Here is a 72,089-nt window from a genome sequence, read left to right as displayed (position 1 = left end):
AACCATTTTCTTAGTTCGAGGCTTTGGAACAGGATGTTGTTTTTCGAATAATAATGCTATTAATTGATCTTTCGTCAATTTTTCTAAATTAGATTTGTTCATAATATTATATGTTATATTATTTTTTCGTGTGCGTCTGTTTTGCGATTCCAGGTTTGGCATAGATGAATGAAGACTGGAGGCAACATTCATGTCAGATATCCGTTGTACATCTGACGGGTACATTCTCTTATTTATTTGTTGAGCCATACGGCCTTAAATTCCATTTATTTTCATGAAATCTAAGGTCAAATATTGACATAAATTAATTAATTGAATACAATGAATCCATATTTTTTGCTTTCATTTTTTTAATCATTTTTGCATATGCTTTGTCAATAGCTATCTTATCCTTATCTGAAAGTTCAGAGTCGTAATCAATATTTGAATCAATATTGTTTGCCAGTTTTTTAACAGTCTTCAAAGAAGATTCCATTTGTAAATTAACAAGTCTATTATCATCTTTGTTTCCATTTTTATTAGAAATGATAACATTATCAGGTAATTTTCCATAAAAACATTCATAAATGAATCTATTTAATTTCATATTTTTTGTAGGTATTGGTGATTGGCTCAAAGTAATTCTTCGTGAACCATCTTTATTTTTGGACCCCATTAACATTTTATTAGTTTTAAAATTCATTATTTCTCCATTTTTTGTAGAACCATAATTATTGTACAAAAAATGAAGATAAAATTTCTTACCATCTTTTGCAACAGATTTTTTTCTCCCACTCATCCTCTATAATTCTTATAATACGCGCGTTAGCTTTAAGCCTTTGTTGTAAAAAATTTACAGTAAATGTATGAGACTCAAAAATTGTGTCAAATATTGTTAAAACAAATGTTGATTAAACAACATTTCTAAACAAACAACCTACAAAACACTAATCAAAAATTGTGACATATTAACATTTACTCCAAATAAATAATTTGACAAATGTCTTCCCAACCTGAATTAGGAAGTGGTTTTAGAAAAGCAAAAACAACAACATGTGGAGATTCAATAAAAACAGTCCGTATATTACCATGAGATAGATGAAAATAGCCTTTTTTTACATCTTCAATACAAGGATAGTTAACAGTTTTGAATGCCATGTTTGATAGCGCATCAAGTAAAATAATTTTTGGTTCCGTTCCATTTACACTAATAAAGTTAGCTATAACAAATTTCATAGATGTAGTAGAAGCTGGAGCAATTATTGCATTGTGTTTTTCACACATGTAGTTAATAAAATCATAAATTTCACTAGTTTTATTCTCAGTGTAAAACCAATAAATGTCACGACAACCTGGTTTGGATGTTATTAACATTTCTTCTAATCGACCTTGCCAAGATAATGGTTCATATTTGTTTGCAGATGGCTTACTCAAAATATTACTCATATATTATATAATTAGATAATTTAATCATAATATAGTGGAAATTGTCTATCATCCATATCGTGACACATTCTGTAATACATCTTATTGATTAACCTGTTTTCTGTGCGTGTAAACACACAATCATTATCTTCCATTGGTGGAAATTCCATTAATCTATTGACTGTTTGTAATTCTTCTTCAGAGTATGAGCTGTTAAAAAAAGCTTTTCTTGATTGATGCATCTTTTTAATATTTTCGGAAGCTGTCACCAACTCAAGATTTACAATTGAATTGTTCTGGCGATTGGAATCAATGTGATTTATTTGCAATCCAGGAGAAATATGTGTCTGATTTACGGCCTCATAGACGAATCGATGAGCGGGGCATGTATTGTTACGTCCCGGAGAAATTTTATAATAACCATTTTCAGATAAGTATCCTTTTCTGGGTTCTAATCTTTTTCGATTGATTATATAACCATCAACTGAGGCTCCGTAATTTTCAAATGTTGGATGAATAAAATATGTTTTATCATTGTGATCAAATTGGTTGTTCATATAAATTAGATTACATAATTTTTCGAAACCGGTTATAACCGGTTTTTTTCTTCATCATTTAAATCAGCGATTGATGAGTTGGTTGGATTTAATCGATGATTGTTTGTGAGTTGGGGATCAGTTTGGTGTCATTTATGAAAGTGAGGATTTAGGTTTTTGAAAAACCTAAATTTAGGTTTTTCAAAAACCGAGGATTTAGGTTTTTAGGTTTTTGACGTCTCCGTTGCAGGAGTTAGGTGTTGAATTCAAAGACTGAAATCCCAAGGTCATGCATAAATCCAAGATGGTGGCCAAAAAGGTATGAATTCAGTGATATTTTCAAAAGTGTTCCAAAAGCCTCAAATATCTAACTACTATTTGGACGTCAGCGCGCATTGCAACATGGGTTTTATATGTTAGGTAAATAGTGATTATATTGACTAGCCTAACAGTGTACGATATCACAGTGTGTGTAAAGAAGATTTTAGAAGACTGGTAAATTTGTACTGAAAGAATTAGATTGTTCGTTTTTGATTTCTATATGATATTGTTTATATATTGTTTGCAGTATAGATGAGGTCGAAGCTCAAATCAACCATAATGCGCTAGAGATTTCGATCTCAAATTATTTCAATGGATATTTTAAGAAATTTGTAGAAAAATTTAGATTTATTCGCTTTCGATTTCTATTTGGTGATAGTTGTTTCATACTTCACCCTCGCAACCATCACACGATAAAAGTTTCGAAATAATTTTATTTAATTATAAATTCATATTTCATGAAAAAAAAGGCTTTTCATTTTTTTTTTTCATATGTATTTTCTAAAGGATTATCTTTCAAATTAAAATAATTTCTATTTGGAGAAAGAAAAAATGTAAAAAAGTATTATGCTTCGAAATTAAATACTTTAAATAAAGCACAGGTTGCCGTCTAGTTTTATTAAGAAATTCAAATGTGCAAAAATTATATTTCGATCATATATATTAACGGAATAATAATATAATTTTTTTCATGATATAATATAGTTATTTTCGTAATATGATTGTGTTTAGACTGAAGACTATTAAGCTTTTATAATTCGGGAAAAAATTGGGAAGTAAAGGAAAAGATAGTCTAATTATATTAAAAAATAGTTTAGTTTATGACATTTTATTCTTAAGACCACAAGAAGACTTACTTTTCAACAGCGAAAATAAAACTCTTTTAAAAGATGATTTTCTCGGAAACTTCATGGTTAGGTAATAATTATTTCAGTGAGGCTGCATCTTGTTAGGTTGTCAATACAAATTGTCGGCGTTATTACAGCTATCTGAGACTCACTTGTTTGGGTTTTTCCCAACTGTCTAAATTGCGTTTTATTGGGCTTCTAAACTCATCCACCTGAGCAGAAAAAGGGTGGTCTGGTTGGTTAATTAACGTCATGAATAACTATCAAATCTTAGACCGATAATACGAACACAAGAACAACTCCTTAAGCAGGAAATCTTTGACTCCATTTGCGCTTGATTGGACGGGTTCACCGTTTAAAAGGGACATTTAACTATTTCCAATCCCCACGTTCCCCTTGAATGATGTGCCCGCCCGTCAAACCCCATGGAAACACTGATCGACCTAATTACGAGTCATCAATAAGCAGTTACTCACTCCGGATAATTGTGTTTCCGTCGAATTTACGAGTCAGGGAACATGACGGATCTTAAAGATTCCGCAAGCCTGGAAACCTTGGCGATACATGAGTTTAAGAAATGCGTACGTAACGTACACACGTGCTTCCCGAAACGGTTACTTAGATTTCCGTTTGCGGAAAATTGAGTTTCCGTGAAGAATCCGTTACAAAAACGGAAACGGAAAGGCTTACATAGTGTCTGTATACCGGCAATCTTGAGAGACATATCTAGAATTCAACCTACATGTAACTAAGCATACCTTCACAGCTGCCAGAATGTTTTACTGTAAAATTCAGTTGCAGAAAACACATTTCCTGTTCAAACAGACACTTGTTGTCATAAGTCGTACATGTACCATTTGAGGAACAGATCGGTTCTTCAAACGAGGGACAGCCAATAAACACTGACACACCGAGCATTGGAAGGCCGAAAAGCCTTACAAACACAGCCTTAATGGCACGAGACGTCTAAACATGGATCCACGCCTTTAAATATGTGCAAAGGTAGGGGTGTTAGTCTTGGAGTAAGTAAAACGTCCGGTTGGAAGCAAGAGGAGAGCGTGAAGATTTGAAATTGGGTTCAGGGATGATGATTTAAAAAAAAAAAACCGCATGTATCTAGCTTGGTATTATGGCAGATATCAAAATCCGAAACGCTCAAAGGCTTAATACATTCTTTTCAACCCGTCAACATGAAGACGTGTACAAGGGTATTAGTATTAGCGTCATATATACTATGTTTGTACCTGCAATGGTAGATAAAAGGCTTTTCTTTTTGTTGTTAGTCACTTAATCATGAAAACTGTTTTGCGTGATTGTACGAGCACCCAACCAAAAATTGCTGTTGCACATTAATTGAAAACTACTAGGAAACCAATGCAAGTGTCTTTTAACTGTAAAATCTGCAGTATTATCTTCCAAAATTGGTTTAAATACCCTAAACTATCTTTGAAAAAGTCCTTTAAATGGTACCTTCCTGAGCAATCTGCCTCAGCCTCACCCCTAAATCTTCTCAGCAGTTTAAGGCCTGGGTTTGAAAGGTGTTTGGAAAATATGAATAATCCCCAATATATTCAATTTGACTGTCTAGAAATGGATGGAATTCTCCCTGAGTATAAAATACGATGTTTGCTTTTGCCTTAACCCATACGTTTGAACACGTGACATATGACGAGACCAAAAAGGGAAAATTACGTAAATTGGCGATATGGCAGCGAATTTGCTTTATATAGATAAATAAATTAGCGTTTCCGATGTAGAATTAAAATATTAAACATTCTATGTCGGAATGATTGTCCTCAAGTTTTTAAATTGGAGTAGTTAACAATCAGAGGTTGAATTTTGGACTGATACATGATCTTTGTTCTGACAAATTATTTGAGAACAATGGACGATCAGTTCCAAACGTAAAGGGTTGAAGATATCTAATCTTTATTGAAATTTGTTTTTGTTTGAAGTTTTCTCTTAAAACCACTGCCCATACCAGTAAAATAATAGCTTTTTTCACGAAAACGACCTATAGCACTACTTATTGTTTTTAGAAATGTTATGGATGCTAATTTAAGACCTCTCTGTCTCCAAATTTCGGTTCAATATCACCAGCTTCGTTAAAATTATTTCGAATGAACCACCCTTCCTCTTAACAGTCCTCAACCCAGGCCTAAAACTGCTTGAGTTTGTTACTCTTTTGTCAAAAATCACTAGACAAAATTACGAAATGTACTAGAAAAATTATAAAATGAAAACGAATGGAGATTTTCCAATAACCTTCAATGCCTTAGGTTAGCAGCACAACTGCAAATAACACAAAGCACAGGTGCAATAGGAGATGGCGCTCGTCAGACATCTTGCCTCAGCTGAGGGAAAACGTGCAAAACCGAAATAATAAGTTGTGTGACAATATCTTAGGAAGTCTTGATGGTTGCGCATACTAACATTTTTGCTCTCGTGAGATATGAGAAAAATTTTGTCGGACGCTAATAGTCTGAAGTCGTACTCTGGGATCTTAATTAACCACTTTCCTTAACCAAGAACCTTACGAGAGGTTCAACTGAATCAATTCTTCTATAGCTTGGCAGTACTGTATATCTCGTTCGTGGCGGCTTTCATATTTTAACCATGCCCTGTTGAATAACAATAGCGCTAATCTTAATCTGGATTGTTTAATCCACGAGATGCTGTTCATTAGACAAATGAAGGGAAAAAATGGAACATGCAGTCAGACTCAATTTGCGAAATAGTTTTTAGGGTAATATTCTGCACGGTCAATTTTTGACAACTTGAACGCTTTTGTATCATTTGACACTTCCTGTATAAATTGCTTCACAACTATCATTTTTACATCCTTTCAAATGTGGTTATGATTGTTTTGAACCGTCGAATTGTTTCGCTTATTTTCATTATTAATTATAGCGGAGCCCCATAGCTAAGAGAATTTGGCAACCCATGAAAGCGAAAAATTTTGGTTTGGTTATGACGTCACTTGTCCACCCGTACGACCGTCCGTAAGTCCGACCGTACGCAATCCCACAATGCTAATGCGCCCGTGTTTGTTTGGCGGGAAGTTGCATGGCGAGATGCGTTTACAACAGAAATGATAAAGAACTCAAAATACAAAGTCAATTTATATGTTTTCGTTGGATATGTTGACAAACGTGGAAAGAAGAGAAAGAGAGGGTAAAAGAAATCAGAAAAGCGGGGACGATTAAGCAAAGGTCAACGTGAAAGCGAGCGATAGATAGCAAGTTAGAGCAGGCCGGCCGGAAAAGTAAGTTCAAATAAGCCTCACATTTGTCTATATCACCCGTTTGTGATCAGTTATGGCAACTTTTAGAACTCTAAAATAGCTTTACATAGACACTTTATTCGCTTTCGATATAACTAATATTCGAGGAGACGTTAATTTTTGAAAAATATATTTCGTGGCCGTGTTTTTCATTTGCACCGCACGGCTCTCATGTGATTGTAAAAACACACAAGTTTCAAAGTTCTGAAATAATTCTACCAAACACCAAAGAGTATTTTTCTGTATTCTCCTTTTGTTAAAGTTTATTCAGAGACTAGAGTTATTAATAATTAGGAGCAGAATGGACACAGTTTTGAATTTCCAAACATTTTTCCCCGGGAGCTATTTTAATAACTTGCTCTCGCAAAAAAATTACCATGTTCACGTAATTCCGACAGCCGTTTAAACAGATCATTTGTAAATTAAAATAATTTCTTCCAGGCAAAATTCGATAATTTATTGTGCTACGTGTTTCAAGCTTTACACAGATACTTTAGTCGTTTATTAAATTCTCCATACCTTTGATATTCGTATGGAAATTAATTTTTGAACATTTTGTTTCATGACCGTTTTTTTTTTTCATTCGCTCCGCACGGCTCTCATGCGTTTGTAAACACACACAAGTTTAAAAGCTCTTAAATAATTGTACCAAAAGCGAAAGACTATTTTCCCGTATTCTCCATTTGTTAACGTTTATTTAGATACCACAACTATTACCATAGGAGCAGAATAGACACAGTTTTGAATTTCCAAACATTTTTCCCCGGGAGCTACCTTGCGTAATTTATGGTAATTTAGCACCACGTTCCAGTCCCCGCATAATATAATAGGTTGATTTGACAGTTCCCAATTGATTAGATTTTCTTTCAGGTTTGTAAAAAATTCGGGCGAGTCCGTGTTCGGACCATAAAGAGTAACCAAAGTGCAACGTTGCTGAAAAATGGAAATATCTAATACGATATATCTGCCTTGTTGATCGCTAATTACATTGTGCAGCCATATTCAAATGTATTGTTAAATAGAATAACAACTCCGCAACTTTTGCTATCTAAACTGCTAAAAAACGCCTCATAGCCCCATTGGGATTTCCACCTTGCTTGTTCTCTTTTACTATTTTGGATATGCGCTTCCTGTAGACAATATATGTCAAGTTTCTTTTGCCAAAGCCAATTAAAGACGTCTTTTCTTTTTTTTTCATCTGCTAAACCTTTACAATTCAATGTCCCGATCTTCAATCTGTTAATTTTATCCTCACTGAATTTAAATGTTATGATCTGTTAATCGTGCATACTTATTACAACGCAAAAGGGTAGAATTGATTTGCTGGCACAGAGCAAACGCTACAATAAATATATATATTTGCATATGTAAGACGAAAACAGATTGAGACTTATCAATCCAGAACAAGAACAAACAGACACTAAACAAACACAACAAGTAGCGTCCTGTTAGCGATTGCAGCTTCTGGCTTATAGTAATGATGTCCTGTGCTGCGACTCGCGCGTACTAGAAGTACTTTAACAAAATGTTAATAGCGACATAATTATTAGATATGCTATTCTTGAAATTAGCTTTTACTCAGTAAGACAGGCAATAACTTAGCTTTTTCATAGTTCAACCCGATTCTTGAACCTGACCAGCCACGACTAGTTGAATGAATGGGGCCTTTTGTAGATACTTTAATTTCGCCTCCTTTTGTTGCTGAAAGGGAAGCTCCCATTTCTTCTTGAGAAGTCGGCCTCTAAGCTTCGAGAGCTCTGGTGGTAGATCGACCATCACTCCATAACCTGATCCTTTTGAGAGCTTCTTGGTTTGATTAAGAATGTAATCCCGCTGTTGCAGGTCGACAAACCTGACGATGATCGACTCTTTAGTTGCGTCTCGGCTTCCTCTAATTCTATGGCACGCAGCGAAATTAACATTTTTCACTTCACCTGGATCCATCTTGAGTGTAGTATTGAAGAATTCTTGAATTTTGTGTCTTGTAGCTTCAGAAGTTTCTTTTAACTCCCCGGTTATACCGTGAAATACTGACTGAGTTGTAAATTTTACACATGCAATGAAGAGAGAATATAAGTTTAATTCACGAGTAAACTAACAACGATTTAACTTAATGTCAGACATAAATTTATTGTTCACCTGCGCTGTGAAGCTTCCTACCGCTTGAAAATCCACGAAAATAGATCGATAAAAATAGCAAATGGTGGATCTAAAGAAGGAACTTACGGAGTAATTTCTTCCACTTAATTTGACCTGCTCCTTCTTCCCATCAAAAGGACACTGTTGTGCTCGGTTATCATACCTTGTAAGAAGAAGTAGCGAGGTGAAAGCACTTGTTCGCCATGACTGATTTCAGTTTCTCAGCTAAACAAATGTCAATCCGATCCAAGTTTTTAGCTTTGACGCAAATTATATTTTGCTGTTTCTTGTAAGACACGAAAACTTAACGTTTAGGAATTTTCTTTTTAGCTGCAGCACTTGATTTCCATGTATTTGTGGTACAAACAACTCGGCTTAAACAGTCAAACTCCAAAAAACTTGAAAGAATTCGTTATTTGTGGACACAAAATGAAGAAACCAACGAAATGTAGAAGTGGCGTGCTCAGCCAATCTGGAGCGAGTATTTTCGCCGCTCGACCTATCAGGAGTATGTAATTTTGCCCTCTGTCATTTTACCTTGTTGTTGTTATCGCTGATGGACAGTTTTTGCTGCATATGCACTAAAAATATATATAACTGCAAAAAGGATGAGGAAGTGGTAACGTTATTACGTTCATACGCTAAGCAGATTTCTATAAATGCTATGAAAAAAATTGGAGCTCCGCTTTTAGGCTTGGCTAAATAAATGCTCTTCTTAGAACTAATGAAATTTGAAATTAAAAACAACAACTATGGACCCTGGTCCATAGCCATATAAGTCCAAACTCTCTATATAAGTTCAAACGCAGCTCAGTCAAGGCAGTAATTATTATTATTATTATTATTATTATTATTATTGTTGTTGTTGTTGTTGTTGTTGTTGTTATTGTTATTGTTATTGTTATTGTTATTGTTATTGTTTTTCTGGTTAAAAGTTTGAACCTTACCTAGACAGGAAGAGGGGGAAGGGCGTGGAGGGGGAGGGGGGGGGGGGGGAGGAATTCTGCCTGAGGCCACTAGGAACCCCTAATCAACGTTTTGTGATATAGTCTTAGGAAATTATGTGGGAACAAGTTGATGATTATTGGCTTTGATGATGCCACGGTAACCGACTTTTGACAGACTGTTTCCTCAGAAAATGGAAAAACTTTTACGTTTTTAGCACATATTAGTGTTCCTTTATAGGTTCTGATTACGTTTCTGCTTACTTTAGGTGCTTTCCTGAAGTTTTGGAGAAATCCAGAAGTCAAAGATGGCGGAACAAAGATGGCCACCATTTTGCAATCATGATGTCATTAAAACATCATTTGACGTCATAAATTTCATGTTGTGAACGTTCAACGATACGTCTTTGGACGCACTTTCTCCCTACCAATTCTCATTGTCATAGTTTTAATACTTGCCAAGTATAAAAGCATAACTAAGCTACGAGAATGAGCCTGCTCACCACCCCCCCCCCCCCCCCTCCCCTCGAAGGCCCCAGAAGAAAATATAAAAGGCCCTAGCTAGATAGGGTTAAGGTAATGGAATATTGGCGCTCAAATAGGATTTCTATGACTTTTACCTGGGTAATTTGTAAATGTGAGAAGTCCTGGGTGTTGGTGAGGGAGGCTATTGTAATTGAGGGACCCCCCCTCTTGTGTTTCGAGGATCATGTTACCACTCATTTCACGTGCACATTATTCGTCTCGCATCTTGCACCAATGAAGACGTGTTGCTTCCTCCTCCTCTCCAGGTCCTGTTCACTTTTTTGTTAATTTGCTTGCAGGTATATGTTTCAATTGTTAATTTGGAAAAGAAACTTTACATATTCCGTGAAGATGATAATTTTAGCACTACCACATGACATGAAATGCGCAATTGAAACGAGAAGGAAACAAGAAACCAGAGCTCAATTTATAAAACTTGAGGGTTGAACGCACTCGTATAAACTGTGTTTGTTATTTTTGAAACTACTGAAACGACTCCGGAAAGGGTGCACCATAGCTGAATTTCTCCAACGTAAGGTGTCCAACTCACTCATACCATAATTGATTACTAAGTATACCTCTTTAGAGAATGTAGGGTTAGACAAAGTCTTAACAAGATAGAGTCTCCATCAAAATAAAGTGCACGTTATAAGCCCCCTGAAAATAGATTGGAACCTTGGTTGTAAAATAGAACACAGATATATAAACCTTAAGAAATAGTACTGTTTACGTTTACGACGTAGTCAACTTTGATTGTTCCCTATACTAACCTGTAAAGACGAATTTTCTTTTCGTAACGTTACTGGATCAATATCCTCAGCACAATGATATGTTCTATGTTTTAGCCAAGGATATAACATCTACATAATTCTAATTGACGTACAAGTTCAGTTTATTAAACTAAAATGGGCAGATTTCTTGGAAGATGACAAAGATTTTAATCAAGTTGTGTAATTCAATCATGCCTTCTGCTACTGTCAATCTCTTAGGAATTTCCAACATTTGGAAAATAGGAAAAGTTTATAAGGAAAATATTTAGTTCCATTTGATCTTATTCTAGTGATTACCTGTAGTCTATTGAAATTTCCAGAAATGTAACATTTATCTTCTAAGCAGGTATCGATCCTTAGTCCAAACCGATATACCTTTCCTGCTGATTAAAATATAATTATTTACGTTGTTTCAGATGCACATGCACTTATATATAAATGTATCAGTGGGTTATTGCGAATACAAATTGGTCGCTTTGACAAGCGGAAGAGGATTTAGGACGAATTTCCTCTGTATCAGTATTGGCTCAATATCTTCAGCGTAATGTTATATGCTACAACGAGTGTACTTTAGCCAAGTAGGTACATACAACAGCCATAAAATACTATTTAATTACATCCATTAACCTTTACATTATAGTATAAGATAGATTTTAATTTATAAGAACACCGCTAAGTTTTTAATCTATCACGTTATGTAATTGAAACATATCTTCCGGACGCTTGTGTCGCTGGTGATTTAGCCAGGTATAATAACCTGGAGAAAAACGCAATTCATATCTTTGTAGTTATTTAAAAGAACGAGCTTTTCACTTCATCGATTTAATTCGCCATGTTCAAGTTCTAGCTAGAACCTTTTTGAAACTCCACCGTAATTCAAAACCACAATTCAAACTGTTTTTTTTTTTTGTTTTTTTTTTTGTTATTACCTAGTCAGTCAAACGTAATTTCAGTTGAACTCATTAAAATTATGAATCATAATAAAATAAAAATGGATAGATAAGTTGCTAGAGTCAATCTATTAGGAATTTTCATGATTTGAAAAAGAGAACAAGTTTATAAGGAAAAATATTTAGTTTTATTTGATCATACTGTTTTGGTTACATTTAGTCGATTGAAATTTCCAGAAATGTAACATTTATTTTCTAATTACGTACCGATCCTAGTCCAAACCGATATACCTTTGCACTGATTATAATATATTGACGTTGTTTCAGATGCACTTATATATAAATGTATTCCCCTGAGTCGGTTATTGCGAATTTTCTCACTTTAAGTTACTGGCCCAATATCCTCAACGTAAAGTAATATATGCTTCAATGAGTGTATTTTAGCCAAGCACGCTACATTTATACAACAGCCATATACAATGCTATTTTTAAACTGACGTACAAGAAAATGTAAAATTATATTATAAGGGAGATTTTGAACTATAAGCACACCACAGAGTTTTTAATTTATCAAGTTGTGTAATCCGGAAGCTTGTGTCGCTTGGACGAAAGGACACATACGTGGCGTCTTTACCCAACTATAAAAGCCTGAAAAAAAAAAACGCAATTCATATCCTTGTACTTATTTAAAATAGCGAGCTTTTTACTTCATCGAACCCGGTCTTTGGTTAAACTCTATTGTATATCAAAAACCAAAACTTAAACTGTTTTTCTTTTAGCTTTGTTATTTGTTATTTGTTTTTTTTTTTTTTGTTTTTTTTTTGTTTTGTATTTTTACCTAGCCAATCGTACGTAATTTTAAATGAACTAATCTATCGATCCCAATCCACGAATCGAGTCCAATTGAAATAGGAAATCAAACGCGGTCGAAGTAACAAAAATTCTTGGCAATTGAACGCGATGGAACGTTCGATAGCTGAACTCTTGATTGCTAAGTTTACTGGCAAGCTCTGTTGATGATACAAGTTTTTTTCGCAACCGAGATCGAATAACACTAATTGACCACGGGTCACTATTCGAGTACGATACCGTTTCAATTGGTGTTCGAATTCATTTTCACAAATAGAATTAGATTTGAGTGATCCGAAATCGAGTATGGATGTAATATTTAATTTATACAAGGAGATTACTTTTCTCAGTCTTTTTCACAAGCTGGAAAAGTGGTAGAAGGGCTTTTGGAGTTCAAATATTGACACTTGCTTACACTGGAATTAAACTGGGAAAAATCTTGCTGGAAAGGGCTAACAAATCTTGAGAAAAATGGTCGAGAGCCCCAAAACTCTGGAACGTCGACTGTCACCACCCCTCACGGGTAAGTTGTTGTGATTGCAGCTAACATTTGTATTACGAACAGAAGTGATAAGAGCATATATTGTTAAGCTCAATCTGTTACATTTCTCATTTTCCCCACTTTCATCCAGACAGTGTGGCATTGTGAGAAAGTATAAAGCGTTTACATGAGACCAGATCGATCTAAACCCCCATCCCCACCCCCCCCCCCACCTCCCTAAAATCGTTACGACTTCATACCAACATGAGATTTTTGTTATGCACCCAAATGTTAAATAGCTAGCGAATGGTTTTCCCTCTCCATCACGTCCCATAATATTATATTGCGTACCATTTATTCCTTAAGATGAAATTAGCCGAAAGCGGAAAAAAGAACCAACAGAACCAATAGATAAGAGAAGCAACAAATATATGGCCTCTTAGACGAAGAAACCTGCTGCCCGTGAAGAAAAAGGAGGTTAAGACAGACGAAACAAGAGAAAAGGGATGTTTTCCGAACGGTTTCATGTAAACAGAAGTTACTTGTATAGAGACCGATCCCAAGTCGTACAAGTCTGAGTCATTCGTGTCGGTTCAGGTTCGAATGAGTCACATAGCTCTGAAATGATTTTTATACTGATTTCATGTGAACAGTAGCAAGTATTAGCATGGAGACCGATTCGAAGTCGAACGAGTCTAAGTTAGTATACTTTACCGGTCTCATATAATCTGAGGCCTAAGTACTTTTTAAGATTCTGTGGTTCACAAAGAAAGCATCCATAGTTGGCGATTACGTACATATACATACATATCCTTTATTTAAACACGATAGGGTTTAAAGCTCAGAGCTTGTGGGGTCGTGTGAAAATAATTACAATATATATGAAACTATGTTAAAATGGTGATAACATTACTTACAGAACACAAAATAATTGACTACAGCAATTAAAGCATAAAATGTAAAATATTTAGAAACATCTGGAAACTTGGTAGTGCCTCGGCAGCGACTGGGCCGAATATGCGCTAAAATCAAGTTCCTTAAAATAAGCCGTCGGTGAGTCCTTCTTCACTGTACGATAAAAATCAGTAAACTGGCCCGTAAAGTGAGTCGAGACAGCGTTCCAAAGGATAGCGCCTCTATAGCTTATAGAGTTTTTAAGAAACCTTGAATTAAAACGGGGGACGATTACGTTGTTATTCCTTTTAAAGTTGTATGTAGTGCGAGGCTTATTTGGCTTCACCTATAGACACGCTTTGAAATAATTTAATTAATCGAAGTTTATAATAAAAGGTTAAAGTGTTCCAATTCGAGTGTCGGTATACTTCGACAGTAGGCGTATCGTGAGGTAAGATATAGTATTCTGGCTGCTCTTCGGCGAAGTAATTCTAAAGATTGTAGAAGGTCTGTATTTGGACAGCCGCCCTAAACGACCAGCCCAATATCAGACGGATGGCAATATTATTTTAAAGTACAAGTCCAATAGGGCGTTTCGGCTCAAAAACGAACTCCTTTTCAAGAGATTCAGCTTATTAACAAAGTTCTTTTTTAAATCTGTAAGATGGTGTACCCAGGAAAGTCTGTCGTCGAAAGTAATGCCCAGAAGACGATTATGCTTTATCCACTCGATCCGTGCCTCTCCAATAGTCACAGGAATTAGCGGCCCGATGTGTAGTTTTCTCATCAAAAGCATAGCTTCGCACTTATCCGAGTCAGGGGTTGCCGAGTTCTCTAGGCACCAGCTGTTCAGTTCAGATAAAGCTCTTTTTAAAGAAGTGACAGTGTTAGTGACAGTGTCGCCAATACAATAAACGGTTGTGTCATCCGCGTACATAATAATAGATCTGGGGGTGACAGCACTTGGAAGGTCATTAGTGTACAAAGCGAACAACGTGGGGCCCAGTACTGACCCTTTGGGAATCCCGCAGGTTACGTTTAGCACAGTTAAGTGATGCCCATTTACTACCGAAATTGAGTTCTGTCAGTTAGATAGTCAGTCACCTATGATAGGAGGGTAAATTGAACTCCAAACTGAAAGTTCAACTTATGCAGTAGGATAGCGTGAGGTACAAAAACAAAAGCTTTTTTTTAAAGTCAACAAAAGCCACAGCAACTACTTTGTTGGCGTTGATTGCTGTTCTCCAGGTTTCCGAGAGATGTATCAGCAATGGTTCAGTAGAGTGCCCCTCGCGGTAGGCCCACTGTTTATCTGTGACCAGGTTATTTTGGAAAACATGTCGGACGACTGTATCGGATACACAAGATTCCATAATCTTGCTATGAACACTAAGAAGCGATATCGGTCTGTAGTTGTCTATGTCAGCTTCATCATTTTTCTTGTACACAGGAATCAGGCGAGCTTTCTTCCAGTCGGTGAAGGTTTCTTCAAGGTTTGCACAGAATGAGAATAGGCCAGTCAGGGATGGGGCAATGGCAGGCTCAGCTAGTTTTAAAAATTTGGGTGGAATGTCATCTGGGCCTGCTGATTTATTCGGTTTGATAGCTTTCTACAAAGGTATTTTGAGGCCAAATCTTTACGATGGGTCACCTTCAAATATTCGGCACAGTACATGATAAATCCACCTCTTTTGCATTAAGTCCTGTCTCGGCGGAAGATCTTTATCCCATCTATGTTCAAAAGGTGGGAATCCTGAATCATGGAGTTTGGATTCGAGTTCAAGTTAGAGTTGGAGTTCGCGTTAATTCGATTTCGAGTTGGACTTCGAGTTGAAGTTCGAGTTGGAATCGGAGTTGTACTGCTATAAAAATACAAAAAGCAAAATATTTCGTTATTTTTTTTACTACTATAAAAACACAAAAAGCAAAATACTTCGTTATTTTCGAGAGCGCGCTCTCGAAGGGCTCCCAAATGAAGTCTAACCCCCCCCCCCCCCCCTTCCCCCCCTTCTTCCCCAAACAAAGGACGGCATGTATACGAATTTTTTTTTTTTTCGCAAAATGTCACGATACTAAGCATCGTATATACGGGAAAAAAATGGTGTGCAACAAAAGAAAACAGTTTCGATCTGTTCAATTGAAAAAATAGCGTCGCAATTTTCAATAGAAATAACCCTACCTGAACTCCCTTGTCTGTTATCCTTTCACCTATGTGGCTTTTGGGACGATTGAGCGAGATTTCAGTGAGTTTTAAGTTCTATTGATTTTCTCTTTTGTATGGCGATACAATGTAAGTGTTGTCTTCATTTCGTCATCGATCTAAACAGTCTTTTGGGAGATACTGAATAAACAAATAACGTTTTGTCGTTGGATTTATCTGTCCGCAGCTTTATATGCTTAGACGGTGGAGTGGCTTAGTATTAAACTATACAGTAGGTCAGATTTTTAGTTACCCAAAAATAGAGCCTGGCGGTTAGTTGTCTTTTCCGTGCATTTATAGTTTTGAATTTTCTGCGTGGCTCTCATTCATACATTTTCAATAGTTCCCATCAGTTCGAAACTTGACACGTGCGAGAGACACCTTCATTTCGTGGGGGCTATACATAGAGAAGCTCGGCGGTTCGCCAGTCAAATAGACTGACAAGTTTTATTCAAGCGGCTCAGCGGCTCGCCAGTCAAATTGAGTTTGTTGATACAACTATGAACGTGATTGAACAAAGAGTCTGATTATTACGCGCCTGTTGAAATAATACAACCGCCGGTGGTCTCTTGTGAGAAAACGATCGTCGCACGAAGGGAAGAAAGAGACGTAAGCGATTTTTACGGATGATTTTTACCGATTGATAACGGAAATCGGTGAAAAACAATAAATTGATTTTGTGTGTCAAATCGGTATTATTGATTTTTCATGGAGTCCAACGCGAAGTCTAACTCGAACTCGAATCCAAACTCGATGAATCCTTCCTCCCTCAAAAGGTTATTAGAAATTGATCTGTTCAGATGCGTTTCTGTAATGGCAATTATATCGAAACGACAAATGCTTTGTAGTACTCTTAGTTCGTCTATCTTGTTGCGTATACTACAGACATTCAGATGAGCAATTTTTAAGTCTTTTGTTGAGGAGTTAAGATGTAAGGCAGCTTGTTGAAGATAATTGTCATCGTCATCACTATGGTTCGCTTTGTTTAGCGAGACTGCGACGTTAGAATTAAGTGCATTGTGAGTGCTGTTCTCCTCTCTTAGAGTCTCATTCCCGGTTTGGTTCTAAAAAAGAGTCGCTGAATTTAGAGAGAGAACAAAAAGCACACTCCCATCCAGGGTGATGGGTTTCCAAGTAATATTTGAAGACATGCTTGCCCATACCTATGCATATTGCGTGAAACCATTGATCGCACGCAGCACACAAAATGGCGTCCTGGTTGCTTCGGACGGACTTCTGACATTCGCCGCAGGGGAACTTTATGCCAGTCCGGGACGGGTCAGGATTGGGATAGACATCACCAGAGACCTTGTTTAGTTGGAATGAGCATATTCCTGACACGTCGTAAGGAACACGGCTGATCATAAACGCTCTGGGCCCAGTTGCTCGAAGCATGGTTAGCGCTAACCTGGGTTAAATACCATGACAACCTATAGGTTTTAATACCTCTTAACCAATTGTTAGCGCTAACCATGCTTCGAGCAACTCAGCCCTGATGTCCTTTTATTTGGAACTGTCTAGAAGCTTGGAAGTGAAGTGAAAGCTTTAACAGGTTCTGTCGTTGTATCGGTCGCCTCCAGATGTAGACGCGAATAACGGTAGCTAAACTTATAGCATTGAGCATTTCGAACAGATAAAATAAGTAGATGAATGATAAGAATAAGCGGAATTGCGCGGGAGGATAATTTGACACGTCCGTCCGCCAATGCACATGCCATTACACATTCCAATACTGGCAACTTGCTTGAAATAAAAAAAAAAAAAAAAAAAAACTATAGTTATAGTATAGCATCAACTGAACGGCTCTGTCATTTCTTATTGTTTTTGTTGGAGTTTTTGCAAGCAGAATTCTGTTGCCCGCATTTCTGTTTTATTTTGGGCCTTGATTTATGTAACTAGTTAATAACTATGAGACCAAACCAATAAACACTTTTACGTTTAAAAACACGTTGATTAATTTCTTCCATTGCGATTTTTATTGTCTCAAAAGTTAAAGATACATAGTTATTCCTTACTATATTAATTTATTATTTTCTTTTACCTCAACAATTAAAAAAAAGGAAGAAGAAGAAAGAAGAATCAGTCATGTCCAGGCTTCACAATTAAATTTTGGGTTTGGTGGTTCACATTGATTGAGTTTGCTAAAGGTCTTGCCGAGCAGTAAACAAGTTATCAGTAAAATATATATGTTACATATTTATCTCAAATTCAATATTGTTATTTTTTTTTCTTATTTCGTAACTGGCGATGGCTGTTGTAACGACCGAAAAATGTTGTACTTTTCTTCCAAATGATTTAATTGCCCCCACATCTGGGAACACGTACTAGCATCAGTGATATGTACGCCTGATGAGATACATTTCAGCTGGCACATTGCTCAAAGCAATGGTATTTTCCTAGTTCATCAAAGGATTAAAACTGCAAACGCTGAGAAACAACACTGCGACTGTTCCAAGTAGGCTTTGGTTCATTGTTATACATGATATTCTTTGCAGTTGAAAGTGTACACGTTTGGTAAGGCTCAAACTCAAGGCGCCAGAAATAAAACCTATTCAGTAAGTTGCCTCACCTGGTTCCATAGCAACCTTGTACCCAGAGTCCTCAGGCTTTTTGGTAAACGGGTGGGCACCAGGAGACTTCAATTTTTTTTTTTTTTGATTGGCTCCGTAACGGCTTACATTGTTTTACCGAATAAATCCTGCGGTGAAAAAAATCCAGTACCCAATTCTCTCCTGGCGACTAACCGCTGGCAAAAGAGCCTGAGGACTCTGAGTACGAGATTGGTTCCATAGTAGTTTCCGCTTGAAAACTGGCCTTAAAGTGTAAATATACCTACAGCGCAAGCAAATTATTTTCAATCAAAATTTCAGTATTAGATTTTCTTGGCTCTCGGCTATCTTGGAAATGGAAGCGTTAAAATTAAGGCAACTGACTAACACAACGTTTCCATACTCTTGAACACAACAAAACTCGAATTTAAGATAAGTGCAATTTGCGATCACCTTCTGAATATCATAACTAAGAAAGTTTTTATTTAAGTATTTCAGACGCGAATAATTTTCCGAAAACAAAATAATTAAAAAAAAAAATGATTCGTTGAAAAACAAAATTATCCATACATATAAACAAAACTTAAATTGTAGGGTTTGCTAAAAATGGAACAGTCTCAGTTCTTCTTTAGTTACTACCACAGAAGCGAAGACTACAGCCTGGTGAACCAGTAAGGTAATACACGTAGAAAGAACCGCAGTTCCTCACTTGGATGGAAGTTGAATAGTCGCAGCAGCCACCAGACCAATGAAAACACACCGTTTTGCTAACTTGACCATCAGCAACATTAGGGTGCCCTCCTGTTAACCATCCTGTTGCGTGAGCGCTACACCTCCAAGTGGGTGGGCATGAAGAAGCCATTTGTTTTCCTGCAGCTCCCTCAAACCGATACCATCCATGAGTCATTCCATTGTCACAATAACCGTGATAAGTGGTATAAGTTATCTTTCTGTCAGCACTGTTCAGACTGTTATAGTTCTGGCATTCTGAAGAGAAACAGTTATAAAAGTAACACAGTGATATTCATCGCAAATAAGACTAAAGCAAGTTTCAATTCGCTGTATTATCCCAGATCCATATTACCAGTGGATAAAATTTCTAAGCATTAAAATTATCATAATTAGTATAATCATAATTTAAAATAATTTCAGCCAGACCATTCCAGCTGGTAATGCATTGCGCTACTAGGGAAAACAGGGGCGTAGCTACCATACACGCACATGCGCACGCACGTACACTTGAGAGCATACAAACTGAAAATTAACATTATAAACAATAAATAACATAAAATAAGAAATAAATCTTGGGATTAAAAAAAAATTCACTGAAGTTCGCTGAATTTAGCAAGACAAAGTAAGTTTTCAATCCTGGATTTTCAAATAGTAATACATTTTATCGTACGCGATAATAATAATAATAATAATAATAATAATAATAATAATAATAATAATAATAATAATAATAATAATAATAATAATAATTTTTATACAGGGAGCCCACATCACGAAAGTGATATTTAGTGGAGCCCTGTAGATTGAGAAAAAAAAAACTACGTTATCTTTTAAAAACTTACAAATGATTTAAAATCACAATTATTTAAAAGTAGAAAATACAAAGACACCAATAAGAAGAAAAAATTAGAAATAAAAATTAAAAACTAGCTAAAAACATGCTCTTTGATACGTTGCTTGAAAATTAAAAAAGAATTTATGTCTTTGAAAGACTGTTCTAAAAAATTCCATTCCTTAATACCCTGGTAAAGGAGTATCTTCTTTCTGTAGTTGGTTCGTATGCGTGGAAGACGGAAATCATTCTTTCTCCGGGTATTATAGGAATGGATGTCGCTGTTCTTAAGAATATTAAAATTATAAGCTACTAGTCCATGAATATACTTAAAAGTGATCATGTATCTGTTTACAAGGCGACGTTGGGACAAGGTTGGCCAGCCAAGTGACTTGAGTGCATCGGTGGATGAAGCATACATAGCCAGGCAAATCAAGGATAAATTTTGCTACCTTATTTTGCAGAATCTGCAAATGGCCCATAAGAGTAGAGTTATCTTTGTCACCCCAGATAACATCAGCATAGTAAAAAAGGGGACTAATCAAAGTGTTATACAGTGTAACCTGTGCATCTAATGGTAATAGAGGCTTCACACGCACAAGTCACGGTTAATTACTAACATATCCCAGAAATGTCGCCGCTTTTTGGATGGCAGGTGCAAAAAGGTCATATTTACTCTCTTCCATTTATTCATATTTATAAACATATGGAGGTTGACACTGGTAAGATCCTCATTGGTTTTGCAAACGTGAAGGACAGGCGTTTGTCTCTTTTCCTTTTAAACACTGATAATAATCTTTTTTCTTATTTTATATTTCTCAGTGCGCGAGCAGGAGGACTTCTGTACATCAGGAATTTAAGATAAGTGCAATTTGCGATCACCTTCTGAATATCATAACCAAGAAAGTTTTTTTTAAGTATTTCAGACGCGAATGATTTTCCGAAAACAAAATAATTAAAAAAAAAAATGATTAGTTGAAAAACAAAATCATCCATACATATAAACAAAATATAAATTGTAGGGTTTGCTAAAAATGGAACAGTCTCAGTTCTTCTTTAGTTATACCACAGAAGCAAAGATCACAGCCTGGTGAACCAGTAAGGTAATACACGTAGAAAGAACCGCAGTTCCTCACTTGGATGGAAATTGAAAAGTCGCAGCAGCGACCAGACCAATGAAAACACACCGTTTTGCTAACTTGACCATCAGCAACATTAGGGTGCCCTCCTGTTAACCATCCTGTTGCGTGAGTCCTACACCTCCAAGTGGGTGGGACAAAATGTTAAGAAAATATTTAAAGAAAGCTTTAATCGAAAAAAACAAAAAGTTTAAGCGGGAGTTATGATTTTGTTCATGATTTTTTTAAACCATATTTGCACTTTCAATAGACAAAACTATACATGGAATTGAAGTACATTTAACCGCATTTAGACTGGGAGATTAGGCGGGGGGTGGGGGGGGGGGAGCTCTCTGACCTTTAACATTCACAACATTTTTAATATTTAAGGCAACATCAACCAACGTTATGACGTTTCCTTAAACTTATCTGGCTATCAGGGAACAAATTTCGTATGACACGACTTCACTATGCCAACAAGATTTTGAGAGCCATATTTATCGAATTTTTTTTTTCTCTTTTAAAAAAATAGTGTTTCTTTGTTACGTTTTAATTTGATACGATTGTGTTTGATGAACCGGTTTTGGAGGGCAGTCGTGATAAATCACGGAGCTAATTCCCACGTCGTATGACATCATCTCATTTTGCGGACGCCAAAGGAAACATTTTTTGATGTACTTATATCCTCCAGGTTATATTGCAGCAAGTTGAATAGAGTTAAGCAATGGACACGTATGACTCAATCACGTCACTGATTACAATATTGATAATAATATGGACCTAGCAACTCGCACACATAAGCGCTCTTTCTCTTCACATCTGTAGGACTTCAGAAATATTGTTGTAAACAATGAACATAAACAAAGCAGAAAAGAAATTAAACTTTTAGTGACAAACAACAACAACAACTAACACTTCTGGGGTACTATTTCTATATTCCATGTTCTTTTCGCAGAATAGCATCAGTGAGTGTCAATTGTGTAGACCTATATTGAAAATTAGAGGATGTATCCAAAATGCAATTAGCAAATTGATGTAAGTACTTGAATTTTGTTAGAAAAGGGCTCTCACCCGTTTTTGTAGGAAATAATGTAAATGGCACACAGCAAAGTGTTTGTATTAACTGCAAATTTAGATTATTACAAACCATATTTTTGCTTAACTAAATTCCAGCCAAATAGGACGGCGGAAATTCAACGCGCTAGTCTTCCAGGGATAACAGACGTCCCTCCAGCTTCAATCTTCAATCAACACATCTGTTTTTCTTCAGAAGGATACCCGTTGAGATTAATTTTTTCTTTGCATTTAAAATTAGAACCCAAAAATCCAAAAGTGCCGGGAATTCATTGAAAGTATAAAAGAGTCCAAGAAGGGAATTCAGACCGCAAGAACACAGAGGAGATTGCCGAACTTGGCTAAATTCTTAAACTACCAACCTAGAACCGAAAGGCATCGAGATATAACCTACCAGATAAAAATGGTTAATGCATGGCCTAATCCGATTACAGTTCATAAAAACCGAAGAAATATACTGCACGAAGAGTATGCATCCAATCCCTAATGATTCAAATGAAAACGGTGTGAGGCCAATAGTTGGTGTATCAAGATATTTTGACTTAGCTCGGAGCACTCCACAGATATGATGTATACAAATTAGTAAAATAAAACACCCCTTGTTCTAAAGAACTATAGAATGTGACGGAGATGAGCACTAATTTTGTGTCAGATGACTTTTCGATGACTGCCATCTATGCACCGACATCATAATGTGATCTTGTGTTATACAACTGACGGATGTTATATCACTAAAAAGTGTCTGGTTTGGCAAATCTTATCTTTCGAAAACAAGGGCTTTTATCTTGCCCATTCTCCTCCAAATTGTGTGCTGGCCGTTTCCTTTTAAAGGCGTACGCAACTTGAATATCCATTCCTACGTTTTGAGAGGAAAGTAGAACGAGTAAGATAGACGTTAGCTTGTTCCAAATACCTACAAGTTTCACAGGCTCAAAATGAATTCTTGACGGACTTTATGTGACTAACAAAGTTCGCCAAATTTCTTTATCCTTTTTTCTTGATTACTTTGTGCTATTCGGTATGGTGGAATATAGCAGGCAGTGCCGCGGGTTGTTTTTCGTTCAGAGAAACACAAACGGAAGATGAAAGTAAACGTACTTGACTGAAAAGACCTTCCAATGCATACCTAAGAATTACAAATCATTGATCATTCACTTTTCCCAGAAACATCTAAACGAAATAGCATTTAACCAAGTGGATAGCAGGTGTACTTGTACTGAACGGGAATAACTCATGAAAAAGGCCCGAGAAGAATAACTTTACTTCTTATGCGCCCCATCAAGTAGGTTGCTTTGCAGTGTTCCTGTATGTAAAGACCTCTTAATAGCAGATTTCAATTATATACAGCAAAAGGTTTAACGGGAGAGTCGTGCTGGTACGACGCATGAACGACGCTAGGTCAGAGCCGTGGCTTACGTCTTTAATTTAAATATAAAAATGCGAAGAACAGATGTCTATTTTTTTCTTTTGAGAAACCTAGATAGCCTTCCTACTCAAAGATACACACACCGAACAATCGCACACTTGCAAAACCGTGTTATGAGTTTACGTTTATTAAAAGTTTAAAATGTCTAATTGAGATATTTTAAAGCACACTTTGCCTAACGGGAGTCCACTGTGTTATACGATGTGGATAACATCAAGTAATTAGAGGTTAATTTTCTCTCTCTCTTTTCTTTTTTGTTTGTTTATTTGTTCGATTGTTTGATTGTTTTTCAGTGCTTACAGTAGTGGATAGCGTAACACCATTTTAACCACCAATGTCCTCCGTTTGGAGCCACAATATTGAAAAGACGCAATAAACAATTGAAAGTAAGTTTAATTTGAATTGTTTAAAACTTTGGTGTTAATATTCGTAGCAATATTGTAACGTTGATTTGAATGTTTCATTATAGAAACAATTCCTTGTATTTCAGTCAATAGTCAAACGATCACGCAGTAAAATCAACTTGCGTTGGCCCTTATGATTGCCCTTGCAACAAAAGCCTGGTAAAAAGACTGGTAAGCCTGGTGAAGTCTGGTTCAACCAGGCTTACCAGGCTTTTGGTTTGAACTCATGTCTGGTTAAGAGTCTGGTATGCCTGGTTTTACCAGCCTTTCCTGGTTAGCTTGGTCAAAAGTTACCTAAAAAGCCTGGTAAAGCTGGTTTCGGCGCACAAACTAGAACCTGAAAAGCCAGGTAACCTTGGTTTTACCAGGCTTTCAGGGTGAGCGTGGTTTAAGAACACCGTACCTGAAAAGTAGGGTTAGACGGGTTTTCCCAGACTTTCAGGGTAAGTGTGGTGGGAAAGCATAACCTGAAAAGCCAGGTTGGCCTGGTTTCCCCAGGCTTTCAGGTTAGGTATGGTTGGCAAATATTACCTGGAAAGCAAGGTTTAGCCTGGTTTTCTCAGTAAAAGGGTGCATACACAGCTGTAGTAGGAAAACAAACTAGAAAAACAGAGAAGTCTAGCTTATCCAAGCGTTTTTTCACGTTTGCTTTGGCTATGGTTCTACTTTACTACGTTCTGTGATTGGGTAGCAAAATGTGCGCAAATTTCTCAACCAATCAGAAACAAAATCATAAATCACAATAATAACAAAATTCCCATTCAAGTTCAAGTAGATTGTAACAACTTTTATTGCAAACTCTTGTGCAATTTCTTACACTTTCCTTGGAATTTAAAACGGAGAATGTACATGTACACATGCTGAGGAGATAAATTCTTGACAGCTACAACCATAAACTTTGTAAAGAAATTGATGGTTAACAACTTTCTGAGAAAAAAATCCTTTTCACACCAATGCCTCATTGGTGTCAGAAAAATAATACATGTATCATAAATGATCTGATGTTTACTTCATTGAAATTGTACATGTTGCATTATACAACTCTTATCTGATTTTGATGTCAATGATTGCTCTGTTTCTGCTGCTTGGAAATTTATTTTTCTTCTTCAGGAATGGACCTGGAAAAAAGGTGAGGAAATACATGTGTAAATATTAATTTAAAGTTACACAATTATTCAGTGGCTCTTAGAGGATGGGAGAGCCTACAAAAAATGTTTAAAATGCATTAAAATACATCTGTAGTTACTTGCACCTTCATTTTCATGATCTCAAACTTTATGGCATTTGAGCATGATTACAAACTGCATAATACACAAAATTTGGTTCAAAGTTTTTTTTACGGTATAATGATAGGTACAGTACATGTATTTTCAATCACTAAAACAAATTGTAACTCAGCGGATAAGGATTTGTTACCCACCCCAATGGTTAAAATGCCTGTTTTGCCTACATATACATTTTGCTGACAAGAAAGAAAAATTTTCTCCACCAACAATGTCAATAGTTGTCAAGCAAAACAAGGGAAGCAGTTAAATAAATATTAATTAAATTGATATTAAAATTACAGCTGAACTGGTCTGCACTGAAAAGGAGCCATCTGATTGGCTCCGTGAGTGGTGCAAATTTTTCTATACACATTGATAAGATGGGCCACTTGTGGTACAATGTATGTTTGAAAGGAACAAAGTGTTTCAATTTTGACAAAAATGTTCTATTCTAAGCTTATGAAAAACAAACTGTTGAAACTGTCATGTCACAGTATTATTACAACATAAAAGCAAAACATTTCATCATCCAGACAAAGAACATAAACAAGTTCCGCGCAGACTTGAAAGCAACAACGGGAAAGCATAAAAAATAAAACCTTACTAATTAACTGCATGTAACTTGTTCGGTTGGTATTGGAAAGATAATGGTCTCATCCTTTTTTAACTTGACCAATACATGTATTTTCCCAGAACATACTTCATGCTAGCTCTAGTTTTGTGACTATGCTTCTTACACCACATAAATGTACTGTAGGTTTGCTTTGGCCCATTAAAGGTGTGATATTTCTTTTAGCCAATGTAGAACAACTCAAGAATCACTGTGTATTAATTCCTGCCAGCATACTGCACTCAGTTTGTATGTTGACACTGAATGTCAGTGTAGGGGCCAATTCATTAACCATTGCCAAAGTAAATTTCTGAATTACCCCACTACAGTATGTCTCTTGGTTGGCAGGGAAACAACTGACCAGGACATCACCACATGTGAAATCCAGCACTCAGATGACTGTGTCTCGTGAATGAGGTTTACCGGTAAGTTACATTGTACATTAAATTAGCATGCATATGGGGTTATTGATTTTGTGTCACCAACTGTGTGTCAAGAGGGTGAAGAAACAGACCTCGAATTCACATACAGTACAATGACTTGCGTTGAAGTTATTGAGCTACAATCCATTCCTTTATGCAAAGTGCAATACAGTAGATGGTACATGTAATTCTAAGTTTTGGCCCGGAGGGTACACATTGGGTATGCTTCATGTAAAAGTCCCTTTAAAGTGTGTATGTACATGTATACATTCAAGAATTCATTTCAATATATACAATCTAGGACAGCTTCACTTAAGTTGAAGTTACAAAGTGGCAAGAGAAGGGGGCACTCATAAAATTATTAATACCAATGACTCAACATAGCAAAATAATGTTTTCTCTCTGTGACAGAGCCATAGCCAGACTTTTAGGAAAGGTGAGGTGAGCATTGAAAGCGAAAAGGACTTGAGCTTCAAGGGGGAATTTGGGGTTACACGTATGCTCCCCCAGAAAAGAGTGAAATGCAGAAGTTCTGGAATGCTATTTTGAGCTCTTGTTCATGGATACAATGTTCAAAAAAATATTCTTGTTCAAATGTGAAATAGCAACTTTTTGGTTTCTTGCAGGTCAACATTATTATTTTAGCATTGCTCCTGGCATGGCCTCTATGGGACAAGTGTCACGAGGAGATAGTTTACTTTATAAAATGGTGTAAGGCCTGCGTGTCTTAGACTTTCTTTACATGTATATTGGCTGCCTTTCCTCACCATTTCTTGACTAATTTAGGTTCCTGTGTCCATTCATAGCTCAAAGGCCATATCTTTGTAATGCGTTCTGCACATGGCTTTTGCCTAATCTCTATATTTTGTAAATTTACTCATTGTTTTGTCTGTTTTGTGACTATGCTTCTTACATCACATACATGTAGGTTTGGTTTGGCCCATTAAATATATTTCAGCCAATGTACATGAAGAGCCTTTCTTGTAAGCAGAGAATGATGAATTATTCCAGAAAGTGACACAGGCATACACTGCACTCAGAAAAAAAGAAATCTGAGTGCTCCTATCAGGAGTCCAACCTACATGTAAGACCTTCTGATTATTAGTTCGGATGCTCTACCACTGAGCTACAGGAGACTCGTGGGAGCTAAGGCCATGAAACTACGTGTAGGTTCGTGGGACAAACATCCTGCATGCTGCTAGGATTTCAATATCGAACGTGTTATCTTGGAATACACTGTATTTTGTAAGAATGGCTGTCTTTTCCATCACCTTGCCTTGCTTTGTTTGTTTCACAGGAGTTTAACACCTTGCCATCCTTTTACCATAAAATTATGCTAGTCACTGACTGTGCTTTGAGTACGCATGATATGAACAAGCAGGACAAAACTTTAGATTCTCCTTTGAAGATCTCATCCCTTTCCAGGATGAGTTGCTCTTAATGCAATGATCTCATTATTCTTGCAGGATAAGAAGCATAGTGGCAAAACAAACTGAATTATGGTAGACATTAAATTCAAAATAAAGAGAAAGCCAAAGCCACAGAATTCATACATGTAGGAAAGAAATGACCTTTGCACTCCTATAAATTTGAAACAAGTGAACACAGGGCTTTGTTCAGTCAGTATCAAATCCTCTCCGTACATCGTATAATGGTAAGCGCACTTTAAGTGTACACAAAAAAGTTAATTAGTCAGAAGGCAGAGAGTAAAAGTGGCCATCCCACCAGAGAAATCAGAAGTTTTGGCTGTTATTTAACATGCATAACAAAGCAAATTGTGACTTTACCAGGGCCAGTTTTGGATGTCTGCAAACTCACCATTCAATCGCATTGAATGAATTTGTGATGACTCTCACTTGTAATTTTGAACAAATTGCCCTCTGGAATCAGTGGATTTTTCCCTAAGGGTTAATCCCGGGGATTAAGCTTTGAGGATGCAATCTAAAATGCTTATTGGGGAACTGATTACTTTTCAACTTCAATGTAATAGTAGTTTTTCTACTTCGAAATGCAAGGCAAGTGCCTCGTCTTGCTCATGTTAGCTAGGCCCTGCCTAAATGTAAACATATAATTTGTATTATATCAATATGAGACATCAGCGAACTGGCTTAGCCGTTACTTGCGGCCAACAACTCCTACGCGCGAAACGACCCGTTACCGTTTTGCTTTTAAGCTTATATAGAGGAAATAAAGATTTATGACCTGTGTAATTTCTCGTGGAGTCAAAACGTCAAACTTGCTTAAATTCAAACCAACAGCTTTCAATGCCGAATATTGCATTGAGGGCAGAAATCAGTCAAGTTTCAGCTTTAATACATGTATATTTCAACCAAAATGGCCGCCAAAGCAAAGTTATATTACATCGTGTACAGCTGATTTCATAAAATTAAAGATCACTACTGCATCTTACCTTTATAGCGTCATTTAGACCACATCTCCTTGGAATCCTGAAGCTGAAATTAGGCTGCTCAGAGTTTCCACAGCGATCATTAATTCACAGACAACTTTACATTCCTCTACATTCTCACGAATCGACACTATTTTTGTTTACGCCAGCGCTACCAGCGGCCAGCAGATGTCAGAGTCATATGACTTGAGGAGGCGCGGTCCCACAGCTGGAGCAACAGGCGGTCATTTTGAAGAAAGAGGTACCAGTTACTGGTTTGTAACCGTTTTCTCGGCAAACGAACTCGCTCTGATCGTGTGCAAAAATAGCCTATATGGTAACGGATGAAAATATAGACTATTTTTGCTAACGATAACAAAGGTCAAGGCTTTAGCGTGCTCGAAGATGACTGTGAGACGATCATTTGTGGTAAGCGGAGCGATCAAAGGACGTGGTGATTTCAAGGTCAGTAACATATCGATATGCTTCTTCCCTTCTTGGCTGGTTATTTCATGACGTTTCCATTTATTACAGAGTATTATCACCTTCTTAACATACGTTACATACATCTTATTTCGTTAAATCTCGAAGTGAATTAGGACAGAAGCCATTTCATTTGTTTAACTTCAGTCGATTGCGGCATGTCTTGTATCGATCGGTTAAAAATTAATGGGCTTGGAAGGCCCGAACGAAACCACATCAGCCAACTTTTCATCGGATTTTCGACAAAATGTACTTTTTTGTCTGTAGTACGTTAACTTCATTTTAGAGGAGGCTCGATTGCAACTCAATCGAGCCCTTTTCCGGCGCATGTTTCTCATTTTGATCTCAAAAGTAATTTCTGTGCTAAAATGCCATAGTGCTCATAACACAGAAGTGACCCTTAAAACAGGGCTCTATTTCAAACAAGATACTACTATGCACAATGTAATCTGGTCACAGAAGACTGAAACAAAAGGTGGCAAACATGAGGCTTAGTTTGCATGTACTGTAGTTTTTAAGTCGAACCTGTATTACACTGCACTGCACTGTCACCCTCTGGCGGTCAATTGTCAAAATCGAAAATTTCTTTCCTTTATAACTGTAACATTTTGACCTTTTTAAAATGGTCACCTCTTTTAAGCGGTAGTGGTCATCCTTTACTAAATCCCAACAAGCTGTTTTTATACTGTGTTGACCTGTTTTAAACGGTCACTTAATAAAAGGAATCCACTCCAATATTGCAACAAATGGCATTCCAGGCAATTGAATTTGTTGCAACCTACCTGAATGCTGGCTATAGGATCTTGGCATTAATGTTTTATTAAACTATTTCTATACCATGTTTTTATTTGGCAAAACATTTTATTGCTGCAGTTTTTTTTCTGAGCAAGCAAGCGATTTGTACATGGGTGGGGGTGATGTGGGATGGTATAAGACAGCAAGAGATGGCTGTACAGTGTAAAGTTTGTGAGGGGATTCGGGTGGCCTGATTTTTACTGGGTGTTTTTGGACTCATACAATATGATTCCCAGAAGTAATAATTATTGTTTATGTTTCATGTTCAGTCTAAAGCAGTTGGTTGAGATTTAGGTGACTTATGCCTATTGCTCTAGGTTGCACTGACTGTAATGCTGGCAAAATTAAGTGTCTGTGCTTGACACTGATTTGCAGGTGATTTCGTGCAATCAACAGTGTTATAATATGAACATTTCACATACAGTCTGTAAAGTCTGGTAAACTGCTAAACCCACTACTTGTAGATGCCAAATGCAACCTGATAAAACTCAGCCTCACAGATTGTGTATTGCTTTGTATATTATTCTTTGTACATGGAAATTTGCTGTCACATGTACATGTACTTAATCTGACTAAGAATAAAATTGTTTGTAATTATTTTTACAGATTACCATCTTCATGTATAATTTCCCATGTTGGGAACACCATTCTTGATCAGGTACAATACATGCAAGCTATATTTCAGTGTAAATGAAATCATGTTGTGGTTTTTGTTTGAAATACATGTACACTGTAGTTTAAAGCAGTTTAATTCTAAGAGTTTAATTGTTCCAGCTCAGTCAACATTAGGTTTTTGTTTAATTTCCTGCCCATTTGAGTTTCCTGGACTCGCGGGCCAGTTTTTCAAATTAAGTAATGTTCAAGGTCCATCGCTGAACTGCAGAAATTTTTGAAAGTATGAATACACTGTAGTGTATTTTGTTTTTCCTGATGCAGTCATTTACATACATTTATCCCATGCCATAGAGAATACAGCCAATCAGAAAGTTAGAAACCTATTGCATATTTTGTGGTATGCAACCAAAAAATTCCTGGTGTTCCTCGCAGCCTAAAAATTTTTCCCGCCAAAAGATTGATTGAAGAGCCTATGACAACTCAAAATTTTCATTCAGAAAAAATTACTGCCAACACTGACTAAAACATGGAAGAAGAATACCCCAGTTTTGACCTTAATTTTGAATTCCTGGAACCAGATGTGAAACAGGAAAGTTACAGTGCAGATCAGAAATAAGCAAACCAAAATATGCGCCTAAAATGCATGTAATGCCCGTATGCATATGTATATATGCAAACGCGCATTGACATGTCGTTAAATGAGTGGCATGGGATAAATTACTGTAGTTATGCAGTGCTTTCTGGTGGCACATGTAAATCAAGTCGCTCATAGGATAGTTCACAGTATACCACTCGAAAGCATTGCATAACCAGCATGTAATAATGGGAACTGACTTACAGTACATGTACAGTGTTACATGTACATATTAATCACTAAAATGATATACATGTAGCAGTTCTTGAACTGACTGCAGTGTGCACTGTACATGTACTGTAGGTGTGAATGCTCTATTACAGTATGCCAATCTTCATCAATTCATCAAAAAATAATTTCTATTTGGTTAGCCTGAGTGAACGGGTATTGTTGCCCGCTTCTGTTCATTTACCCGGTCTCCCCATGAAAGCTGCATCTGAGTAATAACCACAGAAATTCTGTAATGTCATGATGTAATTTCTACATATACCAGGATCTGGGTGGTTAATCTGATTGGTTGAAGAAAATTTCCTAAAGGAACTTGTCCATGGCTTTTTGTTGTGGTGTGTCAAACTGCTAGAAAAATATAATTTGAAGATAAGAATATTATTTTGAATTGTCCTCCAATCTACAGTGTACTGAGTGAAAGGTTTTTTTACCATTTTAAGGTGTGTCATTGTTGTGGGTTTGAAAAAAAGGCTGCAGGGAACTTGCCAGCAATATTTCTTATAGTTCTTCTAGTTTGTCAACCAAATTGCTATTTTCCAACAATGCAGTGTACAAATAAAAAAAATTAAGATTCTGTTTCTTCCTGTTTTCTTGTTTGTGGAGATGATACTCATTGTCTTGTTGGTGTTGAACTATGCCGTAAACACCATGCCAAGAGCAAATTATCTTTATTCAAAAATAAAGACTGACTCATTGGACTGACAAAAAGCTTTAATTCAGTAAACAAGAGGGTATTTTACTGATTCCAATCTTTGGAGTTTAATTGTTTTAGCAGCCATTTAGTGGCAAGGCTCAACATACATTTGTAAAGATGTGGCTGATTTTCTTTCGGTGATCTTGAAAACTGACATGATGGTTATAATTATTGATTCTGTGGTGCCTGATCTGCCATACTGGCCTTTTCTGCTCTTGTGGAACAACCGCTGCAACGTCTGTTATTGATCTTTCCTTGAGACACACTACATGTATAAATCATTTTCTTGAAACTATAAAAAACATAGCCTGTGAACAGGCTGCCAAGTGGGGTATAGGGCGAAGGCAAAAATGGTGCTTGGAGAGGGAGTAATAAAGAAGGGGAGTGAGCTTCTGGACATTCTTGTCATGCCATGGAAACAAAGCAGCTGAATTCTACTGGAAGTTGATGGTCAAAGGCTGTCAAATCATACTTTCTGTAAACTTGGAGCTTTACAAGGTTAATGGTTTTGAAACCTCTCTTTAGCCATTGGCAGTCAGTAGTTTTACTTTATGTCTCATTTCTTTGCCAATTACTACAAAATTCCGCAGCTTGGAACTGTTTTGATACCATTCAAAAGAATGGGAGCTATTCTCTGCCACACTGTAGGCATGTGATACTGAAGAAGGGCTATAACGTTTTGACTGCTTGCATGTCGAAAAAAAGGTACACATGTAGCTTTTCTCTGCTAGGCATGTAATATTGATAAAGGGCTTTAAGGTTTTGACTGCTTGTATGTCAAAAAATGGTGCACCTGTAGCTACATGTACATGTTTTCTCTGCTAGGCATGTAATATTAATAAGGACTTTAGTGGTTTGTCTGCTTGCTAGTTTTGCTTTGAATAGTGTCCTTTAATGGTTTTCAATTTAGTGCTGAAAACCTGAGAGTATATTATTACTCTGACCATTCACAACAGACATAGACAGCATTTGGTTTGGCTTCCCATTGTTGAAGAACAATAATAATTGCCAGTGATGTGAACTTTGCCACCAAATCATAGAGCACAGCTGGTGTAAAGCAAAACCAAGGCAAACATGAAATTGCTTTGGGCACTCAATTGAAAACTGCTGAAAAAATATTACCTGTATTCATATGTCACTTGTCACTAGGACCAAAGAGCACAACCTGTGGATGCATCAAGCCAACAACAAACTCTGAACCCTCCACAATCCATACATGTATATAGTAATCCCAGAAATTAAACTCTCTTGTTTATTATTACTAGATTCACCATGGTACATGTACATGAACAAGGCAAATGGGAGTTGAAGTGAAAAGGCAGGAGAAAAAGAGCACCACAAGCAGATAAGTCAATGCTGTATAATGTAATGATAAAGGGACACAGTCACCTTTGTGACCACGCTGACCTGGACACTAGTTTTGTCAGTTTGAAAAGCGTCTACCTCAACCGCCTGCGTCGACTAAAATAACAAGAGAAATCAATCAAAAACATTGGAGAGCAAATCACCATGATATACATGTATATTTGAAAAATCGCATTTTCTCAACCTGATGATAGGTTCGTGCGGAGAGAATCTTTGTAAATGATTCAAACTTCGCGTCATGACTGCATGGTTTGGAGCTCTGACGAAGACAAGCTTTGGTACACAGTCGATTATCTCCTCGACAAGGACAATCTGTAGTAGAGCCTTGTTTTCTACGGGTCAAGCAAGCATTCTTGCAATGACATGGGTTTGGTTCCTAAATTTAGATAGTGGAGAAGCTGTCGAAACGAAATTATGAAAGCAAAATATATCATTGAAAGCAGAAATAAAGCTTACCGGTCGTTTCGCTACAAAGTAGTTTTGTTACACTGCAGTTCAGTTGATTCGCTACGTTTTAAAATTGACATATTCTGTAATGTTTGAACTCAACTTGCTTCTCATGCAAAAACGTAGAAACAGCTAAGATAATTTTTCACACGACTGGATACCGAAATAACAATTAAATGATTCTTTGACTTTAGAGGTACAGTGTGTATTCGTATACTATTTACTCTCTGGACAAGTCCATCAGTAAATTATTCCATGGTATCAAAGAAATGAGTGTTCTAATAATTATGACATTAGGTCTATAATCACTATAATAATTTTGACTGGCAAATACTTCGACTCGACAAGATTTGACTGTTTAAATTTTTCAAAGGATGCGTTTCTCAGCGCGAGGGCGTGCGATGAAGTGTGCTATGCAAATCAGCTAAGAAATGGTATCTAATGCGCATGTGCACCAGGTGACTGTGTCCCTTTAATACATGTAATTAGGATAGTTCCTAAAAGGTGATTACATTTGGTAGTTTCACATCTGATCTAAGATATCAGAGACTGATCATGAAGTAATTCTAATTTATTGGTCACGACCAGCACAAGTTGAACAGTTTAATGAACTAATTTGTGCTGGACAAATTCCATGCTTTTGATAAAATTATATTATTTTTGAATCTACAGCTGCTGAAAGAAAATTCAAATTCAAATTTGCCATCAAACCAAATGTAGAATTGTTTATCTTTGTTACCTGTTAGTATACCAGAGTTTTCCGGGCTTTCTCAACATTGCATTAAAGCCTGGAAATCCTGGTTCTTGCAGGATCGAGTCTGGTTAAACTCTGGTAACCCTGATTATTTCTAAAACCTGGGTTAACCAGGTTTTTGCAGGACCAGGGTTACCAGACTTACCTAGAAAACCAGGGTTAACCAGGCTTTTTTCACATAGGGTTCAAGCCTGGTAAGACTGGTTCTTGAAAACTCTAGAGCCTGGTTAAACCCTGGTAACCCTGGTTATTTACGGAACCCGGGTTGCCTGACTTACCAGGGTTACCAGGGTTAGCCCGGTTGACCAAGACGTCTGCAAGCCTGGTTATACCCTGGTAACCCTGGTTATTTGCAAGACCAGGGTTACCAGACTTACCTGGAATACCAGGGTTAACCAGACTTTTTGCACATAGGGTTCAAGCCTGGTAAGTCTGGTTCACGAACCAGGATACCCCGGTTTTTTTACCAGGCTTGAACCAGGGTATAACCCTGGTTTTACCAGGCTTTTGTCGCCAGGGCGAGAGCTGAGGGTTGAGCCTACATGTTTGGGAATATTTTGTACATTACCTGCACTTCTTTTAGCGTTTTGCTACCTGAACAACTAATTATTTTGAGACACTATCACTCTACCATGGAATTCGAGCCCATGACCTCTGCGATGCAGAGGTTATGGGTTCGAATCCCGTTCAAGCCTGAATTTTGTTCAGGCTTTCTTTTCGCAACTGCTTAAATTGCGATTTATTGTACGAAACATTTGAATCAGAATTTGGAATTTTTACCAAGTTTCTATCTGCTTTCACCCCATAACCCCTCCAACTCCCCCCCCCCCCCAAAAAAAAAAAAAAAAATTATAAACAACAATAACAACAACAATAAAAAAAAAAAAAAAAAGAATAAGAGCAAAAACAGGAGAACAAACCAAAAAGAAAAGAAGAAGAATCGACCCATAATTGTATAAACGCTTTCCAGTAAGCTGAAAATGCGATGATCCCTAGTTGCGGAAGCATGATTTCGTACACTTTCTGGGCCCAGTTGTTCAAAGCCTTGATTAGTGAAAAATTGTAATTGTTATTTATTTACCGTTTAAGGAGGATTTTTCACAAGATTAAGGTTTAAGGAAAAGGAATTTGTAATTTATAACCTTATTGGGCCAGAATTTTGTGGCAAACCCTCTTTTAGCAGTAAATAAATATCAATTAAAATTTACACTAACCTAGGAAAATATTCATCGGGCTTTGAACAACTGGGCCTTGGATTCTTTGAAGCATAAAGTCCCGTCACTATAAACCTGGCATTTCTTATTTTATCATGTTTCGTTTTCCTTTACCTCATGCTCACAGCGTATATTATGGTCTGGCGTTAATTTTCGTCATCAACTTATCGAGCTGAAATCAAAAAGGAATAATTACCTGACACAAGATTGCACTGAGTCCTTCCATCTCCAGTGTAAGGATGATCACAAGAACAATTGTACGATCCTACAGTGTTTGTACAAGCAGCTCGTGAACTGTGACAGCTGTGCAAGCCACTGGCACACTCGTCGATATCTGTACGAAAAATATCACTGATGAACGGCGTCGTGTCTGGACGACTGTGATTAATTGTATGCGGCAAAGCAATAAATACAATCGTAGTCGCTGAACAGTTGATAGTGACTAAGTAATTCAAGTACAACCTACTGAAATATGTGCCTGCATCAGTTTACAGCCGGAAACTTAATAGTTTTCATGCAGGCCTGCTTAAGAGCTAGTGACTGTAAAGATCAAAAATCCCACGACAGAGAGAAAATTTCAGATTTCATTTTATTTCACCTAAATGTTCCTTTTGGTGAACTATTTTCAAAAATCACAATTAAAAGTTCCATCGCTCTTTCGTTTTTCTAAAAATTAGAAAAGTTGAATTTACGGCTTCACGCCCGATTCAGCCCGCCGGAAAATTGGGAAAATCGTGCATCTTTAGCAGGCTCGCACGCAGCAATGAGAACTACTGTTGTTTTTCTTCTTCATACTACATCATGATTTCAACATATGATGGAAGTTATTTTTTTTTTCGTTTCCCAAGAAAAAACTTTAACCATCGCAACGATAGCGCATAGCCTTTAATTTTAAACATGGTCGGTTATCTCGAAATCTTGTCCGACACTTAATGACGAAATTTTAGGGTTTTATAGTACTAAATCTATACAATTTGCAGGCGACATTAGGAAAAAATCTGTATGAATCAATTTTTACGTGGCATTTTTTTGTTCCCGCATTTGTCACCAAACCGGCTGGCAATACAAAACTTGACATTTTCTTTTAATTTTCGTTGAAAGGTCTTTCCTTATAGCAAAACATTCTAAATGTATATTGAGCTTTACGGGTGTCTCTAATTTTTAGTGAAAAAGTTCCTACTTTGCAGAAATCAAGGTATCTATCTTTAAAATGCGCTAACAGTTTTTTTTTTTTTTTCTGTTAAATAACAAGCGGTTAGAATAATAATTCTTTTCGGTGTTCGCGCAAGTTTAAGGCTCAAGAACCGTTTTAGATAAGAAGGATGAACCTTGGTCAAGGTCCAGTCCTTATTCGCTTTCTCCGAACAAGAGTTTTATTTAATTGTTTTTGTCCGGATCTATTTCACTGCTATTCACGTTCTTTGACTATTTATGGTCACGTGAAGTCGTTCAAAACGTAAAATCTACATAAGTATATACTCCTACCTCTCAAGTCTTCCGTTATAATTTTAAGTTTTGCAAGACGTAACCATAAATATTCAAAGCCCGTGAATAGCAGTGGAATAGACCCAGACAAACAAAAAGAGAAGGATTTCGAGATAATTGACAATGTTTAAAATGAGAGGCTAAGTGCTATCGTCATAGGTTGTCCTTGGAAATCGATGAACAAAATTAACTTTGATCATATGTTGAGACAATGATGTAGTATGAAGGAGATCGAAGTTTATCTTCTATGCGAAATAGCCCACTTTGAAAATGAGTGATGGCCTGGGTCGAGAGTAACTACCCAAGTGATTGTGGGATTGTTTGGGGGGACGCAAAAATGCGAAGATAATAGCCAACGTCCCCCCAAACCTTCCCACAATCGCTTGGGCAGCTACTCTCGACCCAGGCCATCACTCTTTTTCAACGTGGGCTATTGTAATTTCAAAACTTCCACCGTAAGTCCGGGAAAACTGCTGCGAGCCTCTTTAATTTTTAGTTTGTATTCCTAAATGTCATGTTCGTACTCGCTAAGATAGGTTCAGTGCTTCTTTTGAGTAAGCTACAAATTAGAAAAAAAAAAAAAAGATACTTACCGGTACATATTTGTCCATCGCCCGAATATCCAGAATTACAAACACATGTGTAGGATCCGTCGGTATTTCTGCACGAAGCATTCACACCGCAGCTGTAAGAGTTGGTGACACATTCGTCTATATCTACGAAAGGGTAATGACAGCAAACGTTGCATATGGAAATTGTCGTAACCTGCATCTTCTAAGTTCTTTTTTTCTATGTCAGAAAGCTTCTTAGTGTCCCTGGTTTGCTCTCCTTTCTCGCCTTTTTGGTCGTCCCCAAATTAAAACACCCGCACTCATTTGGCGAAACAAACCACAAAAACAAAACAAAGAACACTGCTGGAAGCTCTGGTGATCCAACTGTTACTGTTAAACAATATGAACTGATGTAACGCTTGTCTACAATTACTGTATTGCAATAATGTGCTATATGTTATGTCTGATGTAACTTTCACGCTTTTACTGCACAATTTTTCTTTAATTACATGAATATTCTTGTACTCACGGTCATGACTTAGTGACCATTATCCTCAGTCTCGTATTCGGTATTTTACTGTCGTCGTTTTCATCGCCTCGGTTGAAACATTACCAGCATTACCACTTCCATGCGGATGAAAACAGAATTATATTTTACACTGAATTATTTGAGTAATAAGTATTAATTTCTTACCATTGCAAATCTTGCCATTTCCCGTATATCCGGATTGACAGCCACAGGTGTACGAGCCCACGGTGTTTCGACAAGCAGCATTGGGGTCACAGTCAAATGAGTTTGTAGTACATTCGTCTAGGTCTGAAAAGATGCAACAAAAAGACAACGACATTAAGCATATCCAGACAGGGGGAAAATTCTCCCTATTCGACTGTTGAGCTTAATAAATTTTAGTAATATTTTGTGCAAACGACAGGAAACTTTATGTTTTTTCCCGAAATTTACGAAGAAAAGAAATTGGCATGGTAGGTCAGGCCTTAATTATTTTCTTGTTGTCATGGTAACCAATTTTGATCACTGAATTTAATGTTACTAATGTCAAACAATTAAATAACAGGCCTGTTTCGGGGAAATCGAAAAAATCGTCAAATCGTTAAAGATGGAGTTTCTTATAGTAAATTCATGTTCTTGTATTATGATTGTGGTTTTGTGTTATTTCTATTCGTCTTTGGTCAATTTTGTCCGTTTTTGAGGTTTTTCTAACACTAACAAATCTAATATGGTCAACAGTTTGAAAACGTGACATAATTGCTGCGTCATATGACATGGTAACGTCCATTGCGTACATCTCAGTGTCATCTGCACGTACTATCTATTCTGCATATAAATTAAAAGCTTCCATCACACTTTGTTGTAGTTTTGATACTTGCAAAGTTATGGTGAGTGACAAAAACCTGTCGATGAGGGTTTTTTTTAATTCGATAATAATTACGACATTTTTTTATTTACCTATGGGCTGATCTGCTAGCCTTTTGATTTCTGATTTGTTTTTTTTTTTATTTATTCATTCATTTATTTATTTATTTATGACATATCAGTGTACGTATTTGGGATAATTATTTTTTATTGTATTATCATTCGTTCATAGATAACAAGGCTTCACCTGTATATATTGGATTTAGATTACGGAGGTTATATTATTTTCACAAAATCGCGTAAAGGAGTGACGCCTACTAAAGAGACGATATTTAGAGAAAATGTACGCTAAATCAGTTCATAATGGCTGGGGTAGAATTCGCGACTACACTCTCCTCAAACAATATCAACAAGTCATTTTCTGGCACGGTTATATATGAGGTGGACATATCTATTGCACTCTACCTGTAAAGCAAGTAAAGTTGTTGCAATTATCGCATGACACATCGTTCCAAGTGTAACCATGCTTGGCACCCAAAGTATGCACGCAGTCTTCATTTCTCCAGTTATTTGGTTGTCTCGGCGCCCAGAACCTAAAGCTGCTCACTTCTTTGTTGGTCCAAACAAACGATCCTTCAACACTTCTGTCATTCAAACCAATCCAACTTCGTTCGCCGTTATTGCGATGCTGGATGTAGACATTTTCCTCTTGATTGTGAACGGTCACTAGATCTGAGTGCATTGTTGAACAGTTTGATTCAGCGGTCAGCCATGAGGCGCATGCACGGCTTGTGAAGTAGCAGTAACCACCAAAGTAACTCCATCCTGGTCGGCATATGTCTGTATGAACAGAGGACATAAAAAAATATTCAGTGGTAATTTCTTCTTAGGAAATTTTTTTGTTACCAGGCAACCAATTCTGTAAATAATTCAGCCGTGTTAGTTATTAATTACCTTGGCTAGTCACAAATAATTTGAAATAGGGTGATTTTAAAGTTTTAGACAAACAACCAAACTCGTCCTCCTCGGTTAATGCATAACTTATGACGTAATCTCTAACGGTATGGCTGTATTATGGGTTATCATCGCCCAGAATGCAGCGACACATCCGGGGCTTTTGTGCGTGCTCCGCGCGAATTTCAAACTCCATTAATGATGTGAGAGAGACAAACAAAAGGGAAAGTGGGCCCAAACCGGCTACCAGGGCGCACGTTGGGCGAATTTTGGCGTTAACCGCTTTGGTTTTCAATGAGTTAGCATATGGCACTGCTGGGATGCGCGTCCGGGGAGTGCAAATGCAGGGACTATAACGTAATCCGAAGTGCTGGCAAAAATGTGCGTCATCTTGCATGGTGCTCAAAACTCAACTTTATATAAAAAAAAAAAATAAAATAAAAAATAAAAAAAAAATAAAAAAAAAAAAGACTATGCAAATTAGAAATCCTGCACATTCAACGTGCAGAATGTCATGTACTGAAATACTTTCCTGCTTCTTCATAGGTTTCTGGCAGACATTAAAAACACAGATGGCATTGTTGGTTAAAAGTTGTTGTCTCGGCCTTTATTATAATATATATCGTGATGATGGAAACAAAGAGTTACCAAATTTAACCAAAATAACTCTAATAAAGAAACATCCAAGGAATGCCTGTATATTTGTGCATTGCTCATTTCCATTGATTTATTCAGTGAACAATTATTCGTCTTCTTTCGTGAAATGATTGATTACTTGTACGTAAAACAAAACAAAACAAAACAAAAAAAAAACAAGTTTTGGACTCTTACCTGACAGGACAGTGTATGATATGGAGAGCGGGTCATACTTTGACACATACAATTCCTTTACACATACTCGAGCTCCTGTGGTGTTGATATACTGTAAAATAAGACAAACTCATATGAAATGTTATATGCTTTTCTTGTTTGTTCCCTAGGGAACGCCTTTTTTTATCACAACCTTGTACCTGCGTAATTTGTGCGACTAAAACTTAGAGATTTATGATCGTTCTAAAATTGAGCGAGTTACAGAAAATTATCTAAAATATAATTGGTGCCACGGATTCAGTTTAAACAAACGAAAAAACAAATAACGTTATTTAAAGAGGTAGACCCGAGCTCTTTGAATGGTATATTATTTAGATAGTTGACTCACAAATTCCTATTTCCTATACTGTTTTTCAGCACAGAGTTACTTTTGTATTTCAAAAAGTGTCTCATTAAGTTTATGACCTCGATCGAATCTTTATCCACCATGCCACATGAGCATTCTTACGCTGTTACAAATATGATAATCAAAATTTATAGCAATGGCCCTTCTACTTGATTGTCCATTGTGTGTCCGGAAGCGGCAACATAGACCGCTGTAAAAGCTTGAAATGTTGATTATCATCGAAGCCTAGAAAACTCATGTTACATTGTAAAATGTGTCAATGAATTATAAACCTCCATGGTAAATTCTCTCAATTTTCCAATGTATTTCTAACAGCTAGTAATATCTCTAACAGGTAAGGTGAACGTACCTAGTATAGATTAAAGCGGCTCACCTACCTCCACCCAAGCTGTTATGGAATTGTGCATAGGATCTTGATTTCCACCGCTTGAGGAATGGTTTGATGAAACGAAAACGCTCGGAGCATTTTGATATACTTTAGTGAAGTGTATGTCCTATGAAAAAGTCGTAGTGGTTAGAACAGGATTACATTCACTCTCAAACTCATTAATATAATTCACTTTGAAGTTGGCGATCCTACGGATGTCAAGGATATATACGTCCAAAGAGAAAAGATACTCTTTTCTCTTTAGCAAAACGTTGCAGTTTAGACTAAAAACAAAGTACACTGACCTTGCAGAAGGCATTATTGAAATCAGCAGGAGGAGGCTGAGAGTTCACAAAATAAACTGAACCGTGTTCCGAGAAGAGAGGCTTGTGAAGAGAGGAAAACGCCAACCAGCTCTAGAGAAAATAAGTGAACAAAAATCTTATGAAAAGTAGGTAACACTATTATGTCAGTGGGCGCGTGACTTTACTATATACAAAAGCAGTTACAGTGAAGGCAACCTAATGTTAGACCTAAGAGAATGTAGACAATGGCTGATTTGGTCTTCTAAATGGTGTTTGTACAAATGGAAGAATTCAAGAAAGCTTAAGGTGGCTTACTACAGTTTTAATGATGTATAAGGGCACAACTTTTAACTCTTTTAAAAAAGGTTCCAAGCTGTTTTTCCCTTCACTATTTACTGTTTGCTTCGGTCTTTTACGATTCTATGTGAAATTTAAACAATTAAACGTCAACAAATAGTCAAAATGAGCGACCGAGTACCCAATGAGAGACTGGGCACTAGTAGGTTAAGTCACGTTTTTTACAAATTCTACCCGTATGACCCCACCTGAAAATTTCAAGAATAAGAAATTGGGTCTGATTTAACATTCATGCAAAGTAAAAAAAAAAAAAAAAATGTGTAAGACAGTTTTTGTACAAACTAAGAGAATGTGAAATCAAAAATAGCTCAAAATCTGTCTCACAGATTTTTCAAAAATTTTGGCTCCAAACGTGATTCACCCAGAAAAATCAACCGTGAAAATTTCATCATAAGTTGTACGGTAAGTTTTCGAGCAATCATCGATCAAAGACAGGTTTTAACAACCTCGGACGAGAATTGAATTGCGCATGCCCTTTATTTAAGCGCGCGCTCATGTAACGCCATGTATCGCGTGCGAGAAAGGTACAGTAAATTAGAGCTCTTTTACCGAATGTTTATCAAAACTTTTTGGCCATATTTTTTTGGCTTTATGCTTGATTACATGTTTGAACGGAGTTTTGAAACTATCGCTACATATACCAAAGAGATTTAACGCCTTTCAAGTGCTGAAGTGGTTTTTGTTACTTCTTGAGGTTACTTGCGTCATTTTTGCACGCGCGACAAATACTGACGTGTGGCAGGCTATCATAGCGCGCGCTACTAAGTCTCGGAAAAACTGTAGTAAGCCACCTTAATATGTTTACGCCACATCACGCAGACATCATATTTTCCATTTAAAATGATGCATGGGAAGTTTTAAAAAATCCACATAGAGTAATTAACTGATAATTCAGTTTTTGTACATTTTTTCGATGCGTTTCAGCTTATTAAAGTGTTAATATTGTGTTCTTGAAAGGGATCTTTCAGGTAATCTCACGAAAACTCAATAAAAAAAGACCTTTGACTGATTCCAATTTTTTTCCTTACCCTCTGTGCAGTCGGTAAGGATGCCGTATGTGGCACCCATGAATTGGGTTAAATCACAACATAAAAGCGGGGCAAAACAACAGAAATTTGTGTATGCTTACCACGTAAATATCTTCATGAGAGCCTGCGTAATTTTGCAGTTCCCTCAAACATATTTTCAGTGAAGACTGGGAGAGGTCCTCCAACCAAACACTGGCAGCATCCCTTTTTAGCCCGGCATGGTGGTGTGCCGCGGTAACAAAAACTGAAGGTTTCTTTAAAAACTTACCCTGTAGATTAAAGGAAATAAAAAAAAGGTAGAATAATAATTACGCCGCTTAGTAATAACGGTGCTACCTTAGCGCAAAAGACGTTTATAGTTTTTAGTGCATCGTATGAATATAAAAAATGAATGTAATTCCGAGTAAATACATTATGTCAATGATACGGACAACAAATGCAAGGAAACGTTGGTGTACTTAAATGTTATATTTCGATATGATACTTTATCATCTTCAGGCTAAGGTGACAACAAGTAGCTTTGATTTAAATACTGAAAGATGGTAAATTAGCAATTTAAAGCATGCGCATGAAAATGCAAAACAAGACGTTAATGTCAGGAGAATAGGCATAGCTTTCTGCTAGGTTTTAAACCATTGTTTAAAGATGGTGCTGAACGCATGATATGGTAGGCTTCTTGGTATAGTAGTAAATTCCAATTATTCAGAAATCCAAATTAGCCCATCCAAGATGGTTGCCACTGGAAATCATGACAAAATTAACACGATCAATTAACGTTGTGGACATAAAAGGCAACATCTTTGGGCGTACTATCTATCTTCCAAGTGTTACTGTCGTAACTTTAATAAGGCGGGCGAGGAATCCGCCCAGACCCTCCCTCCGCCCACAGAAAACAAAGAAAAGCCAAGTCTAGATATGGTTAAATGTGCACTTCTGAGCTGAGGAAAAAACCTGAAAACAGCAACCCCCAACCCCTCCCCCCTCCCCATGGCAAGGGAAAAAAGGAAACGAAACAAACAAATCACTTGCCGAGGGAAAATTCACAGTCTCACAAGTCGTCCCAGTCCACCACTGCGATATGCGCACCTCTCCGCTGACACCACCAACTGGAGCTCCCTGATAACCCATCCAGTCAACGGTCACGTTAGCACTAGACTTGCGTTCGTTGAAACCGGCTGCCATCACACAGGCAGTGAATTGATGGTAATTTACGTGTTCAACCCAAGAAACTGCGGCATCATGGACAAAGGACTTGTCACTGGTGTCAATGTGATTGACAGTAATCTGCACATCAATGGGTTTATCAGGATAGAAAACGTAAGGTTGGAAACGGATTACTTCACAATGGGAGTACCCCAGTGATGGAATGTGTGGCATGTGACGACGACCGCGTTGAAATGGAAATCCTGATATAATGATACAAACGTAAATCAGCATAAGTGACTTATGGTTAAAAAAATATATCAGACTAAATGACTGAAATAAAAAAGAAATGTGAGACATAAAAGGATGTAATTGCGAGTTGAAATTGAATTGAGTTGAATTGCGAGTTGAACTTTGAAATGCTTCATTGGAGGACAAAATGCCTTTTTTTACTTTAAATTTAAAAAAAAAAAGTAATTTACTAACATTTATAAGGTTTTACCAAACGCATGCTTTGTACGCATGTCTACAATGAACTCTTCAGATCCGGCCTTTATGCCCGTTTTCTTTTTGTTTGTTTGTTTTCTGTTTTGTTTTTTTCGCCATTACGCCCTTCTTTGAATCTAACTGTTCCGATCCAGCCAAATCGTTAAATTTGGTTTCTGAATTTATAGAGAATAGGCCATTTTACAGTTGTGTGCTTATTGACTTGGCCTTGGGTTGGGGGTGACCTTGTTTTGATACAAACCTCACTGCTTTCATATGAAGATCATGCTGTTCTTTTGCTTACTAGTTTGCGTTTACATATGAATTCTTAAGTTTTTGGGAGTTTGAATTTTTTAGCCATTAATTTAATTTGGAGTTAATTCAAGACAGCCTTTAGAGGAACTCCAGAGTTGTGGATGTATCGAAGTGTAACATCTTTCCTCTCGAACACGAAACACGTTTTCGCAATATTAGTGCCCCGATGCGCATATTTTAAAAGAGTATAATGCTGCAGACATTGTTAACGCTGCATATCCTTGGTTTACATAATGTCTGTATACCGGCATCTCCAGAGACGTATCTAGAGTTCAACCTACATGTAACTAAGCATACCTTCACAGCTGCCAGGGTGTTGTACTGTAAAATTCAGCTGCAGCAAACACATTTCCTGTTCAAACAGGCACTTGTTGTCATAAGTCGTACCATTTGAGGAACAGATTGGTTCTTGAAATGAGGGACAGTTCTCAACACTGACACACCGAGCATCTGAAGGCCCAAAAGCCTTACAAAGACAGTGGTAATCGCACGTGACGTCTAAACATGGATCCAAGTCTAGAAATATGTGCAAGGGAAGGAATGTTAGTCTTCAACTAAGTAGGACATCCGGTTGGAAGTAGCAGGAGAGCGTGATGATTTGAAATTGAGTTCGGGGAGGATGAGTATATCTGGCTTGATATTATGGCAGATATCAAAACCCGAAACGCTCAAAGGAAAAATACATTATTCTCGATTCCCTCAACATCGAAACGTGTACAAGCTTATTAGTATTAGCGTCATATCTGCTATGAATGTACCTGAAATGGTAGACAAAAGGGATTGGGGCAAATATTTCAATCAATATACACCATTCCCAGTGTATCATGATCTGACCTAGAAGCCATGCTATCCACTGTCAATAACACAGTACTTTCCCACCACTTTCTCCAGAAGACGGCTAACCTATTTAGGTACACGAGGTCAACACTGTAAGTGTGGGTCGGAGAACTGGTAGTCTTTCATTCGTGTATAAATATTTGTATCGTGCGCAAAAAAAAAAAAAAAAAAAAAAGAGGAAAAGAAAACGTCAATGAAAATTCGTCCAAAGACTTTGCCCTTAATTTTAGGTAAAGAAGAGTCCAGAGAAACAATTGTCAGCAAGGACAATATACATAAATTGTTGCTTGGTCTTTACTAACAACTGATTTTACGTACCTCCAATAACCACGTAATCAACTTGGATGGCGTCTTTATTGTTGACATCATTGTTATAGTGTTTCACACAAATTTCTGTTTCCATTGTGGATGTGTACTAAAATTGAACAGAATTGTTTAATTTTTGGGCTTAGAGACAGCAGTGATGTAAATTGTAATGAAGTCTTTTTAATATAATATTCAAGCAGAAACCACTTCATTTTGTGACTTTTTGCATACAATTAACTAGCATGTAACGAAATTTAAATATCCCTGGTAATTTATTTATCCGTAGCAATCATAACTTAAGACTATATAGGCCGATATCAATCGATGGGGAAGGTATTCTACGTTTATCACTGTCCATTGCGGACTTCAAAGTATACATTTTGTATTTTGTATTTTGTATATGTTAGGCCCGGTTCATACGTTGGCAGGGCCGTACCTAGGATTTTTTTGTCTGCGGGGGCAAACTCCGCACACCCCCACGGGGGTCTTCCAGGGTTTCTAGTTGGACGTTTTTGCAGTTTACCCCTACACAGAAAGTTGCCTAAAAGACCTTTAAGGAAAAAAAACACACTGATGCTTTTTGTCTTAAATTGTCATGACTTTTTATGGCATAAACACCTTGCTTAAGTGCGTGATAGTTTTAACGGCCTTCTTGTTGAGATTTGTGAAATGTTAGGACAGGAATTAATCATTGCTTGCCGATTGAATTTGTAACAAACTTCATTTTGTAGTTGTTGTAATACTACGCCCGGCTATTAGTTTTTGTCATAATGTAAGGTGTTGTGTTTCTTGGCACGGCTATTTGTTTCTTTGTTTCTCTAGTAATCGTTGTAGCGTGTTATCGAGCTATGCAACGTGTCACAGTCATAAAAGGCGTAAATTGTACTTAATTCACGACTGTCTTTTTGCAAGTGCTTCGCTCAACTGTTATAGTGCGTTTGAATTGTGGGAGTTCAGTGATTTTCTCCGTTTAATTACAGCAGTGCATCGACTGTGTTTAAAATTTACCATTAGGGACTGGTCATAAAGTACAGGGGGGGGTGGGCTGGAAAAAAAGGGGGGGTGGGTCACTGTTTTCATGCATGTAAAAAGGGGTGGGCTAGCAAAAACCATGCATCATTAAAGGGGTGGGGCACATAATATTTTTGCACATGTTTTGCATCAAATGGTGCCTTTTGCCAGTAAAACTGTGAAATGTATTAACAGTAAAAGCACAAATTATAATTGTGTAGTTTCAGAAAATATCCATCCCCCATCACAGAGGGAATTTATAAAAGGACGCCCTACCGCCAGGAACTTCCAAGTTTCTTTCATACAATCTCTGTAATTTTGTTCTTTCTCTTACCACCATCCCCTCCAGAATCTTGAATTCCCTCCATGGGTGGGGTAAGGATATTTTCTGGAACTACACATTCTATCAAGAAAAGGGCAAGTTCACTCGCATCCATTAAAATGAACAACTATGATTCCATGTGGTTATTAATGATACATATTAGATGCACATTATCTTCTCAAAATCATTTCAGGTATTTCAACAAAAATAGATCTCATGCAATGATAAACTTCAAAAACAAGACTTTGTGCATGTGTGCTCCTTCCTCTATCATACTTGTCCTCTAATTTGTCTAGTTTTATGTATAGTCTTACCTTTATTTACTAGGGGTGGGTCATTTCATTTTTTACCTGAAAAATATGGGTGGGCCATGCATTATTCTGCAAAAATATGAGGGTGGGTCACACAAAACTAGCCTTCGTAAAAATGAATTTTTCCAGCCCACCCCCCCCGGTACTTTATGACCAGTCCCTTAGATGAGAGGCAATGTTTGGTTCAAACTAAACAAGCCAAACCAAACCCAGCTGAAATGCCCTATGTGGCAGAAAAACACCGTCGTTGAACACACAGAATAAGAAGTCATATTTAAAATGAAGAGGATTCAAAAAAGGAAAATCAAAACTTATCAGGCACAAATGACCTGTGATGTTGATCATAAGATGGTCAAATCCAAGGCTGTATCAAATCCTTCAAACCCAAAATACTTATGGGAGTCGCGCAGGCTTTTAAAACCAATTAAAACATACTCGTGTAAGCTAGATTTAAAAAAAAAAAGCACACGCCAGGGAGTGGCATAGGCTTGTTGACCAGTCATTATTTACACACCAAATTCTACACCACAGGCAGCCCAAATTACAAAATCGTTATTTTCATAAGAAAACTCGTATTGGCTTTTGGCTTGAAAGATTTTCCAACATAATTATTTGAAATTCTCATTGAAGGAATATTTTTTCCACTCAATTAGATTTTCTTGAGATTTTGGAACAACCTACAAGAAAAAGCTCTGCAAATTGAAACACTATGTTACAAAAAAAAAATAGTTTTCCTGGCGGGGGCAGCTGCCCCCTCTGCCCTGCCCCCCCCCCCCCCTCCCCCATCCTGCTATGTACTGCCCTGCGTCGAACTTTACATGAGCCGAACCTAATATCTATTAAGGTCGACCCAAATAATTAAGTTCGGCAGTTGATTCAGACGTCGAACCTAACTGAAGTCGAACTTAATTAAAGCTAAAGTGTTAAAATAGATTTTCGTGGTAAGCGGCTGTTTTTTTTACTCAACAAGATTCAAAATGGCGGGAAAGATGAATTCTGACATGGAAGACCTTGTTTGGTAAAATAATGAAGACAGGCCAAGCACGGCTCCTATTTGACGAGATAGGGAGAATATGACCTCCAAAGCTAATTTGCTCTCACGAGTACGTCTTTCAAAGATCTCCCTTTTCTGTACGAAAGTAGGGAAGGGTCTTTGTAGATCTTTCTTAGCAGAGGCTGATTTTCTATCAAGTGTCATTTACTCATCTCAATTTCTTTATGTTGGGCAAATAAGGGCGATAATCCGTAACAAAAGGCAAAATGTTTGTGCGCGTGTTTTGTTTGTTTTGTAGTGCCGACATTCTTTTGAGGAAATTGACTTCTGAAAGAGTTTTATCTATAACTAAAGGTTATCGAGGTAACCTCTGTGGCGTAATCTCTGTTTGAATAAAGTAATGTTCTCTTCAAATGATGTTTTTGAACATTTTGTTCTGAGAAGTATTAAGGCTTCACCTTCGATATAGCCTGTATTGGACAGTTTCGGTCGGTTTGAAGTGCGTGTGCACATCAAGAATAGATTCTTTTAAAATCTTTCGCATCGCAGACAAGTATATTTAGTTGTTTAGAAAGAAGAAGAACAAGCACATTCCTCTTTTCCCGCCATTTTGTGTAGAATGAAGTCCTTTGCACATGCCAAGTCGATGGAACGCGCAGACCTCTGGGATACATATAATTTATATAATTTATACGGAACGTATGCATTTGGTTCGGCACATGTAAAGTTCGACGTATGAATCGAAGTCGAACTTTTGCCGTTCTATTCAAATGGCGCATTCGAATAGAACGGCGGGTCGACCCATATATAAATCTCTCGATCCTAACTGATTCATACGTCGAAATTTACATGCGCCCAACCAAATGATTAGGTTCGGCTCATGTAAAGTTCGACGCATGAACCGGGAATTATTTTGTTATTTTTTTTCTATATGTCAAAGGATACGTTTTGTATATGTCTTTCATTTCTCTTAGTTATGTGGCCTATCGAGATGGAGCTAAAAGACTTCGTTCTTGGCAGACTATATCAGTGCTAGAGTTGCATCTTTTTTGCCAATTTAAAGTTCACATTTTTATATCTTGGTTGAGTTTCTTTGTTTTTTGAAATCATTTTGATTAATTTTTAAGCCTGCCGACCAAAAACTACTTACTGAGAGATCCAAGAAAGACCTTGTTCGAGAATTAGTTTTAAAATAAGGCAAAATTTCATCCCGTTCTAGACTTTACATGTCGAAAATTTGTGGACGAGTTATATTTTTCGAACATACTTCAAACCCAGACCCTAGACTGCTTGAGTAAGTTAAGTGTCCAGTAAGGGTGGATTTCTTCTCACAGTGCCACAAAATCCAGCATAACACAACAAAAACATCCAGTGGACCTCCCCAGCCATGATGAGCTTAGGTGAAGAAAAAAATGTATGCTAATGAGCTTACGGTGAGTTGAAATCACCAATGGCTTATCATTAACTGCAACAAGAGAAACCGTTTTGCACCTTTGCGTGTTATAATTCATGGTCGGAATGGCCTTTTTTCACACGTGCAGAGTTCCGGCAGTCACGCAGAGAGAAAGAGAATCCCAGACATCGTGTTTTGTGCAGATCAAACGCGCGAGAAATGCTTTCGTTTTATCCACGCGAACGGTAACCAGTAACGAAGGTTCTTACGCTTTTTATAAGACATGGTTTTTTTGCTCGAATAGTAACTCCAAGGCACAGACTTAATATAATATGAACCACTCAAAATAGGCAACTGGGAGATTTAGCATTTTAAAAGAACATCGAATCAAAGAAAAAACGCAAACAATTCCTGCCAAAAGCAGTAGAATCGCGGCACAGAGTTTGGGACATTTATTTACTGTACAAAATGTAACAATATTTATTATAGCACAAGCCGCGCTAGACACTGTGTTTTTGTGAACGTTGTAATCACATTAAACAAAATTCGGAGTATTTTTTCCACAAAAAAAAAAAAGAAAGAAAGAAAAGTGATACAATTGTACATTGATGATACAAAGCAAGTGATCGTCTCCGCGCGTTGCATTCGGTCGTCCCTAAAATGGAAGAAAAAAGGAATAGTTTATAAACTGGAGTACGAGGTTGGTATTCCTCTCATTTAGAGTTATAAAGAATTGGGACTACAAAGCAGTGTTACTGTATACTACATTTGTACTCGACAGAGCAGCTATGCGCAACGCAGAAGCAAAATATTACAAAGCAGAATATTACAGTAAGCTAGATTAATTAATATCCTGCCCGACAGATAACAACAGCTCACTGAAAAGAAAGCTGACTACCCAAGTAGAGCAGAATTGGTTATTGCGATATTAATTAGTGGAAGCAGAGAACTCTGCTCGATTAGCTAAAGCAGAACCTAAGTTAGTGTTCATAGCGCGAGGTTAGACGGTTAATGTTCTGCTCGACAGATAACAACAGCTTAATAAAGAACTGACTACCCAAGTAAAGCAGTTTGCTCGACAGATAACAACAGTTCTGGGAAGAACTGACTACCCAAGTAAAGCAGTCTGCTCGACAGATAACAACAGTTCAATAAAAACTGACTACCCAAGTAAATCAGAATAGGATTAATATCGCTCGGTGATGGTTGAATTAATGTGGCGCGCGGTAGATAAAAACAGTGCAGTAAATAAATGACTAAGAGCCAAGCTATGCAATACAATAAGTACAAAAAACCGAATCTTAAAATTGAAATAGCCTATTTACAAACTTCACTACTCACCAATGCCTTGCCTTGCTAGCGCTTTGATATGATCGTGAATCCAGGACAATCCATGTCGAATACGCGCGAGTTTCCCAACCTCGATCAGTTTCCCGCCATAATAACAAAGATTCAACAAGACTTCGACTCTCGGCAATGGTCTGAAGAGGTACATCCTTCCAAAATATCGTTCTAATTCCTAAACGTATACGTTGTTCTTCGACATTTCAATCCTATGATACTTGCGTTAAATGCTGAGAGGAAATTTGTTAGCCAAATTCAAAGACAGACAAAGCCGTGTCAATTCACACTAATACAACTCAATTTCAGAAGTACATTATTTTATCGAAGCTGGCGTCGATTTATCTGAGCATCGCATTCCCAGGTGAAGAAAATAAAAACGAATGACCCAAGAACTATTTCCTCGGCTTTATGGTAGATACAACTTACCAAGTCGAATATGCATGGGTAAAAGTCAATCCCCGAGCAGAGGAAGTGGTCTGCTGTTATTCAATAAATTAAATTGCTGCCCGCCGCAATTACTCTCCGATAAATACAGAAAATTCCATTCCTTTGTGACAGTCTGGGCTGGGAAATGTTATGAAAACGAAGGCAAACCAATGGCAAAATCGGCAGTTGACCGTGGAAAATCATACAATACCACTCCGGAAAACACTGCGCGTCGCAAGGCACGAGTTTGTCTCGAAAGCGCAAGATGAAACTGCGTGACTATAATACACTGTGGCTGTTTCATGTTACATTTCCAGGCATACGATGACACCTCGCGTACAATATTAAGAGAACCCCTGGGTGGAATTTTTTTCCTCCTCAAAGCTGCTCATGCGGTTGTGATAAAATTTGAAGCAAGTGGATATTAGATATATGTACTTGTTTGTATTCTCAGGAGATCATGTAAAATCGTGCTTACTTACTTTCTCTAAACCTATTGCTTATTAGATTAACGATAAACATAGCAAAGTTAAAGAAAGTACCTCAACCCAGCTGACAATTGCGTCACATCCAGATCCAGCAGACAGACGCGAGTTGTTATAACTGCGTTTAGGCGTCACCGCTACCACAGGAGGAACAAAGAATGGGTCTGTAAAGTTGATTTTCTATAAGAGAAAATAAATAAATAAATAAATAAATAAATATACATAAACGAATAGGACTATGATGAAAGTTAGTAATTTTGCTTATTTACTTTCCTTACCTGACAGAAAGCATAGTTGTCTCTGTGAGATGGTGAGGTGATGTTTGCAAACAACAGACTGTTCGTCAGGGTAAAATTGTCCAAATTGAGGTTAGTAAATGCCAACCAGTTCTGCAAGAAAGCAAAATAAATTAATGCTCAAGTCAACCTTTTCTTTAATCGAATATAACCCTCTTATTTCAGTTTTTAAGATCTTTTGGGTATTTGACCAGACTGTATGACAGGCTACTACACCAGTTTAAACATGCTACATTGGTGTTTCTTTTCACCTCTGCTGTTGTTTGTACTTTCTTATTCTCCTTTTACCTTTCTCCTCTTAGCCCACGCCTTTTTTAATCTAGATTAATGCATTAAGTCTCAAACTGTCTCTTAATTTACGTTTTCAAAGTGGGACAATGAACTGATATAGCCTGGGATTTAAGCCATTAATCTTAAGTGCCGCCTTTCTGGATTCACTGTCTCATTCGGATTTTTCAGGTTTTCCAACACATCCTCAATACATCCAAGAATTGACCTAACAATAAATAAAAACATGGGTTTCGACTAAATAAAGATTACATTTTATCTCAAATAAAGTTGAATTACCTACAATAAAGTATTGTTTTGTCTTTACTGGTCTTTTATCCTCATTTATTTCTTTTAAAATAGCCCTAACAACGCGCAATTATGATTCAGAACTACATCGCAAGCATTCGTTAAGTCTTGGTAATCAAATCTAAGGCGTGGGCGTTAAGCGCGCGATTGTTAACTCATAAGGGTTAACGCTCGCGCGCTTAGCGCCCGCGCCTGGGATTGGAGTACGACGCGCGGTTACCAAGACTTAACGAACGCTTGCAGGATATTTTTGAATTAAACGCAGGTTTTTTAGAGCTATTCTACTTGACATAAATGGAGAGCAACGATCAGAAAAGACAAAAGACTGCTTCACTATGAGTAATTCAACTTTATTTGAGATAAAATGTAATCTTTATTTAGTCGAAACCCTGTTTCCTATAGCCCATGATAAACCTAACAAAATTTAAAAGGAGAAAAGTTCCATAAACGCAATGTTTCATAATCTAAACACAAAGACATTTTAGAGGAAGAAGCCACATCGTTGTCAAAATCGTTGTTCGATTTATTTCTAAGAGAATCATTTCGCAATAAAGGTTTTAAAACCAAAGTGTCCTTAGATTAATTTTAGGAAGAGTCAGAAAGTGTGCTTATTGCTACGTTCTCTCCAGTTGGTACGAATGTTCAAAGACAAGTTCGGGCACTTGCTATTCCCGTCCAACTCACCCTGGAAAAGGGCGAGTTTATTTCTTTATAAGATAAAAAATTACGCCACAGAAGACAGAAGCAATACCTTAAAAAATAATAGTAATAAAAAGTAATTACTCACAATTTTTATGTTTTGGTGTAGGCCATCAAAAAGCTTGGTTTCACGGACACAAAGATTGAAACTGTCTACACTCGGATGCTGAATCCACAGCGCCATGGCATCCTGGGGTCTTTTGGCTAACTTGTGAGAAGGGGTTACTAGAACAGTTGGTGGAGTCATAAAACGCTAAAAAATCAAATATAAAAAAAGACGAAATTGAAATAATCTAACAGTACTTGTTATCACCATTTAATATATAAGTTCAAAAGTTCACTCACTCGCTCTCTAACTCACGCACTCACTCACTCACTCACTCACTCACTCACTCACTCAATAACATAAGAAATGAGCTGCATGCTCTCTTTTCAACACACGATCTTTTTTGAAAAACCTAAATTATGAGGATAAGATACGGTATTTACTCACCCTAGCAAATAAAACCACTTCAAAAATAGAAGGTAAATTCACATATTTAATGTTTCGAAGAAAAAAGACATCCTAAATTCAAAAATATAATTAAATATAATAATTTTATACCAAAATGAAGACAATGGAACCATAACATATCTTTAACAGACAGACAAACATATTTAGGGATAGAAATGACTTGATCTGGTCGTTATACCTCACGTATTCGCATCAGTAAAAAAGCTTACAAAGTTCTTTCTTCAACTTCAACTTTCAAGTTTATTTGGTGTTTGCATAAATTTACATGTACAATTTCTGGCGTCGCAGGTAGCAAAGCTAATCTAGGTGGGCAGGATCACAAAAAGAATGACTTTTACTGCTAAGTAAGAAGGCAGACTGAGCTATGATATCAAAGATACAACAATAAGGAAAGGTTTTTGGGAGGACTAATAACAACAATAATAAAACGGTCGTTCTCTTATTCCGATACGACCACAATTACAATTAAGAATAAACTTTTTGATGCTCTTTTTGATTACTATTATATGAATGCGAAATTGAGGAACCTCACTGAATTATTATCAGATAAGAATTATTTTGACAAAAGCACTGTTGAACAAGTCCATATGAAGTTCTGCAAAGAAACGATAAATACACCATGGTACACATAAAACATAGCCTGTAGGGCAGAGCTTGGACGGAACCCCTCAACAATAGACATAATGGCTTCGATTTTTAGTTCCTGGCAAAGCCTACTACATAAAACAAACAATCCTCTCTTTAATGAAGCTTTTTTTACGCAAGATTTTTTGATGTATTAAATAGTTATAGTTAATACGAATTCCTCCACAAGCAATATTGTAAATCGACAACATATCAAGAACGCACGTTCCTCTCTTAAGACGCAGCTAAGAAAAAAAAAACTATTTTAAAAATTGGCCGAAGATCCCAGTAACAGTTCTGAAAACTCTCGAGAAAAATCTACGCACAAAAACTAAAAAATTACTACCAACTAGAACACTATCTTAAGACCATCAGAAACCCAGCACACAGAATAAGTATTACGAAATTGCGCCTAGGGGTTCATTCATTGCGCATAAAAACTGGGAAATACGAAAATAAAGAGGCATTCATCCCGGTAGAGGAAAGAACCTGCCTAATATGGATTTCATAGAGGACAAACGCCATTCTTGATGCATTTCCAAGAGTATGATAAAAGTAGACATAAACTGCATTCTTTAATTTCCAAAAATAATCCTGTTATCGACAACTTACTTTAGATAAAGAAAATACCATTAAAACAGTAGGTAAATGTACTAATTTAATGTTCCAGAAGAGAAAAAAGTTCCTCGAATCAGCATGTAAATAATGAATCGTTTCACTGTTTTCATATCAATTATTCTATGTTGTAATGCCCCTTTTTTTAGTTAATTCGTTATTCTAGTTAACATCGAAACCTTTATTGTAACGTAGACCAATATCTCCCTTTAGAGAGTAAGGCGCAATGATAATAGCCTATCACTATCTCTATATCTCACTCACTCACCAACTCACTCACTCACTCACTCACTCACTCACTCACTCACTCACTCACTCACTCACTCACTCACTCACTCACTCACTCACTCACTCACTCACTCACTCACTCACTCACTCACTCACTCACTCAGTGACTCACTCAATCACTCACTCACTCACTCACTCACTCACTTACTCACTCACTCACTCATTCAAACATCCACCCACTCGCCAACTGACTCACTCACAAACCCACTCACTCAATCACTCACTCACTCACTCACTCACTCACTCACTCACTCACTCACTCACTCACTCACTCACTCACTCACTCAACCACCCAGTCAGTGACGCACTCACTCACTCACTCACTCACTCACTCACTCACTCACTCACTCACTCACTCACTCACTCACTCACTCACTCACTCACTCACTCACTCACTCACTCACTCACTCACTTACTAACTCACTCACTCAACCACTCACTCACAAGCTAGCTCACTCACTCACTCACTCACCCACCCACTCACTCACTCACTCACTCACTCACTCACTCACCCACCCACTCACTCACTCACTCACTCACTCACTCACTCACTCACTCACTCACTCACTCACTCACTCACTCACTCACTCACTCACTCACACACTCACTCACTCACTCACTCACTCACTCACTCACTCACTCACTCACGCACTCCGCACTCACTCACTCACCTCCCACCCATTCACCCACCTACTCACCGACTGACTCACGCACGCGCGCACTCAGGCACTCACGCATTATTCACTCACTCACTCACTAACTCACTCTCTCATCCAATCAACCACCCACGCACCCACTCACGCACCCACTTACTCACCCACCCACCCACTCACTCACTCACTCACTCACTCACCCACTCACTCACTCACTCACTCACTCACTCACTCACTCACTCACTCACTCACTCACTCACTCACTCACTCACTCACTCACTCACTTACTCACTCAGTCACTCACTTGCTCACTCAAAATCCTAACGTTTCATTGATTTTGTGCCAGCATTGTCTGAAAAGTGGATTAGTAGCTCATGAACTTTTGGACCTCTGTCTGGGTGCTTATGGTTTAGAATCGTGTGAAAAAAAGCTATGATTAAGAACTTCTTACATGAACCTAAATACACGAACTTCAATGGTTAATTAAGTTTATACCGAGCCCAAGCTTCTTTAATTTCTAAAGCATCAGTTAAACAAAATATCGATAATTGAGAGGACAAATCAATTTTGACAAAAAGGGTCTCAACTGCTCACTTTGAAATTGACGTCCCGTAAGCGATGAATGATTTTGGCAAATAAGGTTGAAAATACTGTCCGTCTGAATTTTGGCAAGGAAAAGAAATAGTCTGAATTGACCGACGGTTTCTTTTTCTAAAGCTGGCTTAAGTTGATAACAGAAGCAAAAGGCCATTAAGCTGGCTTAAGTTGATAACAGAAGCGAAAGGCCGTTACTTTTAAGATCCTATTTTAAACCTAGAACTCTGGTTACAAATGAAGCCAACGGGAAGAGTTTTTTTACTTCTTTTTTGCTAATCGAAATTTCATGAAATAAATACTAATATAAATGATAATTATGCTAACCTGTGGGAAGTCGATCCTCTTGCATTGTGTCCCAGTAGTCCAAGAATCCAAGACAGCAGTGCCTATTTGAGCACCAGAAGGAACGGATTGCACAGCGATCCAATTCACCTCCGCTGTTCCATTAGAACCTTCACCGTATTCAGAAACACAGGTGGTAAATTGATTTTGATCTTCTGATTCAACCCAAATGGCTGCACCGTTACCACGAGTTGGGCTTCTTTCCACCGAATGACCAAATGAGGCAAACACTTTCACTTTCTTTCCGCCATTGAAAGGTTGAGAAAACGATATTTTCTTGCAAGCGAACAGTCCTGGACTGGATGTCGTTACGTTGTCTTTTCCGGCCTTAAAACTGGCGGCTATTAAAGGATACAATAGACAAAGAATGACTGAGACTGACGACTTTTTTGTTGTTAGTTTATTAACAAATAGGACTATTTTGCGTTATTGTACAGTCCATCCATGAGTAACCAAACAAGAATTGCAGTTCAAATTAATTCAAAACGACAAGAAAGGATCGCAAGTGACCATTAATTGTAAAAAGTGCAATATTTGCTTTCAACAAAGGTTTAAAGATCTTAAACTATCTCCGAAAACACTGTTTTCATCTGATAAATTCCACAGCGACCTACTTCTGCCCCACCCACAAATCCTTTGTTACGCTTTTAGCTATAATTAAGAGACAAAATTACGAAATATACCAGGAAAATGTTAAAACTAAAGCAAATTGATTTTTTCAATTTACCCTCATTGCCTTGGATTAGCAGCACAACTGTAAATAACACAAAGCCAAGGTGCAGGGGGAGATCGCGCTCGTCAGACATCTTACCTCAGCTGAAGGAAAACCTTCGAGCAGCAATGTTAAATGAAACACGTTTTCGTCATCATCATATTTATCCGCTCAGGAATGTATTATTCTGGCTCCATTTAAAGGGTTTTCCAGTGGAAATCCATTATCTATAGGTTAAGATGTAACCCTTACACGTCAGATTTAAAAGGCTCCTTTCAATTTAATATATTTTTTTAAATGCCTGTTTAACCCTCGGACGTTCACAGGGGATGAGGTATTTCCCCACCTTCCCCTCCAACATAGGAATTATTTAGTTGTCTTTATTTATTTATTTTTTCATTATTTAATTTTATTATTTGAAGGAAATTCTGAACTGCAGTTAGCTTATCGAAATTCCAGCAATTGATCATTTTAGAACGATCGTCCTTTACCCAAAAATTATCGTTGTACAATTTATTCACATAATTTTCTGTGGAAATAAATAAAATAAAGAAAACTATAATTAAATAAAAGGAAAGAATGGAATTAGATAAATTATTTGTTGTGAGAATGACTTTCGGCTAGAGGAATTAGGTAGATGGAAAACAAAGATGGCCCAGCATTGAACAACTGCTAAACAGAACTTAAAATTGAACGAACATCTGGACATCCACTCTGGCCGTTCATATCCAATGAAGGTCATCGTGTGAAATTTCTTATGATCCATGTTAGATGAGACTGAGCGCTTCATTTGTTTTGTAATATTGCAACCGTATATTAGGATACTTATCGATAAGTATTAAAAGCCAAACAATTATTTTTTGTTCATTGAAAGACTTCCTATTGTTCCGTGTTCCGGCATTTTTAAAATTGATAATCAGAGGTCTTAAATTTTTCATACAAACAGTTTCCCTTAGATTACCCCCCTTCCCCTCCCATCCCTCCCCTCTATTGTGATAAAAAGGGTGCATGCTCGCGTGCTCGTCCAAGTGCTAAGCCATTTAATCTGTAATCTCTTGACTTTTTGTCGTCGTTTGTTCTTTGTCATTTGATTAATTGCAATTTTTGTGCTAAAAATAGGTGAAAGTAGAGTATGGCTGGGTCTTCTCAGTGGAACATTGTTCCATTATTATGACTCTTAATCTAACCTTCTCCGATATGTTACAACTAGCAAAATTTGAGAACTTGTATTTACAAACGATCGTCGCTAGGGTTTTTTTTTTGGACACGGAAAGAACGGTTGCTTGGTTATGTTAACCCAATTAAAGGACGAAAAGGAAAATTTAAATCAGTTTTGATCAAACGCAGCTTTGAGAAAACTTGATCGGCAAGTTACAACTTTGACCTGTATTTTTCAAAGTAAAAGGGCTGTGTAAGTGAATATTAAAAGAAAGTAGCCACTCTTTTGGAAACTCTCCTTGTGTTATGTTTATAGTCAGAGGACAACTGCTTTTTTTCTGGAGTTGTAACTTATCGATCAATCTCCGCGCGTTTGGTTGTGCAAAACACGTCACTTGGTACCCAATGAAACTTTAGTTATCAGACGATAACCAGTCGTCCGATTTGATAACAGTCGCCACAAAATGTTCGACGAGAGAAACAAAGAAACAACTATTAATCTGGCTGCAATCACGCAGAGGCCATCACTGGCTGTTTCGTCTTTTCCACAGTAAAGTAAAGATTCAGTAAAGTAGGTCCTTTTAGGATTGCAGCCATATCCAGCGGGAGATAATGCCCTCAGCTTAAGGATTAACCTCAAAGTATCACTGACAGTTGTCCTCGGAAGTTTTCGTCTCTGCAAAATGTTTATTTTTCGGACAATCTTGCAGCCTTGGACATTTTCCTCAGAAAACCCAGTCTTACTGGTGCGTTTGTTGGCTTATTCATGTATAGAGCTTTCCCTCAGTTTGTTTGTAAAACCATTGCTGTTTCGCAACATTACAGGTCAACCCAAAGGCCATGCAGTGAGCGGATGAGTGCATTCCTTCACGAAACCCTTGTTAATCCCGTTTTGGGAGAATTTGACCGCGAGAATTAAGAAGTAATATGCAAATATATTAGACATTGTGCACACGTCGACGTAAGGATCTTTAATATGTTATTGTTAGTAGAGCATCTACCTTTTTTTATATCGATTACATTTCCATGTATGATGACTGAAACGAACTTGGTGGTAGCCTACGATAGAAGCCAATGGCGTCAGCTCTGACAGGCCAGCGGCGAGGTAGGGGGATTCCTGGGAATGTCCTCCCGAATATGAAATCCAAAATGGACCCTTTTTCAACCAGACTTCTAAATTCAGTTTCTTTTAAGTTCAGTCTTATGTCTCAATATTTTCCACATTGAGAATCAGAGGTCCTGCTTCTTTATACAAGCAGTTTCCTCTAGATAAGCTCCTTCCCTCCCTCCCCTCCCTTGTATTGTGTCATAATGGAACAAAAAAAAAAAAAAAAAAAAGCTTGCGTGTTCGACTGACCAAGTGTCAAGCCACTTAATGTTTATTTATTGATTGATTTTCTTTCTGGTGGGATGTTCTTTGTCATTAATGTAATTATAATTAACTTCAGGTCGTTTCCGATCTTGAAATATGCAGAAGCAGAATATGATTGTGTCTTCTCAGTTGATGGCTTTAAATGAACACTGTTCCAATTAAGACGCTCACTCTAACCTTCAACGATATGTTAAGGTTTCCAAGAATTGTGAACTTGATCGTCGCAAGGGTTTTATTGGACACTAAATAAACGATGGCTTGGTAATGTTTTAGATGTGTAAACCCCCATAAAGACGAACGGGAAAGTAAAATAATGTTTGATAAAACGCAGCTGTGAAAACATTTGTTCAGCAAATGACGACCTCTTCCATTCTCTTTCTAAAAAAAAAGCAAAAAGGCCACATAAGTGAATATTACAAGAAAATAGAAGCTGTTTGGACAACTCTACTATTGTTATGTTTACAAAGAAACAACTATCAAACAAGATAGCTTGGATGTGTTTAGCTGCAATCACACAGAGGCCATCACTAGTTGTTTTGTCTTTTCCTAAGTAAAGCAATGATTCTGTAAAGGAAGCCCTTTCGGGATTGCTGGTATATCCAGCAGGACATAATGCCCTCGGCTTAAAGATTATCATCAAAGTTTAGCAGTTGCCCTCGGAGGTTTGCTTCTCCGCCTACTGATTATTTTTCAGACAATCTTTCAGCCTTGGTGATTTTCCTGCGACATACTAGTCTCCTGAAGGGGTTTATTTAAAAATTCATCACTCACAGCTTTCTCGAAGTTTGTTTGTAAAATCATTTCTGCTTCGCAAATTCGCAGGTCGACCCGAAGGCCATGCAGTGAGTGGATGAGTGCATTCTTTCCAGAGACCCTTATAAATCTCATTTTGGAATAATTTAACCACGAAAATTAAGCCAATGCAAAGTTTTTGCTCGACTTTTAATTCATGATGGCGGAAACGAACAAGGCTATAGCCTACGAGAGACGGCAATGGTGTAAGCTTTCACAGGCTAGTGGCGTGGTAGGTGGATTCATTGGAATTGTTTGTCCTCCGAAAAAAAAAAAAAAAAAAAGAGGAAAAAGCTTCCGTGCTTGATCAAGTGCTAAGGCGTTTAATCCCTTGATCTAACCCTTTTAATCCTTTCTAAGATTCAGTTCCTTTTAGTTTGTACTGGCACGGGGAATAGCAGAGCAACTCGGTTATTTCAAGAAGTACGCCGGGATCTGAGATCTTGAGCATAGGCAACAAGAATTACAAGCCCTCTCTCAAGTTTCAATTCGTTTAATGTTTCAACACATCCTTTTTGTAAGCTAACTCACAGGAAGTCACTTACAGCTATTACATCAAGCTAAACTAGGCTACAACCTACCCCTTAAGTGTGAATCCTATGCAACGAAGCCAATAAGAATTATTACATGTGACTCAGCAAAAGTTAAGTAATAATTTAGGAGGCGTTGTTTAGTTTTATTGGTACAGGGGAAGAAAATGTAATTAGCTAGGAGAAGGGGTAGATTTGGAAGCCGTGAAAACTCAGTAAGGGGTCTGATTTAATGTAATTTCTATTATAATTGGCATGAGTTGTAAGTCTTCTCCGCGGAAATAGAAAACAATCAGAAGAACAGGTATAACAGGTGGGAGCGTTTCCCGCGCAAACTTAGAATGAAGGAACTAAATAAACTGAGTCACGAAAATTTATTATTGGCTTCGAGCGCCTAAATCTTAAAATAAAGTATGACTTTACTAAAATATTTAACGTCACAAGTTCACATTAATATCCCAGTATTTTTCACATCAAAGATCCTGCTTCCTCATACAAACAGTTTCCCTTAGATTACCCTCTTCCTCTCCTTTTCCTCCCCTCCCATGCACCGTAACGGAAAAAATGCTTTCGTGCTCGACCAAGTGTTACGCCGTTTAATCCTTTATTTATTGATTTTCTTTCTCGTTGCATGTTCTTTGTCATTTTATTAATTTCTTGTCGAGAAAAGTAGAATATGGTTGTACCTTCTCAGTTGATGGCTTTAAATGAACATTGTTCCAATCAGGCCACTCACTCTAACCTTCACCGATATGTTAAGGTTTCCAAGAATTGCGAACTTGATCGTCGCTAGAGGGTTTTTTGGACACGGAATAAACGATGGCTTGGTAATGTTGTTGTCAGGTTGTTGTTGTTTTTTTTTTTAACCACCTTGAAGGACGAAAGGGAAAGTAAAATCATTTTTGATAAAACGCAGCTGTGGAAACATTTGATCAGCAAATGACGACCTCTTCCATTCTCTTTCTCAAAAAGAGCAAAAAGGCCACGTAAATGAATATTACAAGAAAGAAGAAGCTGTTTGGACAACTCTACTATTGTTATGTTTATAACAAGGAAAAGTTTGGATATAACCCACTGGTTAACTACGCGCGTTGTCATTGGACAAAATATGGCACGTGATACAGTATGGGACTTCGGTAAACAGACGGTTAACAACAGTCGTCCGATTTGATAACAGTGACCCAAACGTTAGCCTCGAAGAAACAAAGAAACAACTAGCAAACTAATTAGCTTGCATTTGTTTAGCTGCAATCACGCAGAGACCATCACTAGCTGTTTTATCTTTTCCAAAGTAAAGTAATGACTCAGTAAAGCAGGTCCTTTCGTGATTGCTGGCATATCCGGTAGGAGATAATGCCCTCGCCTTAAAGATTATCCTCAAAGTCTCAAACATGCTCTCGGAAATTGCTGTTCGGACCTTTCCCTCCAATATACCAGTCTCCTGATGGGGTTTGTTGGCTCTGATTCGTCATATAGTGCTTGTCTCGGCTTGTTCGGTAAAGCTATTGCTGTTTCTCAACTTTACAGGTCGACCCGAAGGCCGTGCAGTGAGCCGATGAGTACATTCCTTTGATAAACCCTTATTAATCTCGTTTTGGGAGAACTTTACTGCGAAAATTAAGAGGATGCAAACACCTTAGCTCTAAACTTAATAGACAGAATACACCGTGCACACGTTGTCGTGGTACCCAACGGATGAAGATGTTAAGGGTGTTATTGTTAGTTGAGTGCCTATTGTTTAAAATCACGTATGAATCGATCAGCTTCTGGTTGTTCTCTTGTCCCTTGTAATAAGGCAGTTATCAACTCAGCTCTTTTAACTGGTAACAGTTCAGCAATTTTAACCAGACTGATAATTTGACGTTTCCTGTTGTTTATAACATAGCTGGCTACCTTAGCTTACTGTAGAATTGCCGAGTAACATTTTTTATGCATAATGACGTAAACGAGTGGGTCGATAGTTCATGAGGAAGGCAATGACGTCAGCTGTCTCTCTCCCAGGGTTTGCTGGGGAGGAGGGGGAGGTCCATGGAATTTCTATGCCCCCCCCGCTGACTGATAGGAAATTATGAATGGCTCCCCTTTTCAACCTGGCTTCTAAAATTCAGTTCGCTTTCAATTCAGTCCAGACCTGGTTGGACTTTAAGAATCATAACCGCTTTCAAATGATTAGACCAAAATTTTACGATCCATATCATTTCTCGAAAAGAAAATTCACAAACTCATTGCTTATCTGAGGGATTGCTACCCTCCCTTCCCCTCTTTCAAATCCCTTTTGGGGGGCAAACTAGCGTACTCAGTAATAGCCCGATAATTATTGACATGTTTAGAGAGAGCTTGTAATCTTCTAATTAGTATAACAATAACAGTAAACGTTGAAACTAAATTGAAACTTACAACAAACTAAATGTAGCCCAGAATTAACACTGTTGTAAATCACGGTTCTTTGAAATAATTTCAATAATTTCATCCGAATGGTCTACCCTGCAGTATAATTTTGAAATCCACTTCAAGTATCATCGGGTCACGACTAATTCCGCCGTTTTGACAAATTTTCTTGTTTAACTGCAGGGAATATTTTCCCCTGTTCAATATGAAAAGAAAAAGCCCTGCAAACCTTATTATCTTATTGATTGTCGCACTGAAAGAAACCTTAGTTTCATACTGTTTGCAATTGCACGTTCATTGAAAGAGTAGCCATTTGCGTTACATCTCATGGAATTTGTTCGTTTTCACTGTTACACAAGCCAGTAAGCGCCTTATGTTAAACGTTTTTACTTAATGTTTGGTATGTGGATGTTATTCAGTCCTTTGTACGGCGTCGACAAAAGTGGTACTTTAGCCACGAAAAGACTTTGTTCTATAAAACTAAAATGAACGACCGAGTGACTTTTTGTCCATCCAATTTGCTCGTCTTTTGCGTTTTTTTTTTCCGAGGCTGTTTGGGCAGACTTATATTCCACATAATTATTGTCGGTAGTGCTGCAAGACTGAATGTCGAGTTTCTATGTGAATCGCCTATCCACTCTTCTTTGTCAGAAGTTTCACAACTTATAGTAAACCATCTTTATTGCTGTTCCCATACTTTACTGCTGTTCCCAACATGCACAAGCTCGCGTTTTTGCGGGGTATTGCATGACCCAAGTCAGGACTGATCTTAAGTGGGCTTTAGCAGTCGGACGACAGATTTATCTTTGGTACTTGTTAAACGAAAAATATGCAGTTATAATACTCTATAGAGAGAAGTAAAATTTTGAAATAAGTAACAATAATACAGACGAGAACCAATTTTTAATACATAGTCTGTCGGTTTCTTTCTGTTAATGGCTGAATGTTTGAAGGTGGCTGATTGTTAGTTCTGATTTTTTTTTTTTTTTTTTTTTTTTTTTGTTTTTTCTATTTTAAGCTCTGGTTAGCGAGCACGTGAACCGATTTATTTACGGCATAGACTTGATAATGTGCAATCTTCAAATGGCAATAAATGTATTTATTGTTATATTAATAATTTAGTGCCGGAAATAAGACGCATATTTGACTGTTTCTTTTTATCTAAAGTCACCATTATGTGTTGGCCATTTTTAGGTCATGATTATTCAGTTTTCTCTCTGACGGAATATCCATCTTAAACAACAGTAACGCGTCTGTAACGGAACGAGACGCTAATAATTTACATGGGCAATTCACCTGATTTTATAAGCCCCCTTATCCGTTTATTTAGGTGGATTTGAGAAGAAACTATCCTTCTAAGAGTGTGGGCTCATCAACAACCAATTGCCGTCGTGTTCTCACGGGATAATTTTTCAGACGGATTATTTCTCCGTGAAGACGACCATTGCCGAGAGCAAAGCTAGGGAAAGACATGGAAGTCTGAAAGAAGGCGAGTCTTCCCTCATTTTTAATCCCTCTTGCAATTTGGGCGCTGCCCGAAACTGCTTTCTACAATCGTTATGCCTGGAATAACTTAATTGAATGTTTATTACTGCCATTTACTTTGTTTACAAACGAAAGCCTAATTTGACGACGACGTCCGTCTCAAAGTTATTTGGTGTAACAGCATTGTGTTGCACAAACCATAAGCCAAACAGGCCATTTTCACGAAATCACCATTTTACTGACAAGTACAAAAATTCGCTTTTTTAACTTGTAAATTTGGTAATCCCACCGAGGTATAGAAAGGGACGAAAAATATAATGCGAGCGGTCTCGCTTGTGCTATTCGAGGGGCGCACTGTTCGCAGCTTCGGCGCTAGCGCCTCGAATCCGTCGTGCTTACTTAAGTTTTCGAACAAACGAGATACTGCTCGCATTACATACGAAAAACAAAAACCTAAAGGATTCTAGTAATTGTAGCAAAATTACTCCATCATAAAAATCATCTATGGCAACCAGCAGTTCAACTCCCCTTACAGTATTACTTGATAAATATGGAGGTTGTGAAACTAAACAAAATAATCATTTAAGATAAAATATTTTCCAAATCAAGAAGTTCTAGATAGTGTTATAGAAAATGTTCAAATAATAGTGATATCGATTTTCTTCCTTTCACTCATTTTCTTCCTCAAATTGATCCAAATCGGCCAGATTAATCGGTACTTCTGAATAAGCCTTAAAGTGCAACTATGATCAAAGATATGGTTATTCTACTCTCTTCATATTTCAAGAGTAAAAGTACTTAATTATTACTTACCACGCAAAGTTTCAAGTCAAAATTCCTACGGGAAGTCCCATTATTTTGACTTTGAATTTCGTATTCGAGCCGATTTCGCTTTCTGTTATTACCGGATTCAAAAATGACCAGGACAGAACTTTGAGAGTTGGGCCGAATTGTCGTAAAGAGGAAGTGACGTCAAGAACTCAACGCATCAAAACAAACGTGGCTAATCTTGTATGCAGCGCAGAGCGGATAAGAAGTGTGTGCCTTCGGAAAAGTCCTTTTTTCCAGTTTTATCTACAATATGCCTGGTTGGCGCTGTCAAGTCCAAGACCATGATCAAGGATAACGACGAAGCTGCAGTTTCGATCCATAATTCGCCTAGAAGCGGCAGCGTGTCCGATTAAAATGGAAGAATTTCGTGTCCCTTCACCGGAAGAACTTCAATCCCGGCCCTGTGGGAAAACTCCCTGTCTGCTCTGACCATTTTACAAACGATTGTTGCCCGCGTGCATACCCTATGAAAGGTCTCGCTAGACGTTTGAATCCAGGACTGGCTATTCCGACCATTTGAAAGAAAACATCTGCACCGATTTTGCAGCGAAGCCGTCGCAGGGTGAAAGAAGTTTTGTAGTCTATAATCTCGCTTAGTGTTGCATTTCCTCGCGAAATTTTTGACACGTCTCACATTTATCATCTCCACACCACATGCACATTCCAAAACAGTTTTTTACAGCTCGCTGCTTTTTATCTGCTGCAATTTTCGATAGTTTATAGATAAAATAGATCGATCGATGCTAAGATGAAATCGTGATTTTTATCACGCACGCGAGATTTTTTTTCGGAGCCCAACGTGCTGGAAAAACGTGCTGAATACACGACACATTTCTTTTCTCATTTCACATTTTACGTCAAAACTAGACTCTGCATCGCTTTCTGAAGGACTTGAAGAAGATATTGCCGGCAAAGACGGCGAAAACGGTGAAGACATGCCTAAACGTAGTCGAGAATAGCACCTAACCGCTCTGTTGCATACGAAGAGATGCGATGTTTCGTTGAGTCCCTGACGTCACAAGTCAAGTTATGCGTTAAACCGCAGACCAGTAGAAACGTGGGATTGGATTTGTGAAAACAGCCTGAATGGCGTTAAGAATAATACCGAAAAGAAATAGAGCAATTTTCGTCGTAGTGGCACTTTAAAGTGGAAGTTTTATCCCGTGTAAAAGTAAAACGATGGAATTAGAAAAAGGCCGCATTCCATTCTAACAGGAAAAAAAAAAAAACACAGAAATTTCCAGCTATTTAAGTTATAAGTCTGATAGCAAATGCGTGAAGGGACTTTGTATCGACTCCGTTAGTTTTTCAAAGTACATAAAAATGAATTGTTTTTAATCAACCTCGATCCCAGGGTCTCTTTTCTTCACCTCTCTGGGGACGAGGTTGTGCCTTTAACTTGCTAAATGTGTAACAAGCGTGTTTGTTTTATTTGAGAATCGTTCTGAAAGGAACCATTCAAGTGGTTTCTATGCAATAGTGACATACGGTCAAATTCAATCAAGTGAATACGATATAAAATTCAACAACTTACAACTGGCCAAATCTTTAACTGATAACTAAAACTTGGCCAAAATTTCAGTTTAGTGATATCTGATATTTCGGACCTGGCGCTTCGTTGCCCAAAAAAGTAGTATTGTCCGCAACAATCAGGACTTCTAAAGATATTGTTACACACTCATTCTTTCCGTTTTGAAGTTTCGTTCATTGATACAGCACATGATAACCAATAATACACTGAGCATTCCCACATCAGGGAATCTGGGTTTTGTGTACAATCCTAGAAGAACGTTTCCTTCTCGACGAAGTCATTCGCGTCTCTGGTATTTTGCGTATTTGGCTCGTTAAGCGTCCCCGAGAGAAAAGGGAACGCATAAACAAGACAACTACGCGAACTAGTTCGTACATCAAAAGACTTGCCACTGAGAAAGAAACGCTCTGGGGTTGCGGACAGGCAATTCAAGTGACAACTTTCACCAAGCTGTAATTTTTAAAAGGAAAAGTAAAAGGGCTATGTAAGTGAATATTAAAAGAAAGTAGATTCTCTTTTGGAAACTCTCCTTATGTTATGTTCATAGTGAGGACAACTGCCTTTTTCTGGAGTTTAAACCCACCGATCAACCTCCACGCGTTCGGTTAGGCTAAACACGTTACGTCGTGTACAATGGGACGTCCGATTTGATAACAGTCGCCACAAAATTTTCGACGAGAAAAACAAATGAATATATAATAGATTAGTTAGCCTTCTGGTTTATTTGGCTGCAATCACGTAGAGGCCATCACTGGCTGTTTTGTTATTTCCATAGTAAAATAATGATTCAGTAAAATAGGTCCTTTCGGGATTGGATGCATATCCGGCGGACGATAGTTCCATGAGGTTGAAGATTTTCCTCGAAGATTCACAGTAGCCCACGGAGGTTAAATTCTCTGCCAAATGTTAATTTCTCGGACAATCATTCAGCCTTGGACATTTCCCACCCATAACCCAGTTTTCGGAATGCGTTTGTTGGCTTTTTCATTTATAGAGCTTTCCCTCAGATTGTTTATAAAACGAGTGCTGTTTCGCAGCTATAAAAGTCGACCCAAAGGCCATGCAGTGAGCGGATAAGTGCATTCTTTCACGAAACCCTTATTAATCTTCCTATGGGAGACTTTAACCGAGAAAGATACATTGTGTACAAGTCGTTGTGGTATGTAAAAGCTAAAGATCTTAAATGTATTATTATTATTATTATTATTATTATTATTATTATTATTATTATTATTATTATTATTATTATTATTATTATTATTATTATTATTAGCTAAGCAACTACCTTTTTATGTTGATTTCCTCTTCATGCATGATGACGGAAACGAGCGGGGCAGTAGCGTACGAGGGAAGCCAATGGCGTCAGCTCTGGCAGGTGAGCGGCGGGGTAGGGGGATTGCTGAGAATGCCCCCTGAATATGAAGTCTAAAATAGTACTTTTTACAAGCTGACTTCTAAAATTCAGTTCCCTTTAATTGTAGCCTTATGTCACAGTATTTTTTTACATTGAGAATCAAAGGTCCTGCTTCCAAATACAAACAGTTTCCTCTAGATAACCCCCTTCCCTCCCTCCCCTCCCTTGTATTGTGCCATAATGGGAAAAGAAAAATCTTGCGTGCGCCACCAAGTCTTAAGCCGCCTTATTTTATTTATTGATTTTTTTTTTCTGGTCGGACATTCTTTGTCACTTGCGTAATTAATTTTAGGTTATTTCCGGTCTCAAAATATGCAAAAGCAGAATATGACTGTGTCTTCTCAGTAGATGGCGTTCACTCTAACCTTCACCGATATGTTAAGGTTTCCAAAGATTGTAAACTTGCTCGTCGCAAGAGTCTTATGACCCTTATTGGACCCGGAATAATCAATGGGTTGGTAATGTTTTAAATGTGTAAACCCCCTTGAAGGACGAAAGGGAAAGTATCATTGTTTTGATAAAACGCAGCTGTGAAAACATTTGATTCGCAAGTGACGACCTCTTCCACTCTCTTTCTAAAAATAAAAAAAAATCCACGTAAGTGAATATTACAAGAAAGTAGAAGCTTTTTGGACAACTCTACTATAATCATTATGTTTACAACGAGGAAAACTGGAGATATAATCCACTGATACGCGCGTTGTCATTGGACAAAACACGGCACGTGACACAGTATGGGACTTTCGTAATCGGACGGTTAATAGAAGTCGTCCGATTTGATAACAGTGGCCCAAACTTTTTCATCGACAGAACAAAGCAACAACTAGTAAATTAACTAGCTAGCAGTTATTTAGCTGCAATCAGGCAGAGGCTATCACTCGGCCGTTTTGTCCTTTCCAAAGTAAAGTAAGGATTCTACAAAGGAAGTCTTTTCGGGAATGATGGCATATCCAGCCGGAGATAATGCCCTCGGCTTAAAGATTATCATCAAAGTTTTACAGTTGCTCTCGGAGGTTTGCTTCTCGGCCAAGTGTTTAATTTTCCGACAATTTTTCAGCCTTGGTCATTTTCCTCCGATATAGTAATCGCTTGAAGTGGTTTATTTAAAAATTCATTACATACAGCTTTCTTAAAGATTGTCTGTAAAACTATTTCTGCTTCGCAAATTCGCAGTTCGACCTTAAGGCCATGCAGTGAGCGGATGAGTGCATTCCTTCAAGAGACCCTTATAAATCTCGTTTTGAAAGAATTTAACTGCGAAAATTAAGAGAGTGCAAAGTTTTAGCTCGACTTTCAATGCATGATGGCGGAAATGAACAAGGCGATAGCTTACGAGAGACGGCGATGGCGTCAGGTTTCACCGGCTAGTGGAGGGGGTAGGTGGATTCATTGGAATTGTTTGTCGTCCTAAAAAAACAAAAAAAAAAAACGAAGCCACGAAGCCATAGAAAACTATTACACTGACTCAGCAAAAGTAAAGAAATAATTTAGGAGGCGTTGTTTAGTAATTAGCTAGGAGAAAGGGCAGATTTG

General features: G+C 37.5%; 1 protein-coding gene and 1 long non-coding RNA gene across 2 annotated transcripts; one reads left to right on the top strand and one right to left on the bottom strand.

The window, feature by feature from the left end:
• Nucleotides 1-19,261: 19,261 nt before the first annotated feature.
• On the bottom strand, nucleotides 19,262-59,171 carry LOC146455008 (uncharacterized). The gene is made up of 17 exons (XM_085094837.1): nucleotides 59,071-59,171; nucleotides 58,326-58,684; nucleotides 54,799-54,963; nucleotides 53,418-53,528; nucleotides 53,197-53,319; nucleotides 46,866-46,962; nucleotides 46,008-46,226; nucleotides 44,796-45,172; nucleotides 43,868-44,029; nucleotides 42,382-42,492; nucleotides 42,087-42,203; nucleotides 41,325-41,415; nucleotides 40,005-40,379; nucleotides 38,862-38,984; nucleotides 38,210-38,332; nucleotides 36,328-36,465; nucleotides 19,262-19,620 (listed from the first exon to the last, which is right to left on the bottom strand). Exons 1-17 carry the CDS (start codon nucleotides 59,147-59,149, stop codon nucleotides 19,262-19,264), a joined length of 3,129 nt encoding a protein of 1,042 aa, XP_084950963.1. The 5' UTR covers nucleotides 59,150-59,171.
• Nucleotides 29,128-34,356, top strand: LOC146455009 (uncharacterized). The gene is made up of 3 exons (XR_014859126.1): nucleotides 29,128-29,367; nucleotides 30,787-30,838; nucleotides 33,617-34,356. It is a non-coding gene; the product is annotated as an uncharacterized LOC146455009 (long non-coding RNA).
• Nucleotides 59,172-72,089: the final 12,918 nt, after the last annotated feature.

Source organism: Pavona decussata, unplaced genomic scaffold, assembly GCF_977016875.1.
Source record: "Pavona decussata unplaced genomic scaffold, jaPavDecu1.1 SCAFFOLD_289, whole genome shotgun sequence".
Lineage (NCBI taxonomy): Eukaryota > Metazoa > Cnidaria > Anthozoa > Scleractinia > Agariciidae > Pavona > Pavona decussata.
The sequence above is the reverse complement of the archived record's forward strand: the minus strand, read 5'-3'. Positions and strand labels throughout refer to the sequence as shown.

Bases quoted from the DNA above. Each gene is read 5' to 3' on its own strand.
- LOC146455008 (XM_085094837.1), bottom strand. From the start codon at position 59,149: ATGTCTGACGAGCGCGATCTCCCCCTGCACCTTGGCTTTGTGTTATTT. The intron at 44,030-44,795 runs GCAAGTGATTTG...CTACAGGGTAAG, and splicing joins AGACTGTGAATTTTCCCTCG to TTTTTAAAGAAACCTTCAGT. The intron at 38,333-38,861 runs GTAAGAAATTAA...ACCCTTTCGTAG, and splicing joins AAATGGCAAGATTTGCAATG to ATATAGACGAATGTGTCACC.